The 70,044-nt window shown below is 48.0% G+C and overlaps 3 protein-coding genes and 1 pseudogene across 7 annotated transcripts in view; 1 reads left to right on the top strand and 3 right to left on the bottom strand.

The window, feature by feature from the left end:
* The window catches only part of RBFA (ribosome binding factor A), an 11,683-nt gene extending 5,611 nt beyond the window's left edge, over positions 1-6,072 (bottom strand). For both annotated transcript variants that reach the window (XM_025365113.1, XM_025365114.1), the window contains exons 1-4: positions 5,783-6,072; positions 3,752-3,794; positions 2,970-3,146; positions 1,900-2,012 (exon numbers count right to left, since the gene is read on the bottom strand). In XM_025365113.1, coding sequence (XP_025220898.1) covers positions 1,900-2,012; positions 2,970-3,146; positions 3,752-3,794; positions 5,783-5,940 — 491 coding nt within the window. In that variant the 5' untranslated portion in view covers positions 5,941-6,072. The remainder of the gene's footprint in view (positions 1-1,899; positions 2,013-2,969; positions 3,147-3,751; positions 3,795-5,782) is intronic.
* Positions 6,073-24,271: 18,199 nt separating this feature from the next.
* On the bottom strand, positions 24,272-24,827 carry LOC112611685 (annotated as a pseudogene).
* An 18,303-nt stretch (positions 24,828-43,130) lies between these two features.
* Positions 43,131-60,579, top strand: TXNL4A (thioredoxin like 4A). 4 transcript variants are annotated; one of them, XM_025365396.1, is made up of 4 exons: positions 43,131-43,486; positions 44,967-45,115; positions 54,521-54,624; positions 58,628-59,628. In XM_025365396.1, the coding sequence occupies exons 2-4, from the start codon at positions 45,080-45,082 to the stop codon at positions 58,797-58,799; spliced, it is 312 nt and encodes a 103-aa protein (XP_025221181.1). In that variant the 5' UTR covers positions 43,131-43,486; positions 44,967-45,079; the 3' UTR covers positions 58,800-59,628. The 4 variants fall into 4 exon arrangements, with proteins under 4 accessions (XP_025221181.1, XP_025221180.1, XP_025221178.1 ...); XM_025365394.1 differs by lacking the exon at positions 44,967-45,115 and adding an exon at positions 60,553-60,579 and having other exon boundaries at positions 43,148-43,486; positions 58,628-58,841; XM_025365395.1 differs by lacking the exon at positions 44,967-45,115 and having other exon boundaries at positions 43,137-43,462.
* Positions 60,580-61,614: 1,035 nt separating this feature from the next.
* Positions 61,615-67,823, bottom strand: HSBP1L1 (heat shock factor binding protein 1 like 1). Its single transcript, XM_025365397.1, has 4 exons — positions 67,626-67,823; positions 65,738-65,804; positions 64,212-64,306; positions 61,615-61,976 (listed from the first exon to the last, which is right to left on the bottom strand). The coding sequence occupies exons 1-4, from the start codon at positions 67,674-67,676 to the stop codon at positions 61,965-61,967; spliced, it is 225 nt and encodes a 74-aa protein (XP_025221182.1). The 5' UTR covers positions 67,677-67,823; the 3' UTR covers positions 61,615-61,964.
* Between the last annotated feature and the right edge of the window lie 2,221 nt (positions 67,824-70,044).

The raw sequence follows: 70,044 nt of genomic DNA, 5'->3' as shown, positions 1-70,044 counted from the left end.
ATCGCTTAAGCCCAGGAGTTGGAGACCAGCCTAGGCAACATAGGGAGAGCCCATCTCTAAAAAAAATACAAAATGAGCCAAGCATGGTGGCACGCACCTGTGCTCCCGCTGTATGGGAGGCTGAGGCAGGAAGATCACTTGAGCCTGGGAGGTTGAGGCTGCAGTGAGCCAAGACTGTGCCCCTGCACTCCAGCCTGGAGAGAGAATGAGATCCTGTCTCAAAAAAAGCAAAAAAAAAAAAAAAAAAAATCAAGCCTCCCAGATATGTGTTGGGAAGAGAGAATTTACCAGCTCTGAGAAAAGTATGAATCTTTGTCACAAAAATTCAACAAAAGTACTTTATTAAAGGTCAATTGTTCCAGCCTGGCCAACATAGTGAAACCTCATCTCTACTAAAAACACAAAGATTAGCTGGGCATGGTGGCGGGCGTCTGTAATCCCAGCTACTCAGGAGGCTGAGGCATGAGAATCACTTGAACCCAGGAGGCAGAGGTTGCAGTGAGCCACCACCACTCCACTGCCCTCCAGCCTGGGCAACACAGCAAGACTCCATCTCAAATAAATAAACGCATAAACAGCTGCAATGAGGAATCTGAAACCACACCAACGAACCTGTCGCACTCTGCTACATTAAAACTCACCATCGGGCTCACACTGTGAATCTACCTCTCCGCGTGCGGTTTTGTAACCTCATGCACTGGCCATTTGGAAAACAACAATTCACCTAGTTATGCAGATTTTAAAAGCATTGACGCGGTTTATCACACAACAGCACGTTTGTTAGGGTCAGTGGCTGCCAATCTCATCAGAGGAGTCTCAAGTACCTAGACGTTGTTAGGCTCACAGTGGTGAATACAAGTTCCCTAAAATTCTGATTTTCACTTGAAAGTTTAAATTTTATCACTGGCAACAGATATGGTCCGTTGTTGGCTCTGGAGTGGTAGGTTCACTCACTCACTTCTGAAGGAATGTCTGACAGACACCCAAACTGAACGGTCTGCTCACTACGCTTTTCTGTTCAGCACTCTCCAGACAGCAAGTCACTTACACGTACTTCCTATTACAAAAAATATTAAAAAGACATGCTCAAGGGTCAAGATTTAATACAATTAATAATGTTTTACAAACTGTCTCGGATTTTAATTTTTCTTGGAGAAACAGGGTCTTGCTCCACTGTCCAGGCTGGAAAGCAGGTACCTTCTCACGGCTCACTGCAGCCTCCACCTCCTGGGCTCCAGCGATCCTCCTGCCACCACAAATTCCTGGGGTGACAGGAATCCAGGGGATACTTCCCACCTCAGCCTCCCGAGTAGGTGGGACCACATGTGTGTGCTGCCACTGTGCCTGGTTAACTTTTTAATGTTTTGTAGGAACGGGGTCTCGCCATCTTGCCCAAACTGGTCCTGAACTCCTGGCCTCAAGGGATCCTCCCGCCTCGGCATCCCGAGCTGCGGGGATTACAGGTGAGAGGCGCCATGTCGAGTCTCATCTGGGATATTCTTAAGTAAAAGTGACATCGTTTTTTACTCCAGGCTTGTGGCGTGGCGCCCCACGGCCCTGGCTGGCAGCATGGCACCAGCAGTCTTCCCTCACGGTTCCTGCATCCACAGGGCAAATGTCAACACAGCAGGAGAGCTGAAACAACGTCTCACCCTAATGAACTCCCTGACAGGATCTCCAGATCCCTAGGGATCCTGGCACACTTTGAGAAACGCTAACCTACATTACGGCTTATATGAGAAAGGAAATTATACTATGAACTTCAAGAAAATGCTTCCAAAATTTTCTTTAAAAGAAAAAATACTCAATGAAAAGTTAAAGTCCACCAACAAGAGAAACAGCTGAGACACTGAGGGTGTGAGCAGAAAGCAAGTACATTCAGAAAGCAAAGGTCGTCACCTCATGGACCCGGCACTTCTCTGCAGGACAGCCTCCATGTGTGCGTTCTGCTCAGCAGAGAGCGTTGTCTTCCAGTACACTCGGCAGGCTGAGAAGTCTGGAGTCAGGGAAACCTGAGACCCCCACCCCCCACAGGTCACTCTTTAGTTTTCATGGGTTTTCAAGACAAACAACATCCAGGACATGAAAACCACAGCTGCAGACGCCCCTCCCACCCAAGTCAGGGCTCTGGCGCGTTGCTGGAGGCCACCACCTGCTGCCGCCCACGCCCCCATGTGAAGTAGGGCCCCAGAACCCAAAACCTCCCTCCCCTCTTCACCAGGTCCTGCAAACCAAACCGGAATCCTGACCCCACGCTTGCCTCACAGCCACTTGCCCTGGGACGCTAATCAAAAATGCTTGATGCTGCCTTTTCTCCTCACAACTCAGAGTGGGCCAGAGGAAGTCATCTCCTGTACCTCTGTACTGAGGTACAGGCAGACGCATCCTCTTCCCAAGGCAGGCTTAGACCTTCTACTATCTGACAACATGCCAGGTGCTGTTTGGTCACAGGACTCCCGCCTTCCAGTGAGACATCTGCCTCTGCACAGCAGACACCCACCATCTGTCTTCAGGGCTCCAATGACCAGACTGAGTATCACCTCTGCAACCCAGAACTAAGACTTTGTAAGTGCTAAAGTGGCTTTTTTTTTTTTTTTTTGAGACGGAGTCTCGCTCTGTCGCCCAGGCTGGAGTGCAGTGGCGTGGTCTCGGCTCACAGCAACCTCCGCCTCCCGGGTTCAAGCCTCAGCCTCCCGAGTAACTGGGACTACAGGCGCCGCCACCACGCCCGGCTAATTTTTTGTATTCTTAGTAGAGACGGGGTTTTACTGTATTAGCCAGGATGGTCTTAATCTCCTGACCTCATGATCCACCCGTCTCGGCCTACCAAAGTGCTGGGATTACAGGCGTGAGCCACCGCGACCTGCCTAAAGCGTCTTTTTTTAATTGTCAGGCAAGACTGGGCCAGGTAAAGTGAGTGCCAGGCCTGCTATCTCAACCCATTTCTTCTCTTTGGCCATGTAGCCTACCTTGGAAAGCTCCACGTTAAGGTCATACAGCTCCTGACTCACTTCCGGGGTGCACAGCAGGTCTGTCAGTGCCTTATACAGGAGACCGTTCAGGGCCCTCACACGCACATGGTCTTCCTTCCTGGTTTTCTTTGAGGTGGTCTTCATGAGGAGTTCCAACTTGGATGGTTTGTAAGTCTCCACCAAGAAGAAGAACACACCCCAAGGTCAGCGTTACAACTCCAAACTCACCAACTCACGAGGGCTGGATGGGCAACCTCTCAGCTGGATGACCAGCTATCACTCTTAGCTGCCTCAGCTTTCATTAAGATAAAGTTGGATAAACCGGGATCCTTTTAGATTTTTACCTGGTAACCCTCCAAGATTAAAAGTACTGCAAGTAAATATTTTCTCAAAAAGTTTTTGTTGAGATATAATTCACATACCATAAAGTTCACCCTGCTAAAGGGAATAATTCAGTAATTTTTAGTATAAGTGATATATTTATTTTTCAGAATGGGAGCCATATATTGCATAAACTTTTATGGTACACACACATTAAAAACTAAATGGATATTACCATATTATAATTTGATAAAAGATATGACTTTCCAGAGAACATTAATCGGTACATTTCTTTTTTGAAAAGGTAAAAACTCCATGTTGCCAATGGCATCCAGTCGCATCCACACAGACACTGTCCCCTCAATACAGAGACGGGAAGACCTCCAGGTAAGAGTTTTGCCAACTTCTAAACCCTCATTCCCATCAAGATTATACAGTGGCTCATGGCTTATACTCACCAAGTGAGAGCCCAAGGAAGGACCTTCATACCAAAACTTTTTTCTTTGGGGAGAAAATAAGCATTATGTTAGTGATGGCAAAGTCAAAAAGTTACATAAGCTAATTTAAGAGGTTATGATACCATAACTGTTTGTAAGGGGCTAAACTTAGACGTTATGTTACTGGCCATCTTAAAAAGTTTCAGTATTTAATTGGTAACAACATGGGTTGTGGGGAAGAGGCGGAAGATGGTTTTAATTCAACCTCATATTTTCACCTAAATTCTACTTCTAGTCCCAAGGTTTGAGAGAAAGACACCTACCAAGCTGCACAGAAACACTCTACTCTAATTGATAAAGATGTTTCCCATGGAAGTTCAGGTAAAGGATTCGGATGCTGTCACAGGCATAGACTGAGACTGAACAGTTAAGCAAATGAAAGGTGGCAGCCACCCTCACTACTGGAGTGGGACTTACAGATAAGCAAGGAGGGGAGGCTAGAATGATCCACACAGTACGTTCTGGAGTTGGAGACAGATGGTTATACATAGAAATGTTTAGAGGTGCATATTTACACGAGGGTGAACAGGCACACATATATCCTTTCATCAGATGAGATGGCCTAAAGACAGACACCCCAGAAGCAATGAACACACCCAGCACCCATGGTTTCTAATCTCTCTCTCCAATAAAAGGAACGAGGGCTCCTTGGAGAAATGGCTGATTTTAGGGCTGCGGTAGGAAACACACAAGATGAGCCTGGAGCATCTTGTAGTGCCAGAAAGCAGGAAAGTGTTTAACACACACAAAAACCCAGCAAAATGCCATAATGACCAGGGTATGGTAACAGCACATAGGAGCTTAGAGAGCTGCTAAGGGCCAGAGCTGGAAACATTTGAACAAAACTAAGTAACACAGGATTATAACCCACGAGTTCTTGGTGATATGAATGAATTAATAAATGGGGTGAAGAGACACATCCTCTCTGCAGAATGCAAATCACTTAGGACAAAATTCCCCACTCCTTAGGCATGGGCTGCACACAGCGACTTTCTCCTAGAGTACAGTAAGGGGGCAAAAAGAGTAACTTTACGGTAGAGAAACCTGGCAAGCACCTCACGCAGGGGATCACGGCCAACGTGGACCCTGGATACGGTGTGATGAGAATGGCCTTTACCTCTAGTCTCCCTCCCCAAAATCCATAATCCACATCTAAGCATTAAAAAAACAGGCACATTCCAACAGAGGGGCATCCTGCAAAGCACCTGACCAGTACCCCTCCAAACTGGCACAGCCATCAAAAACAGGGACAGTCTGGCACACTACTCCAGCCTAAGGAAACAAGACAATTCAATGTAACGTGGACCTTGGGTGGGGACCTGGGACAGGATGGGACGGCAGGCAGAACCAAGGAAAAGCGAATAAAGTACGGGCTTCAGTTAGCAACAATCAATCAATATCGGCTCTTTAACTGGAGAAGCTAAAGTCCGACGTTAATACAGGGGGAGCTGGGTGCCAGGACACATGATCTCGGTACTATTTTTGCAATTTTTCTGCAGGGTCTAAAACTGTCTTAAAAGTAGTGTATTAAAGTAGAAAACATACACCCATCTACCATACTTATAACTAAAAGCAGGGTGAAAAGTCATTATATTTTATTGTACTCATCTTTCACCATTTAAAAATACTAATTATCATGACAAGCTTTAGTCTTCAAATTAACTCCACACAGAAAGTCAACATTAGCAACGAAATTCTTATATTTTTTCATTTTTCCTCATTTCCTGAAACTAATCTCCCGAAAAATACGTCCGGTGACAAGAATCAAAATAAACACACATTGTCACTTTGTTTTTTTAACCCGACACACGTCCACGAACAGAAAAACTGCGAATGCTGACAGTGAGAGCTGAACTGCTGCAGACCCCAGGAGTCAGGAACTGGCGACCCAAGCCGCGTGGGCGCAAGAACGCGGGTGGGCGGACACCACAACCCGGGGACACCGCCCCCCAGTGAACACCCGCCGGAGGACACCAAACCCCGCCGCATTACTTGGTTTTCGAGGCAAATTTCTTGAGCCAGTTCTTGCAGAGGACAGCAGAGCCGTGCACTCCCCGCGCGCAGCCCGGAAGGAGCGCAGCATAGGGACTACGGAGCAGGCCCCGGAGACCCGCGCGGGAGCCCCACAGCCCGCCCGCCACAGCCCACATGGCGCGGCGCGAAGACCCGGCGCAACCAGAGAGACAACGGGCGCAGGCGCGGAGCGACGACAGACGCGAGGCCGGCGGCGTGTGGGCGGGGCGACGGCGCGGAGCGCGAGGACGACATACGCCGGGCAGGCGGGGTGTGGGCGGGGCGATGGTGCAGGGCAGGGCGAGGACAGACGCAAAGTAGACGGCGTGTGGGCGGGGCCACAGCCCGGGGCGGGGCGAAGACTCGGTACATGGCGGGCGGGGCTACGACGGCGGAGGGGCGAAGGCCGAAGGCGGGCGGGGCGAAGGCCGGAGGCGGGCGGGGCGAAGGCCGGAGGCGGGCGGCAGGTGGGCGGGGCTACGACGGCGGAGGGGCGAAGGCCGAAGGCGGGCGGGGCGAAGGCCGGAGGCGGGCGGGGCGAAGCCGGAGGCGGGCGGCAGGTGGGCGGGGCGAAGACGGACGCGAGGCGGGCGGTGAATGGGCGGGGCGAAGACTGAAGCGAGGACAGCGTGAGGTGGGCGACTACCGGAGCGAGGCGGGCGGCGTGTCGGGGGGGGCGTGAAGACAACCCCAGGTGGGCAGTGTGCGGGCGGGGGACGGCGTGGGGCGGGGCGACAAGTGCTAGACTGGAGACAGGGGGCGGGCGGCAAAGGGGGCGGGGCGCGAGGCGGGGCCGGCGGGAGCTGGGCGTGGGGAGGCCACACGGGCTGCGCGGAGGGTGTGCGCCGCGGGGAAGCGCGGGAACCGCTCGGTTGCCTGGCACTGCGGAGCTAGGGAACGCGTTTTGTTTAAATGTTGGGAACTGACGTAGTCGGGTTCGCTGCACAAAGCAACGAAGGCATCGAAGCCTGGAGACCTGGGCAGGGCCGCTGTCGGCGGGAGGCTGCGAGGCGTCCCTGTTTCCGCCACTGGGCCCTCCAGGTCTTTGCTCCTGCGCCGCCTCCTCCCCGGGCACCCAGAGAAAAACCCCAGATTGGGCGTCCGCCCCAGACGTGGTTTCGCCCCGCCCGCTTCCCCGGAGTCAGCGGGGCCTGGCGGGGAAGCTGCTCCCCCCGGGTGTGGACAGAGAAGTGAGCGCGCCCGCAGCGTTGGGGATGTGTGGGCCGTGACGTCCCGAGGCGGCTGCTGTGGTGTGAGACACGTCTGCGTGTATGTGTGGGCGCGTGTGGAGGTGTGCATGTGTATGTGTGCGTATGTGTGTATGTATGTACGTGTATGTGTCTATCTATTGTATGTATGTGTGTATATATTGTCAATGGAAGAAAACGACAAGACAAGTCTCTAATCATTTTAGGAGATTTATTTGCCAAAGTTAAGGACGCACCCAGGAGACAAGTCTATGCCTTTCTCCAAAGATAAGATTTTGAGGGCTTCAGATTTAAAGGGGAAAGGGCGGAGTATTGACAAGCATAGATTTTTCACAAACAAAAGGGGGCAGAGGAGAAATGTGGGGAATCTGCATTTTACGTAAGATAACGCAGACAAAGTGGGGTAGGGGAACAATCAGATGGGCTAGGGTGACTGCACCTGTAAAAATAAGCTATCAATTTGCATTGCCATGGTTACGTTTTATTTTTGTTTTTATTTTTTTGAAATGGAGTCTCCCTCTGTCGCCCAGGCTGGAGGGCGTAATGTCCGCTCACTGCAACCTCCACCTTCCGGGTTCAAACAGTTCTCCTGCCTCAGCCTCCTGAGTAGCTGGGATTCCAGGTGAGTGCCACCACACCCTGCTAATATTTGTGTTTTTAGTAGAGACGGGGTTTCCCCATGTTGGCCAAGCTGGTCTCTAACTCCTGACCTCAAGTGATCCACCCGCCTCGGCCTGCCAAAGTGCTGGGATTACAGGCGTGAGCCACAGCGCCCGGCCACCATGGTGAAATTTGAACAGCTCACCAGGAATCTCCTTGTGGGCAAAATATGGGGGAGGCCTGTAGCCTTTCATCTTGTAGCCATCTGATTTAGGAACCAAAAGGGGGAGGGAGGTCGGTTTGCATGACCCAGTTCCCAGCTTGACTTTTCCCTTTGGCTACATGAGTTTGGGGTCCCAAAATTTAATTTCCTTTCACATTTCCCCCCTTTTTTTCTTTAAAATCTTTTGAGAAAAGCATTTTAAAAACGAATTGGGTTCCTGGCCTCAGGTTGCTGCTTCCTTCTTTTTTCCCACCTGCTGGTTTGTCGTTGCTAGGATGGTTTATTCCTAGAAGTTCCGGTCCTACATCACTAGGAATGCTCATTCCTAGGAGGTCACGTCCCACAAAGATAAAAAACAGAGAGAAAAGGAAAAAAGAAAGAGGAAAACAAGAAAAATGTATAGGGACCTAGGCCAGACCTATAGCAACAAAAGGAGGGCAAAACTGGAAGCTGGGTCAGGCTATATTACTACCTCCTCAACTACAGCAATTCTCTGGGCAATCATTATCCTAGCCCTTTCAGCTACACGTGGGCTTATTTGCAAACATATACCGTAACAACATTATAAGCAAAAACAGGACAGATCAGAAATTTTTCTTATAAGTACCAAGTTCCCCAGAATCCAAACTAACTGCTCAACCAATCAGTGAGGGTTTTGGATTTGACAGGTTGATTATCTGGGTTTTCACATCAGTCATAAGCCGGGTTATGTTCTTCGATATCTGGAATATACACACAACATTCCGTTGTTATGATGGTGCATGTGCCCCCTTGTGCTGCTGTTAACATATCTAAAGTCATATGATTTTGCAGCACAGCTTTCCTCATAAGCATGACCCCATCGTTTAGGGCCTTTTGGGTGCAATTTGTTAAGGCTTCTGTATCCCATATAACGTCTTCAATAGCGATCTGTGGTACAAAGATTGAAGTTAAATGATCATACCGTTGGAATACTGAATGTGTCCAATGAGATTGTAAATGAAAAAGGTTTGCTGTTTTTGGCAGGGTCTGCATTACTCATCCTTGTGCCCAAGCATAACCTAGGGAGCATCGTCTCAACCACCCTGGAAGTGACCACAGCCATAAATTAGTGCCAAATAGCCAATATGTCCCATTTGGAGCTAGCCAGTAAATACTTGGTTGCTGCACCCAGTCGGTGGTATGCTAGGCAGTGTCTCGTAATATGGTAATGTAGTCACAACATTTCTCCTGCTGTCCACCACATATCTCTTCCTACTGTTTGGCCACAGGTCTTGGGTGGGATTTCTTTGCTCCCAGCACAAAGGAGCATTTTGGCTGGGTTGGCCAAACGAAGGCGTGAACCAGATAAATCCATCCCAAGTTTGCATTATTCCATTTTGAAAAGGCCATTGTTTGGGGCATGGTCACCACTTTTAGTTGGGGAAATGCTAAAGTAAGAGCTAATGAGCTGGTTCTTTCCATTGAAAAACTTTTCCCATGTCCCTTGTTCTTAAGAGTGTTTTTATTTATTCATTTATTTTGACATGGAGTCTCACTCCATCACCTAGGCTGGAGTGCAGTGGCGTGATCTTGGCTCACTGCAACCTCCAACTCCCGGGTTCAAGCAATTCTTCTGCCTCAGCCTGCCAAGTAGCTGGGATTACAGGCATGCGCCACCACACCTGGCTAATTTTTGTATTTTTAGTAGAGTCGGGGTTTCACCACGTTTGCCAGGCCTGGTCTGAAACTCCTGATCTCAAATGATCCACCTGCCTCGGCCTCCTAAAGTGCTGGGATTACAGGCGTGAGACACTGCGCCTGGCCAAGAGTTTTTTTAATGGGCCGACTATATATATTGTCTTTTCTTATGCCAGCACAAGGAATACCAGACTGTGTTTGTGATGTAATAAATTTTTGGTATTCTATCCAGTCCTGACCTTGGAAGGAGGATACCCACTATGGGAGGCTGGAGCCACCGGAAAGAGGCGTGAGTCCACATATCCAGCAGGTGTTATGTAATCTGTCTGCATAATCCTGAGCCCGTTGTAGAAATAGGTTTGTTTCATGGGTGGCAGTGGCAAGAAGGTGAAGGGATACATGATTAATAGCAGGGTTTCGAAATTCATCCTAGTTACTAAAGGGTGTTAAATCAGACAAGGCAAGTCTCCTGTTCTTTATTAGACAGCAGATGACAGTATATCTACGACAATAATTGTAATGGTTATTGTACAGTAAACATAGGCATTTCTTTGTGTACAGGCCTGGTCCTGTGTCTTGGGTTTAAGCAGTCCACAACAGCTGCTGTCTGCTTCTCATCCTGGGTTGAAGGTCAATGTTTAGTGAAATGGAGGCAAAGGTCTTTGGTGGGAGTTACAGTCCACTCAGGAGGTTGGGCCTTAAGATGACAGATGTGAATCCATGAGTCTACACCCTCTAATTTTATGGGACGTAGATTAGTCAATAGTACCTGGTATGGGCTCTTCCACTGGGGTTGAAGGGAATTCTTTATTAGATGGCTTTTCCAATAGACAAAATCTCTGGGTTGCAGACTGTGACCAGGCACCCTATCTTCATGGAGCACACTATGAAAGGAATTCTTTACCAAATCTTGGCTTTTCTTTAAGGCGATAAGTCCCTCACAATATTGCAATATAATCTCCCTTGAGAAAAGTTGGGTTACGTTTGTTCCCATACACATGGGCCTCCATTATTATTTCTTAAGGACACAGGCGTTTTCCAAAAGGGGTGGATTGGAGTTTAAGCAGCACTAGGGGGAGTGCTTTGGTCCAGGGGAGGTGAAATGCTGGAGGCGAATTTAGCCAGTTGTGCCTCTCCACTAGGCCTGAGGATTGCGGATGGTAGGCACAATGGAAATGTTAAAATATGGGCCAAATTTTACAAATATTTTGAATAACCTGGCCAGTAAAGTAAGTTCCCCTGTTGCTGTGAAGTTCACAAGGGACTTGCCACAGTGGGATAGTTTTTTCTCGTAGGATTTTCCAACTGCTACCGCTGTTGCTTGCCTGCAGAGAAAGCTTTTTAACCCAATGGGAAAACACACAGAGCATTACTAAAACATACTTGTAATCTTGAGGTGATAGCAGCCAAATAAAATCAAGCTGCCATACCTCAAAAGGTCCAGCTGGAAGGGGAAAATGACCCTGGGCGGCTTTCCTTTATATTTGGGACAAATAACACATCAGGAGTAAAACTTTTGTGTCCCAGTGAAGGACGGCTTCCAGTAATACCGTTTATACCACAGTGAAGGGCGGCTTCCAGTAATACCGTTTATACCACAGTGAAGGGCGGCTTCCAGTAATACCGTTTATACCACGGTGAAGGGCGGCTTCCAGTAATACCGTTTATACCACGGTGAAGGGCGGCTTCCAGTAATACCGTTTATACCACGGTAAAGGGCGGCTTCCAGTAATACCGTTTATACCACGGTGAAGGGCGGCTTCCAGTAATGCTGTTTATACCACGGTGAAGGGCAGTTTCCAGTAATGCCGTTTATACCACAGTGAAGGGCGGTTTCCAGTAATACCGTTTATACCACAGTGAAGGGCGGCTTCCAGTAATGCCGTTTATACCACGGTGAAGGGCGGCTTCCAGTAGTACCGTTTATACCACGGTGAAGGGCGGTTTCCAGTAATGCCGTTTATACCACAGTGAAGGGCGGCTTCCGGTAATACCGTTTATACCACGGTGAAGGGCGGTTTCCAGTAATGCCGTTTATACCACAGTGAAGGGCGGCTTCCGGTAGTACCGTTTATACCACGGTGAAGGGCGGTTTCCAGTAATGCTGTTTATACCACAGTGAAGGACGGTTTCCAGTAGTACTGTTTATACCACGGTGAAGGACGGTTTCCAGTAATACCGTTTATAGCGGGATATCATTTTATCTGGATTACAATGGGTTAGATTATGGACATATTCCATAAGGGGCACCTGGCATCCCACTGGAATAATGGGTTATTAGGTCCATACCATATTTCAGTTTCGGGAGAAAAGTATCTCCCTGACCGTTTCCAAGCAGATTTCTCTTTGTAGGAGCTATGCTCTGGGTTTCATTCACCATGTTTCTAAGTGTTTCGGGTTTTATGGCCATTTCCTGGATCGGGGCTGGTGGCTTGGGGGCTGCTCTTTTAGCTGTGGCATCAGCCGATTGTTACCCTTTCTGTGGTGTCTAATTTTGAGTGACTGGGATTTTTATAACTGTCAAACATTTGGGTTTTAGAATAGCTTCTAACAGCTCTGATACTTACAGTACATTTTTTATGGGTTGGCCTGAGGAGGCTAAATATCCTCTGTCTTTCCATAGCATCCAAAGTCATGCAAACCCCAAAAGCATAGCAGCTGTCAGTGTAAATGTTTGCAGCCTTATATTTTGCCAGTTGACAAGCTTGGGTTAGGGCAATCAACTCGGCCACTTGAGATGATCTGACTTGGGGAAGAGGACCAGCTTTAATTACCTCTAGTAAGGAAACCATAGCATATCCTGCTCCAAAATTTCCATCCTCTCCTCTTCAATAAGAGCCATCTGTATACCATTCTAGTTTAGCATTATCCAGTGGCATCTCTTGCAGGTCTGTCCTGGAGGTGAGAAGTCAGTCAGTCATCAGAACACAGTCACGAGGGGTCTTGTGGGAAGGGCCTGGCAAGAGAGTGGCCGGATTAAGATTATTATACTGGGAAGTAGTAATATTGGAAGATGGTACAAGCAAAATTTGATAAGAAGCTAACCGGTTGACAGACACACGTTGAGTATGATGAGAGTTTACAAGGGTCTCAAGAGAATGTGGCACAGAAATGGTAAGGGGCGAACCCATAATTATTTCTCCAACAGACTTGTACGGAAGGGCCATGGTTGCTATTACTCTCACACAAGGAGGCAACCCTCGCGCCACCGGGTCCAGGTGTTGGCTGTAATAGCCTAGAGGTCTCTGATGATCACCATGCTTCTGGATCAGTACCCTGGAGGCAGTACCTCCAGTTTCGTGTATGAAAAGGGAGAAAGGCAGTTTGTAGTTTGGGTCCCCTAAGGCTGGGGCATTAGTTAGAATTTCCTTTATTTGTTGTACAGCTGATTGTCCCTCAGGACTCCACAAGACAGGATCGAGTTGTTTATTTTTTAGGTATGCCTACAGAGTTTGAGTCATAAAGAATTTGGAATCCAGTTTCTACAATAGCCAGCCAGGACCCAAAATCCTCTAAATTGTTTATTAGTGACAGGCATTGGGAAAGCTAAAATTCCTCTCACTCTGTCAGGGTTAATCCTCAGTCCTTTGACTGAGATAATATGCCCCCAAATACTTAACTTGCAGCAAGCATAGCTGAAGTTTGTCTTTGGATACTTTGTGTCCCTTGGTGGCTGTTTGAGTAAATATAGACTATCTTCATGGGAGGAAGATGGTGTGTCTGAACAAAGGAGAAGGTCATCTACATACTGAATGAGTGTTGAGCCCTGGGGAAAAATTAAATCCTCTAAATCAGCCTCTTTTTTTTTTTTTTGAGACGGAGTTTTGCTCTTGTTGCCCAGGCTGGAGTGCAATGGCACAATCTCGGCTCACAGCAACCTCCACCTCTCAGGTTCAAGTGAATCTCCTGCCTCAGCCTCCCTAGTAGCTGGGATTACAGGCATGTGCCACCACACCCAGCTAATTTTGTATTTTTAGTGGAGATGGGGTTTCTCCATGTTAGTCAGGCTGGTCTTGAACTCCCAACCTCAGGTGATCCGCCTGCCTCAGCCTCCCAAAGTGCTGGGATTACAGGCATAAGACACCATGCCTGGCTCTAAATCAGCTTTTAATATTTGGGAAAAGTAAGTGGGACTTTCTGTATGCCCCTGAGGCATTACAGTCCACATATATTGCCCTTCTTTCCAAGTAAAGCTAAACAAATACCGGCTGTCTGGATCTACAGGAATACTAAAGAAGGCACGGCAGAGATCTGCAGCTGAGAAATACTGGCTGGTAGTGGGTATAGCTGATAGGACATGTGGGTTGGGACTACTGGGTGTCTGGGTATTACGATATTACTGATTGCCCTCAGGTCCTGTACAAACCTCCGTCCTCTCCCACTTGGTTTCTTTACAGGGACTATAGGGCTCGTGCAGGGAACAGTGAGTCCCCTTTTTAGACAATCTTACATGATAGGGGCGATTCCGTCTATGGCTTCCTCTGTAGTATCCTAGAGGATACTGTTGGAGGTTGAGTAGGGGTTTCTTGGTCTCTCGGGTTTATCTCTACCTTTCCTGGAGTGGCTGAGAATATTTCCTCTGTGTCTGTATGTGGCTGAGACCGTAAGCGGAGGGACATCGCTGAGCAAGTGTTCTGCCTCTGGTGTTAACAGGAAAATTGGGGAAGCTAAGAGGAGGTTTATCATTTCCACTCTTTAATCCAACGTCTTCTCTTCTCCCTTAATATTTCTTCCTCTCTCTCCATTTCATTTTCCTGGTCACAAGATGATGTTTTAACATTACTGGTAGTAAATTGTGGTACACTGTCAGGACATTTTTTTAATGTGGTATTTTTGGTCCTCTGGCTCCAATTCTTAAAAAGAGTTCACCTTTTGATGAAAAAGATATATGATGAGAAAGGCATTATGGCTGTTGAGGAGATCATGGCCCAAAAGATTGACAAGGGCCGTAGGGCGTATAAGAAACATGTGGGTCCTCCTGAGCGTGTCACACTTAGAGCTGTGGTGGGGGAGCGGAACCCAGTGAAACGGGAAGGTACAGGTTTGTACTTAAAATGTAAGATTGTTTAGTACCTACCCTGTTAACTTTTTTATTACTCCGAGGACTGGGGTTTCTAAATAAGCTGGGATTTATCAGAGATATAGTCATGCCTGTGTCAATAAAGGCAGTTGTCAGCTCATGGTTACTATATTAATCTCCCGCAATTTTTTTTTGTCAGGGTAGAATATTTGGAGACATAAAATTCCTGTACTTCCTCGGAGCATCCCTAGTCTTCCTGAGTTGCATTTTCCTGCCTTTTCTTTCATTTCAGGCTAAGGCAATCCCTTTTAAGGGGTCCTGTACTTTTGCAGCAGCAACAGACTGGGAGGGAAGGGTTCTCAGATCTAGAGAGCTTAAAAATCTCTTTGGGGCTGATAGGTTTAGAAGTTAATTGCTTTAGCTGTACATGCATAAATCTAGCAATCTTCTGTTTTTCCTTTTTTATCACAGTGTCGGATAACTGGTCAGCTAAGTTAACTAGTTCATTAGTTCTAGCTATGGCTCAATTTATCATGTGGCATTTTACAAGCATGGCTAAATCATCATCTAGTCTGTAATAAATTTGCATTTAATAAGGTATCATTTTTATTGTTTTCAAAGCAATCAGCTGACATCCCACAATATTGTCTAAAAGTTGTTTTTTTTTGTTTTGTTTTGTTTTTTTTTGAGACGGAGTCTCGCTCTGTCGCCCGGGCTGGAGTGTAGTGACCGGATCTCAGCTCACTGCAAGCTCCGCCTCCCGGGTTTACGTCATTCTCCTGCCTCAGCCTCCCGAGTAGCTGGGACTACAGGCGCCCGCCACCTCGCCCAGCTAGTTTTTTGTATTTTCAGTAGAGACGGGGTTTCACCGTGTTAGCCAGGATGGTCTCGATCTCCTGACCTCGTAATCCACCTGTCTCGGCCTCCCAAAGTGCTGGGACTACAGGCTTGAGCCACCGCGCCCGGCCGTCTAAAAGTTTTATCAAAACATGTGAAACAATCTAAAACGAATGCATTTGGGTTCTGGCAGCATTGCTGGATTTTTTTCCAATCCACAACCCTTTGGAACACTGAAGGAATGGTATTTAACAGTCATTGCTCATTCCCATGCATCTTTACGCCTGTCTTCTGGATGTGGTGGGGGCTGGTTGTTGTGGCTATACTGGGCATTCAGGGGTCAAATCTGTTACAGGGTCTGACCATTGTGCTTTTTCTAGCTGTTCTTTCACGGTAGCTTCTGAGACCAACGTGTGGACCAGCTGATAAAGGTCTGAATGACTTGGGTCCTGGGTTCTAATAATGAGCTCAAACTCTTGGGCAAACTGAGTGGATCTTTCTGGGGGTCAGGAAATTCTTTATACCTCATAATTCAGCCTTTGACCAAGGTTGGTAGACAATCACTGGGGCTCCCCTACCTGTCACCAGTTGTTCCCAGAATGGGGCGATCATGAGAGAAGTCCCCGCAGGGTCCCCTTTTCCACATCTTCCAGGTGAGACGCTGCCACTGGGGCTGTCGGGGAATCAGCAGCAGCTGGGGCCCTTGACGTCCGAGTCCTGACGGCCTTGTTGGGCGAGTGTTAAACATGCAGGAGAAAAGTGGGACAGACCTGGTGTGGGGAAGTTCAGAGAGGTCACGGTAGAGTGGGAGTGTAGGTGGAGGTGCCAGCTAGGAATAAGGGATTTCAAGGATTTCTTTAAGAGAGGGAAAAGATTAGAGGGTTCTTGATTAGCATTTCTAAGTTGCTTGTTTGCCTCCTATAGGGAGATGAGGTGGTCTTCACTCCTCTTGCTACTCTCCAGATACCACTGAAAGTAACTCTCCCATTCTGGTTGCTTATTTGTTGTGCCTGCATTTTCCACCCTAGTTCTCAGTTACACTAATTCGGGCATCTCAAAAGATCCCCATTTAGGTCATTGTAACTTAGAATCTGCTTTAGTTATAGCGGTCCACTTATTTAAATATTTGCATGATGATTTGCCATAAGTATTTTGCATATAGCCGGCCAGAGTTTCTAAAGGGGGAATTTTGTGTTCTGCAGCTGCTGGGGTCTTAGAGGACTTGTTCCCCATAATTTAGAGCTCCTCTTCAGATATGATGAAGTCAGGACATGTGGCTGCCCCAAAATGTGCTGCTTGCAGACCTAGCTTTTCCGGCCCGTTACCTCCTGAACCAGTTTGGTCTACCTGTGTCACGGCTACCTGGCACAAGTGTGTCAGGGGCTCAAGTTGCAGGAGGTGTTGGTTCCTTATATGCACCTGCTGGCTGAGATGAGACCCTAAATATGCTCTTCTGAAAGAGGAAACCTATTTGGAGCTGCTGCACGTCTTAGGGAGTGTTTCTCCCAGACACCCTCAGGTGATCCTCAGTTGCCTGAGAATGCCCTGAGAGGCTGAGGGGAGCAAGGTGCTCTATTTCTTCAGCATGGAAGATTCCACACTCATGAGCCAGAGGGTTCAGAGTTAGTCAAATCTGATTGGGGAAAGAACCGAAACATATACACATAAACGCACACACAAAGCAGAGACAAGCAACAAAAATAGTTAAGCCAAACTAACAACGATCCACAAAATATACAATTTCTGAGCACTCCAAGTTTAAGTTGGAAGTTAGCACCAGCTGGTTGTTAGTGCTAATTTTCGTCATTTCATCATTTAAATTTGCAAGACAGAATTCCAAACCAGTTTCTCACCCATGGATGGGACCCAAGCTGGAGAGTGCTCTCTGCCAATGCAGAAGCAGATGAACTCACCTTCCATGACGGAAGCCAGTGGAGAAACTCCCACAAAAAGGGAATTTCTTTTTAACAGCGAATAAACCTCAGACCCCCCCCAGCTGAGAAACATTGGAAGATCAGGGATCCCTGGAGGAAAGAGGTCCCAGACTTCGGCAGATTGTCCTGTTGGTTTGGGCTACAAGGTGCCTGAGCCAGTACCAAGTACTAAAAGGCAAAACTGCCCCAGGCCCGGCCACTTTCACTCAGGTCCCTTTGTGGTTACCAGATGTCAATCAAAAACAGTGACAAGACAGGCCAGGCGCGGTGGCTCAAGCCTGTAATCCCAGCACTTTGGGAGGCCGAGGTGGGCGGATCACGAGGTCAGGAGATCGAGACCATCCTGGCAAACACGGTGAAACCCTGTCTCTACTAAAAATACAAAAAATTAGCCGGGTGTGGTGGCGGTGCCTGTAGTCCCAGCTACTCGGGAGGCTGAGGCAGGAGAATGGCGGGAACCCGGGAAGCGGAGCTTGCAGTGAGCCGAGATCACGCCACCGCACTCCAGCCTGGGCGACAGAGTGAGATTCCGTCTCACAAAAAAAGTGACAAGACAAATCTCAATCATTTTAGAAGATTTATTTGCCAAAGTTAAGGATGTGCCCAGGAGACAGGCCTATGCCTTTCTCCAAAGTTGACTTTGAGGGCTCTAAATTAAAAGGTGAAAGGGTGGGATATTGAGAAGCACAGAATGCTGAGATCTTGCTGGGTAAAGTTAGTCAGTGTCTTCGTAATCAGGAATGTAATTCAAAAAGTTATTGTTTTTGTAACTTCCTAGAAGCAGGAAATTCAATATTTTAGTCTAAATTTTTACCTAGTAAGGTCCCTTCTATCCCTCAACAATAAATATTCATGGTAACATATGGGAGGATATTTCAACATGTGTGAATATCCTCTTCTCCATTTGGTTCTTTTTTCCCTCATATAAAATTTCAGCATTGTTCAATAACTTTAAACAGTTCCTTTATAAGACAAGGTAATTTTCTTATGCTGGTTGCATGGGGGGTGGGGAGCATGCTATGGAGACATCCTATCAAACCCCAAACCTCTCTAACTTTTGCCTGAAAAGAATTTGGAGTCAAGAGTTTTTACCTAACATTTGCAACCCTACGGCGCCACTTAGTGGAATAGGATTTTCCTCCGTGGGGAGCCCTGTCCGCCCTGTTCGCCATACTTCTAGTTTCCTAATTATTTTTCCTTTTACATCCCTCTATCAGTGATCAGGCAACATGTCCTATTTGTAAACAAAAAAACTCCACTTTCAACTGCCAGGAGGAAGCTATCCTAATAAAACAGGTTTTAGCTTCAATACCGTCCCCATCAAAGGAAGGGCAGCCATTCAGTTCTCATGTTCTTTTAAGGCGCCTGTTCTGCATTCAATGACATTGGGATTTAAACAAAAAAGAATTTTGCATTTGAGGTTAATCAGTCCCATTCTGTGGGATTCCAGTTTTTCACTGGGGACATAGCAAGGGAAGCCAAATAGGGCATTAAAACACTTTCTCCATTAAAGAGTCTTGCCCAAGTCCAGCTACTACATAATCTCTCCCAGGCCTATTGGATACCTTGGGAGGCTTTGGGCTGAGTGGGTCTAAGAATCCAACAGGGCGGAAAGCTAGGGTCTTGCACAGGTAAGTGTGACTAGTCCTGCCTACTACCTCCTCTGGATCCATGAGTAAAGGTCACCCTTGTATCCATGGGGTGGCACCTATAATGGTTGCCAGGACCCAGAGGAGAGGAGGAAAGAGGAGAAGGGCAAAAGGGCAATGCCTTTTCTCTATTTCCTTCCACACTTGGTCACGCCAAAGGGAGGAAGGGGACTAAGGAATGCCTTGTCTCCCACTCTTTCTAGATGGGTAACAAACCATCTGCATTCTGTACTCCCTTGAATGCATTCTAAATCACTGGAATTCCTTTAACCCTAAGACTCTAAAGAGAAAGTGGCGTATATTCTGTTACACGGGGCGCGGCCTTGTTACCATCTAAGACTCTAAAGAGAAAGTGGCGTATATTCTGTTACACAGGGCGTGGCCTTGTTACCATCTTGGGAACAAACAAACTTGGCCCAAGGAAAGTCTTGATTTCTATACTATCAACAACTAAAACTCTTCCGTAGGCAAAAGGGCAAATGGTCCAAGGTTCCCAGTGTACAGGTTTTCTTTGCCTTGCAAGATAACCTAAATCTTTATAAGCATTGTACAGTTAACCTTGCCCTCTTGGCAGCCACGTCAGGCAAGCCTGCAAAGGATGGTTCCCCAGAGTCAAGAAAAACCCTTGGGGAACCCTCAAACACAACTTCTGGGTGCCCTGCCTGCCCCACAATAGCCGGATCATTAGCTCCCCTGGTAGTGCCCCTCAAGAAACTCCCAACTTTGCTGTTGCCCCTGCAGGAAATGCCCAATGGTGCTACTAGAGTTCAAGTTTCCTGCTCATTGCAGGACCTTAAACAAATAAAGGGGGACCTGGGGAGGTTCTCTAATAACCCTAATTAATATATAGAAGCTTTCCAAAATTTAGTGCAAGTGTTTAATCTAACTTAAAAAGATGCTATGCTACTTTTAAGCCAAAACCTAACTGTTGAGGGGGGGAAAAAAGCAGTCTTACAGGCAGCAGAAACATTTGGAGATAACCACATCTCCTATAACTAGTCTAAAAGTCTTAAAGGAAGAAGTCTAAAAGAAAGAAGGGTGAGCAGATAGCAGAACCTCCATTCCCAATAGGGAGGAAGGCGGTACCCCTTGAAAATTCCAATAGGAATCCCAACAATTCTATAAATGAGCAGAGGGGAAAAATGCTTTCTGATGTGCATACCAAAAGGCTTATAAAACACCTCCCTACCTCCTGATTCTGTTAACAGACAGTTAATGTTAAAAAACAAATTAGTACTCAGGCAGCCCCTAATATCGAAAGAAAATTGCAAAAACTGGCCACAGGTTCAAATAGAACCTTTTCTAAAGAACCTCTTCAAAGCGGCTACTTCAGTCTTTTACAATAAAACCCTGGAGGAGGCCCAGGAGAAGGAGAGGAACTATAAGACAAAAACAGAGGTTTTAGTGGCTGCATTACAGACTTATAAAATCCAGAACCCTCAAGATGCATCTGCTAATTGCTACCAATGTGGCAAACCAAGGCACTTCAAAAGGGATTGCCCAGACATCAAGAGGCAGCCACCTCAAGCCTGTCCAGCCTGTGGTGGAAACCACTGGAAGTCAAACTGTTCCCGGAGACGTAGGTCACTGGGTCCAGAACCAGTCTCCCAAGTGGACTAACGGGTCCCAGGGATCAATTCCCTGGCTCCAGTGGTTCCCACTGCCGTTACTATCCAGCAGCCCTGGGTAATTCTGAAGGTAGAAGGGAGAATAAAATTCAGGCAGAGGTGATTTCAGATGAAGATGAGGAATTTGTAGGGAACTGGAGCAAAGGTGACTCTTGTTATGTTTTAGCAAATAGACTGGTGGCATTTTGCCCCTGCCCTAGAGATTTGTGGAACTTTTAACTCAAGAGAGATGATTTTGGGTATCTGGCGGAAGAAATTTCTAAGCAGCAAAGCATTCAATAAGTGACAGGTGCTGTTAAAAGCATTTTGTTTTAAAAGGGAAACAGAGCACAAAGGTTCAGAAAATTTGCAGCCTGACAATGAAATAGAAAAGAAAAAATCCATTTGTTTGAGGAGATACTCAAGCTGGCTGCAGAAATCTGCATAAGTAACGAGGAGCCAAATGTTAGTCCTCAAGACAATGGGGAAAATGTCTCCAGGGCATGTCATAGGTCTTCATGGTGGCCCCTCCCATCACAGACCCAGAAGCCTGAGAGGAAAAAATGGTTTTGAGGGCTGGGCCCAGGGTCTCCTTGCTGTGTGCAGGCCTAGGGACTTGGTGCCCTGTGTCCCAGCCACTCCAGCTGTGGCAGAAAGGGGCCAACATACAGCTTGGGCTGTGACTTCAGAGGCTGGAAGCCACAAACCTTGGCAGCTTCCATGTGGTGTTGAGCCTGTGGGTGCACAGAAGTCAAGAACTGAGGTTTGGGAGCCTCGGCCTAGATTTCGGAAGACGTATGGAAATGCCCGGATGCCCAGACAGAAGTCTGCTACAGGGCAGGGTCCTCATGGAGAACCTCTGCTAGGGCAGTGCAGAAGGGAAATGTGGGATCAGGGCCCCCACACAGAGTCCCTGCTGGGGCACTGCCTAGTGGAGCTGTGAGAAGAGGGCCACAATCCTCCAGACCCCAGAATGGTAGATCCACGACAGTCTGTACCGTGCACTTGGAAAACCAAACATGGCGTTTAGCAGACACTCAATGCCAGCCCATGAAAGCGGCCTGGAGAGAGGCTGTACCCTGCAAAGCCACAGGGACAGAGCTGCCCAAGACCATGGGAACCCACCTCTTGCATCAGCGTGACTGGATGTGAGACTTGGAGTCAAAGGAGATCATTTTGGAGCTTTAAAATTTGACTGCCCGGCTGGATTTCAGACTTGCATGGGCCCTGTAACCCCTTTGTTTTGGCCAGTTTCTCCCATTTAGAATGGCTGTATTTACCCAATACCTGTACCCCGTTGTATCGAGGAAGTGACTAGCTTCTTTTGATTTTACAGGCTCATAGGCAGAAGGGACTCGCTGTGTCTCCGATGAGACTTTGGAGTACAGACTTTTGGGTTAACGCCGAAATGAGTTCAGACTCTGGGGGACTGTTGGGAAGGCATGATCGGTTTTGAAATGTGAGGATATGAGATTTGGAGGGGCCAGGGAAGAATGATATGGCTTGGCTGTGTCCCCACTGAAATCTCGAATTGTACTTCCCAGAATTCCCACATGTTGTGGGAAGGACCCAGGGGGAGGTGATTGAATCATGGAGGCTGGTCTTTCCTGTGCTAGTCTCATGACAGTGAATGAGATCTGATGGGTTTATCAGGGGCTTCTGCTTTTGCTTCTTCCTCATTTTCTCTTGCTGCCACCATGTAAGAAGTGCCTTTCATCTCCTTCCCTGTTCCTGAGACCTGCCCAGCTATGTGGAAATGTAAGTCTAACTAAGCCTTTTTTGTTGTTGTTCCTAGTTTCAGGTACATCTTTATCAGCAGCATGAAAACGAACTAATACAGTCCTTCCCAAAGATGCCCACACATGAAATCCTGGACCCTTATATAATATTTAACAGAAGTAGGCTGGGTGCGGTGGCTCACACCTGTAATCCCAGCACTTTGGGAGACTGAGGCGGGTGGATCACGAGGTCAGGAGTTCGAGACCAGCCTGACCAACATGGTGAAACCCCGTCTCTACTATAAATACAAAGAAAAAAAATCCAGGTGTGGTGGCGCATGCCTGTAATCCCAGCTACTTGGGAGGCTGAGGCAGAAGAACCACTTGAACTCGAGAGGCAGAGGTTGCAGTGAGCCCAGATGGTGCCACTGCACCCCAGCCTGGGTGACAGAGCGAGACTCTATCTCAACAAAAAAAAAAGAAAGTAGAATGAACTTCCAACTGCTTCCTTCAAAAGAAAGTGAGGCAGACTCTTATACAGTCCCAGGAGATGGACGTGACACCTCTGCACCACTCAGAATTGCCTGAAGTGGGGTGGGGTGGGGGAGAACGGGGTGGGGGAAGCACTTGGGTAAAAGTACAAAGAGCATGAACTTAATGCGGAGAAGACAGGAAGGGGGAGAGGAAGGGAATGTCACGAATATTAAAAACAGGCAACGTAAGAACAGAATGTAACCAATTAAAATATTGTTTAGTTTAGAGACAGACAGATACAATAAAGATGGGGTGAGGGAAGAAAAGATGGCAAAAGGAGAGGACCAGGCCTGAGAAGAGGAAGAGGAGAGTGTGGAGGAGGCTGCTTGCCTGCTGTGCGATGGATGGCAGCGGCACTTCCCCAGATGCACTTTTCTCAAATGTAAAACTAACCAGCCTTGTGCCACAGATGTGAAGATAACCCCATAGAACTTAAAGAGCAGACCATAAACTTGCCATGCATGAGAGCTACTAACATTTACATCTGAAAAACAATTTGGATACCCAAGTCTCCAACGAGCAAAGTCACACTGAAGCTGGAGAGCACATTCATAACACACGGAAAAACTTTTTTTTTTTTGAGACTCCATCTCCCACGCTGGAGTGCAGAGGTGCAATCACGGTTCATTACAACCTAGACCTCCTGGGTTCAGGCGATCCTCCTGTCTTAGCCCCTCTGAGTAGCTGGGACCACAGGTGTGCACTGCCATGCCCAGCCCATTTTGTATTTTTTGTAGAGATGGGGGTCTCACTATGTTGCCCAGGCTGTGAGGAGGGCAAAAATCACCTGGTGACCGTTGAACAGGCTCCAGAGACAAATCTTCTTACCTGAGCAATTCAGAAGGGAGCAAAGACCACCTGGTGACCATCAAACAGGCCATCTGGAGGCAAAACTCATTATATGGGGAATTCAGAAGTAATCGAACTTCCCTAGTATCTAAAGACAGCATCTGATTCTGTTACAGGGACTAAAAAGAAATCATTTAGGCAGTTAGGGTAAGAGAGTCCTCAGTGAGGCTTTCCTTTTAACACAAAGCAGCCCCCAAATTATTTCTTTTCCAACAAAGAGCAGCCTGTAAAATCGAGCTGCAGACATGGAGAAGCCAGCTGGAAGCCTGCACAGGCGAATGCTGGCAGCTGTGCCAATAGAAAAGGGATAGCTGGAAGCCAGGTATGTTCAACATGCAAGTTCCCCTTCCCTTTTCTTTTTTCTTTTTTTTAAATGAATAGTTTTATTGTATTTTCTTGTCAAACACCTTGAGGCAACAACTGACGTATAATTTAATTCAGCGGGAAATATGACACTTGCAGGGAAAACACACTCAAAAAAACCCTTAAATTAAAGCCAAACGTTCTTTCCAAGGCACGGCACTGGCATTTTCAGATTGACAGCAGAACGAGTTTGTTTCCGTGAAACAAATTCACGAGTCCAGAGTCTGTTTTTGAAACAGCTTTCCACTTCATCTCCCTTTCTCGGGCTCAGGGAAGGATGCTCGAGGCCTTCCTCAGGGCCAGGTGGCCGGTGGCCGGTCAGAGGGCAGCCTCCGAATGTAGGAAAACTCTTCAACGGTGCCGAGCCGCAGTTTGCTCTGGGGGTCTGTGCGGTTGGCAAGCAGACCCGGAACATCAGAATACTTCTTAGCTGGCTTGAAGGGTGGAGGAGCATCAGTACTGAAGTAGTTGGGATCGTTCAGTTGCCACGGCAGTGCCCTTTGGGAAGCGAGGATTTGTTTCAGGTTCTTCCAGGTCGTGTTCTTGGCAGCTACTGCGCCACCGTGGCCAGAGTGCACAAAGTTGGGATCCTTAAATGGCAAAGGTTTGGCAGCTTTTTCCACAGGTCCTGTGCTAAACTCAGAGGGCACCACTTTATTCTCACTCCTGGCTTCCGTGCTGACACCCTGCACAAAGCTGGAGGCGGACACTGCTTTCTGCTTTCTGGCTGCTGCCGGCGTGGGACGGGCTGGCCGGCCTCTTCTTGCTGTTCGGACTGTTCCGGGCGTGGAAGTGGTGCCACAACTGGAATTTGCGCCGCCATCGCACCCTGAGTCTTCCCCTGGTCCCCCCACCCCTCTCCCAGCGCGGGCCCTGGAACTTCTTTTCCCCCTTTCCTTTTCTTTGTCGTCACATGTGCAGTAAAAAAGCCGGCAACGTGGTGCCCCTAGGTGGAGACTCCATTTGCATAAATGATTTGCATAATAAAAGGATGAGTTGAGCGGCTTCTTCCAGTGCTGTGTCAACGACACACCTGGTCCAGCCAATCCTCTGTGGCCTGTGTAAACCAGACACCGCCTTCTCAAGCTCATCTGTGAAACCATCTCGTTCTGAAGCGGGAAATCCTCTCAGAAACCCCCTCACTTTGCATAAGGAAACTTTTCTCTTTTGCCTCTAAAACTGCCGCTCTTAAACTCACTCGTTGTGTGTCTACATCCTCAATTTCCTCGGTGTAAGGCAACAAACCTCGGGTATTACCGCAGACAAATGACACCGCTTCAATTCCAGGCCTCTTTCAACTTTTATAAGTAAATAAAATTCCTAAACATCTCTGGAATACCACGCTGAAACTCAGTTTACAACCCTGAGCTCCAACCTTAAGGTCCATAAATGCTCCTAAGGAAAATCCACCACCGGGCGCTCAGTCCTGTCTCAGGTGCCACGCTGCACTCTTTTGCAGCGTTCTTCCTAATATACTTCCCTTTTTTTTTTTTTTTTTTTTTTTGAGATGGAGTCTTTGCTCTGTCACCCAGGCTGGAGGGCAGTGGCGCGAACTCGGCTCACTACAAGCTCCGCCTTCTGGGTTTATGCCATTCTCCTGCCTCAGCCTCCCGAGTAGCTGGGACTACAGGCGCCGCCACCTCACCTGGCTAGTTTTTTGTACTTTTAGTAGAGATGGGGTTTCACCGTGTTAGCCAGGATGGTCTCGATCTCCTGACCTTGTGATCTGCCCATCTCAGCCTCCCAAAGTGCTGGGATTACAGGCGTGAGCCACCACGCCTGGCCCCCTTTTTTTTTTTTATTTTGAGACAGAGTTTCACTCTATCGCCCAGGCTGGAGTGCAATGGCATGATCTTGGCTCACTGCAACCTCTGCCTCCTGGGTTCCAGTGATTCTCCTGCCTCAGCCTCCCAAGTAGCTGGGACTACAGGCGCACACTACCACACCCGGCTAATTTTTGTACTTTTAGTGGAGACAGGGTTTCACCATATTAGCCAGTCTGGTCTTGAACTCCTGACCTCATGATCCACCTGCCTTAGCCTCCCAAAGTGCTGGGATTACAGGCATGAGCCACCGTGCCTGACCTTGTTGTTTATTTTTCAGAGACAAGGTCTATGTTGCCCAGGCTGGCCTCAAACCCCCAAGGTCAAGTGGTCCTCCTGCCTCAGCCTCCTGAGTTGTTGGGACTACAAAAGTGTGTCTCCACACTAGATAAAGCTGTTTTTGAAAAGTTCTTCTTCCTAGATAGTTTTCTTTTTTCTTATTCTTTTTCTTTTTTCTTTTTTGAGACAGAATCTTGCTCTGTCTCCCAGGCTGGAGTGCAGTGGTGCAATCTCGGCTAACTGCAACCTCTGCCTCCTGGGTCAAGAAATTCTCCTGCCTCAGCCTCCCAAGTAGCTGGGATTACAGGCACACACCATCACGCTGGCTAATTCTTGTACTTTTAGTAGAGACAGGGTTTTGCCATGTTGGCCAGGCTGGTCTTGAACTTCTGATCTCAAGTGATCTGCCCGCTTCAGCCTCCCAAAGTGTTGAGATTACAGATGTGAGCCACTGTGCCCGGCCAACATTTTTCCATGTGGAGTTAAATAACAACATTGAGAAGCCCTGCTGTAAGCTCCCAGGAAAACTATTTTCCATATTCATTTATCCAGTAGGATTCTGTTACTAGGCCAGATAATGTATATTATTATTTTATTGCTGAAAAAGTATCATAAAATAAAGGGTGCATATGTAGACATTTTAAATAATAAAAAGTTAATACCTACATATGCACTGCCCGCCCTAAGAAAGACAGTATAAGCAATTGAAACACTCTTAACCTCTAATTCAATGGCTGTCATCTGGGGGCAATTTTCCTCCTCCCGGGGGAACTTGCCAAGTCCACAGACAGCCTGGGTCATCACCACAGGGAGGGGCCACCACTGGCATCTGGTGGGTGGAGGCCAGGGCCGCTGCTCAACACCCTTCGAGTCCAGAATGCCCCACTGGCCTCAGGTGTCACCAGGGCCTTCCCACTGCATGCTGGTTCCCCAGATCATCACAATCTCATGAGATCTACCCACCTTTCTCTGAAGGGAGGGTTTCCCTGAGTTCGTGCGCTGAGAGCCACCCTCCCAGAGCCCCTGAGTTCGTGCCACACTCCCAGAGTCCAGGCTTTGGGTGGTGGTGTCAGGCCTCAGGCTGCCCTCAGGGCAGGCACATCAAGCCCTGGCAGGCAACAGCCCTGGGGGAAACGTAAGCCTCGGAATTCCTCTACTTACCTGCCAACCGTGCCCCCAAGGAATCCCTTAACTTTCCTGCCAACACTGCCAAGCTTTTTTTTTTTTTTTTTTTTAAAGTAGCTTATGGTGGCTCGTGCCTGCCCAGAAATATGGGAGGATGAGGAGGAAGGATTTCTTGAAGCCAGGACTTTGAGACCAGTGACCCATCTGACATGGTTTGGCTGTGTCCCCACCCGAAATCTCATCTTGAATTGTAATCCCCGTGTGTCAAGAGCAGGACCGAGAGGAGGTGACTGGATCCTGGGCGTGGTTTTCCCCCACGCTGTTCTTGTGATAGTGAGTGAGCCTCATGGGATCTGATGGTTTTGTGTCTGGCATTTCTCCTGCTTGCATTCATTCCATCTTGCCGCCCTATGGAGAGGGGACCTGCCTTCTGCCTTGATTGTAAGTTTCCTGAGGCCTCCCCAGCAATGTGGCGCTTAAACCTCTTAAGAGTCACTTAAACCTCTTTCCTTTATGAATTACCTCTTCTCAGGTGTTTCTTCACAGCAGCATGAGAATGAGCTAATACACCACCTCCAATAAAATAATGCTTCTTAAAAGTAGCTTTTAAAATATTTCTCCTGCTGCCCTAGAAATCACTGACCATGTAATCAGCCAAGTTCTGGAAACAGAAATTCCTGACAGTTAATATTAACAATAAAAAAATTACAACTGAAGAGACAAGGAAGAGGAAAGAGAAAGAAGCTGTGGAAGGAAAATAGAATCTCAAGACCCCAAACTCACAATGCCAAACGGAAAATTAAGCTTGGGAACTAAGTCATGCCAAAACTGCTTCTCCTTTTGTTCCCAAAGAGAGAGCTGTCATTTCGCATGCTTGCCCTCAGGGTCCAGGCAGCAGGCATACACCCTGAAGTCACCTGGTGGGGTGTCACACTGCACAGGACCTGTGCTGGACACACTTTGAAGTGCCCCTCAGACCATTGCTGGGCCCATAGGCTCTTGAGGGATGCTATAGCCAACTGGATGGACGTACTAGGCCTATCCCAGGCCACCCAGCGGTGGACTTGAGGAAATGTCCTCCATAGAGCATGAAATATGATGACGACCACCCGGGGGCCAAGACAGCAAAGAAAGCAGCACTCAGTGCGCGAGCCTGGCCAGGCTGAAGCTGAACAGACATGTCCATCTCCCAGGACAGCTCAGGGGTGACCAACTGGACAATAGGCCCCCTTCCCAGCAGTGGGCGTTCCTACTTGGACCCCCCTGAGGACATCCTGGCCTCCCTCCCTGCCATCTTCCTGTCCCTCACCTATTGCTGGAGGGTTCAAGAAGGTCTACCGATGCCTGTGAGATGCCAGCCACAGCTGGTGTCCAGGGTTTTTGGCACCATGGTGAGAAAGAATTCAGGACCGAGTCAATGAAGTGAAAAGACAGAAGCTTTTATTGCAAAGCGAAAGCACACACTTAGGACAGAAGTCGTGCCCAAAGGAATTTGGGTTTCTAACTTTATGTGCTCTTCTAATTAAGAATCATGTGGTTTTCTAGGGAAAAGGCAAAGGTCTCCTAGAATGGGGGTGCCATCCATTTTCATAATCATGTGGTTTTCTAGGGAAAAGGCAAAGGTCTCCTAGAATGGGGGTGCCATCCATTTTCATAATTATGTGGTTTTCTAGGGAAAAGGCGGAGGTCTCCTAGAATGGGGGTGCCATCAATTTTCATAATCGTGGTATTCTAGGGAAAAGCGGAGGTCTCCTAGAATGGGGGTGCCATTCATTTTCATACTAAATGTGGGCATGCTCAGAGCTGCCATACACCCAGCCTCATTTTAAAAATTGGTTCCTCTTACTCTGCAAAATTAATGGTTGAGTAATCATTCTTGGCAATCTCAATACCAGATTTGTTGCTGACAATGAAAGCCTTGAGGGACAAGGCCTTTTCTACGTGAGTTTGGACTCTATAGGCAACTCTTCAGTGGCTTTCTGTTTCTAGCATTTTACTCACATCTTTACCTGGTGAGCGGAACTGCAGGTTGTGCCATACGTAACCCCTTTGCTTTCCCATCACTCTAGGAGGGCAGCCCGGATTTGGTGGAAAGTATTCTCATCAGCATGCACCTGGACACGAGGACCTAACAGATTAAGATGTGCCACAGGGTTTGCAGATTGCTTGACCATCTGTTTGCTGGTTCAGGATTGTTGAAATCTGCACTGTTTGCATGTTTTATGAGGCTTCTCCAGTCACATGGTAGCAGGTAAGAGAGAATGAGAGCCACATGAAAGGGTTTCCAGTTCTAAAACCATCAGCTCTTGGGAGATTTATTCACTACCAGGAGAAAACTATGGGGAAAAACTGCCCCCATGATTCAGTTATCTCCAGATCCCTCCCAAAACATATGGAAATTATGAGAGCTATAATTCAAGATGAGACTTGGGTGGGGACACAGCCAAACAATACCATTCAATCCCTGGCCCCTCCCAAATCTCATGTCCTCATATTTCAAAAGCAATAATGCCTTCCCAACAGTCCCCCAAAGTCCTTTTAGCGTTAACTCAAAAGTCCACAGTCCAAAGTCTCATCTGAGACACAGCAAGTCCCTTCTGCCTATGAGTCTGTAAAATCAAAAGTAAGTTAGTTAGTTCCTAGATACAATGGGGGTATAGTGATTGGGTAAATACAGCCATTCGAAATTAGAGAAATTAGCCAAAACGAAGGGACTAAAGGCCCCGCAAGTCTGAAATCCAGTGGGGCAGTCATTAAACCTTGACGTTCCAAAATGATCTCCTTTGACACCATGTCTCACATCCAGGTCACACTGATGCAAAAGTGGGCTTCCATGGCCGTGGACTCTGCCCTGTGGCTTTGCAGGGTATACCCCACTCTTGGCTGCTTTCATGGGCTGGAGTTGAGTGTCTGTGGCTCTTCCAGGGCCATAGAGCAAGCTGTTGATGGATCTACCAGTCTGGGGTCTGGAGGACAGTGGCCTTTTCCTCACAACTCCACTAGGCAGTGCCCTAGTGAGGACTCTGTGTGGGGGCTTAAACCTCACATTTTTCTTCTGCACTGCCCTAGCAGAGGTTCTCCATGAGGGCTCTACCCCTGCAGCAAACTCCTGCCTGGACATCCAGGCATTTCCATACATCCTCTGAAATCTAGGCAGAGGTTCCCAAACCTCAATTCTTGACCTCTGTGCACCCAGAGGCTCCACATCCCATGGAAGCTGCCAAGGCTTAGGGTTTGCATTCTTTGAAGCCACAACCCAAGCTGCACCTTGGCCCCTTTTAGCCACGGCTGGAGTGGCTGGGACACAGGGCACCAAGTCCTTACCTAGACTGCACACAGCAGGGGGGCCCTGGGCCAGGCACAAAAAAACACATTTTTTCTACTAGGCCTCCAGGCCTGTGATGGGAGGGGCTGCCACGAATGTCTCTGACATGCCCTAGAGACATTTTCTCATTGTCTTGATGACTAACATTTGGCTCCTTGCTCACGCCTGTAATTCCAGCACTTTGGGAGGCCGAGGCAGGCAGATCACTTGAGGTCAGGAGTTCAAGACCATCGTGGCCAACATGGTGAAACCCCGTCTCTACTAAAAATACAACAATTAGCTGGGAGTGGAGTTGGGCACCTGTAATCCCAGCCACTCAGGAGGCTGAGGCAGGAGAATCACTTGAACCCAGGAGGGGAGGTTGTGGTGAGCCGAGATCATAGCCACTGCATTCCAGCCTGGGTGACAGAGGGAGACTCCGTCTCAAAAAAACAAACAAACAAAAAATTTGACTCCTTATTACTTATGCAAATTTCTGCAACTGGCTTGAATTTCTCCACAGAAAATGGGTTTTCCTTTTTTTTTTTTTTTTTTTTGGACGGGGTCTCCCTCTTTCACCCCGGCTAGAATTCAGGGGCGTGATCTTGGCTCACTGGAAGCTCCGCCTCCCGGGTTCACGCCATTCTCCTGCCTCAGCCTCCCAAGTAGCTGGGACTACAGGCGCCCGCCACCGCGCCTAGCTAATTTTTTGTATTTCTTAGTAGAGACAGGGTTTCACCGTGGTCTTGATCTCCTGACCTCATGATCTGCCCACCTTGGCCTCCCAAAGTGCTGGGATTACGGGCGTGAGTTACCGCGCCCAGCCGGGTTTTCCTTTTCTATCTCATCGTCAGACTACAAATTTTCTGAACTTTTACACCCTGTTTTTCTTCAAAAACTTAATCCTTTTAACAGCACCCAAGCCACCTCTTGAATGCTTTTCTTTGCTTAGAAATTTCCTGCCAGATACCTAAATCATCTCCCTCAAGTTCGAGTTTCACAGATGTCCAGGGCAAGGGCAAAATGCCACCAGTCTCTTTGCTAAAACATAGCAAGAGTTACCTTTATTCTAGTTCCCAACAAGTTCCTTATCTCCATCTGAGACCACCTCAGCCTGGATTTCATTGTCCACATCATTATCAGCATTTTGGTCAAATCCATTCAACAAGTCTCTAGGGAGTTCCAAACTTTCCCACATTTTCCTGTCTTCTTCTGAACCCCCCAAACTGTTCCAACCTCTACCTGTTACTCAGTTCCAAAGTTACTTCCACATTTTTGGGTATATTTACAACACCACCTCACTCTACTGGTACCAATTTACTGTATTACTCCATTTTCACACTACTGATAAAGACATACCCAAGACTGGGTAATTTATCAAGAAAAAGAGGTTTAATGGACTCACAGTTTCACATGGCTGGGGAGGCCTCACAATCATGGTGCAAGGGGAAAGGCACATCTTACATGACAGCAGACAAGAGAGAATGAGAGCCAAGCAAAAGGGGTTTCCCTTATAAAGTCATCAGATCTCATGAGACTTATTCACTACCATGAGAACAGCGTGGGAGACTCTGCCCCCATGATTCAATTCTCTCCCACTGGGTCCCTCCCACAACATGTGAGTTATAGGAGCTACAATTTCAGATAAGATTTGGGTGGGACACAGCCAAACCTTATCACATGTTTTTAAGCATTTTGGGTTTTATGGTCATTTCCTGGATTGGGGCTGGTTCAAATGCTGCTCTTTTAGCTGTGGTGTCAGCCAGTTGGTTACCCTGACCTTCTGTGTTGTTTAATTTACAGTGACGTGGGATTTTTACGGTTGCCAACTATTTTGGTTTTTGAATAGGTTTTTTTTTTTTTTTTTGAGATGGAGTCTCACTCTTGTCACCCAGGCTGGAGTGCAGTGGCACAATCTCAGCTCACTGCAACCTCCACCTCCCAGGTACAAGCAATTCTCCTGCCTCAGCCTCCCAAGTAGCTGGGATTACAGGCTCCCGCCACCACACCCGGCTAATTTTTGTATTTTTAGTAGAGACGGGGTTTCACCATGTGGGCCAGGCTGGTCTTGAACTCCTGACCTCATGTGAGGAAACCACAGCATATCCTGCTCCAAAATTTCCATCCTCTCCTCTTCAATAAGAGCCATCTGTATACCATTCTAGTTCAGCATTATCCAGTGGCATCTCTTGCAGGTCTGTCCTGGAGGTGAGAAGTCAGTCAGTCATCAGAACACAGTCACGAGGGGTCTTGTGGGAAGGGCCTGGCAAGAGAGTGGCCGGATTAAGATTATTATACTGGGAAGTAGTAATATTGGAAGATGGTACAAGCAAAATTTGATAAGAAGCTAACCGGTTGACAGACACACGTTGAGTATGATGAGAGTTTAGAAGGGTCTCAAGAGAATGTGGCACAGAAATGGTAAGGGGCGAACCCATAATTATTTCTCCAACAGACGTGTACGGAAGGGCCATGGTTGCTATTACTCTCACACAAGGAGGCAACCCTCGCGCCACCGGGTCCAGGTGTTGGCTGTAATAGCCTAGAGGTCTCTGATGATCACCATGCTTCTGGATCAATACCCTGGAGGCAGTACCTCCAGTTTCGTGTATGAAAAGGGAGAAAGGCAGTTTGTAGTTTGGGTGCCCTAAGGCTGGGGCATTAGTTAGAATTTCCTTTATTTGATGTACAGCTGATTGTCCCTCAGGACTCCACAAGAAAGGATCAGGTTGTACATTTTTTAGGTATGCCTACAGAGTTTGAGCCATAAGGAAGAAATTTGGTATCCAGTTTTTGTTTGTTTGTTTGTTTGTTTGTTTGTTTGTTTTGAGATGGAGTCGTGCTCTGTCGCTCAGGCTGGAGTACAGTGGTGCGATCCCAGTTCACTGCAAGCTCCACCTCCTGGGTCCACACCATTCTCCTGCCTCAGCCTCCTGAGTAGCTGGGACTACAGGCGCCTGCCACCATGCCTGGCTAGTTTGTTTGTATTTTTAGTAGAGATGGGGTTTCACTGTGTTAGCCAAGATGGTTTCAATCTCCTGACCTCGTGATCCGCCCACCTCGGCCTCCCAAAGTGCTGGGATTACAGGTGTGAGCCACTGCGCCTGGCCACTGGTATCCAGTTTCTACAATAGCCAGGCAGGACCCAGAATCCTCTAAGTTGTTTGTGACAGGCATTGGGAAAGCTAAAATTCCTCTCACTCTGTCAGGGTTAATCCTCAGTCCTTTGACTGAGATAATATGCCCCCAAATACTTAACTTGCAGCAAGCATAGCTGAAGTTTGTCTTTGGACACTTTGTGTCCCTTGGTGGCTGTTTGAGTAAATATAGACTATCTTCATGGGAGGAAGATGGTGTGTCTGAACAAAGGAGAAGGTCGTCTACATACTGAATGAGTGTTGAGCCCTGGGGAAAAATTAAATCCTCTAAATCAGCTTTTAATATTTGGGAAAAGTAAGTGGGACTTTCTGTATACCCTTGAGGCATTACAGTCCACATATATTGCCCTTCTTTCCAAGTAAAGGTAAACAAATACCGGCTGTCTGGATCTACAGGAATACTAAAGAAGGCATGGCAGAGATCTGCAACTGAGAAATGCTGGCTGGTAGTGGGTATAGCTGATAGAAGGATATGTGGGTTGGGGATTATTGGGTGTCTGGGTATTGCAATATTACCTACTGTCCTCAAGTCCTGTATAAATGTCCATCCCCTCTGGCTTGTTTATTTTTGTTTTTGTTTTTACAGAGAATATAGGGCTGTTGCAGGGGCTTGTGCAGGGAATAGTGAGTCTCCTTCTCAGTTAATCTTGTATGGTAGGGGCGATTCCATCTATAACTTCCTGTCATAGAGAATACTGTTTAAGGTTGGGGAGGGGTTTCTTCGGGTTTATCGCTACCTTTATTGGAGTGGCTGAGAATATTTTCCCTGTATCTGTATTTGACTGAGACTGTAAGTGGGAAGGGACACCCTTAAGCAAATGCGTCACTTCTGCAATTAACAGAAGACTGGGGAAGCTAGAAGTTTTACTGTTTTCTGCTCTGTATTCCAATGTTCTCTTCTCTTCTAGTATTTCCTTCTCTCTCATTTCCCTTTCCCAGTCACAAGATGGTGTCTTAATATTACTAGTACTAAATCGTGGTGCATTGTCAGGACTTGTTTTTTCTTTTCGAGATGGAGTCTCCTGCTGTCGCCCAGGCTGGAGTTCAGTGGCACAACTTTGGCTTACTGCAACCTCTGCCTCCCGAGTTCAAGTGATTTTCCTGCCTCAGCCTCCCAAGTAGCTGGGATTACAGGCATGCGCCACCATACCCAGCTAATTTTTGTATTTTCACTAAAGACGAGGTTTCACCATGTTGGCCTGGCTGATCTCCTAACCTCATGTGAGGATTTTACAGAGAATATAGGGCTGTTGCAGGGGCTTGTGCAGGGAATAGTGAGTCTCCTTCTCAGTTAAGGTCTCCTTCTCACCTGCCTCGGCCTCCCAAAGTGCTGGGGTTACAGGCATGAGCAACTGTGTCTGGCTATCAGGATGTTTTTTAATTTGATATTGTTAGTCCCTGGCTCTAACTCTAGAAAAAGTTCACCTTTTGATGAAAAAGAGATATGAGCATTATGGATGTTGAGGAAATCACAGCCCAAAAGACTGACAGGGGCTGCAGGCACATTAGAAACACAAGGGACCAACTGAGCATGTCACACTTGAAGCCCAGGGCGGGGGATCTGAACCCAAAGAAACGGGAAGTTTTAGGTTTAGACTTAAAACATGAGATAGTTTTATAGACACACCACCTTGTTCATTCTTTCATTACTCTGAGGTACGGGGTTTCTAAATTAGGTGGGATTTATAATAGATATAGTCACTGCCTGTGTCAATTCAGGCAGTTGGAAGCTCATGGTTTATTGTTATATTAATAATGATAAACATGTTTTTTATAATATATATAATATAAAACAATATAATAAAGATAAACATATTATATTAATCTCTCCCAATTTGTCAGGGTAGAATATTTGGAGCAGTGAAACCCCTGTACTTCCTGGGAGCATCCCTAGTCTTCATGAGTTGCATTTTCTTGCCTTTTCTTTCATTTCAGCCTAATGCAATCCCTGTTTAGGTGTCCTGATCTTTTACAGTAGTAACAGACTGGGAGGGAAGAGTCCTCAGACCTAAGAGCTTAAAATCTTTCTGGGCCTGAGATGCTTGAAAAGTTAATTGCTTTAACTGTAATGCATAACTTGGGTGATCTTTAGTTTTTCCTTTTTATCACACTGCAGGATAATTGGTCAGCTAAGTTAACTAGTTCATTAGTTCTGGCTGTGGCCCAATTTATCATGTTACATTTTATAAGGGTGGCTAAATCATCACCTAGTCTAAGAAATTTGCATTTAATAATGTAGCATTTGTATTGTTTTCATAGCAATCAGCTGACATCCCGCAATATTGTCTAAAGGTTTTATCAAAACATGTGCAATAATCTAAAACTGATTCATCTGGGTTCTGGCAGCATTGTTGGATTTTATTCCAATCCACAACCCTTTGGGACACTGAAGGAATGATATTTAACAGAACAGTAGTTAGTTCCTGAGCATCTTTGCACCTGTCTTCAGGATTCTGGGAGGCTGGTTCGTTTGGTCTTCCTGGCCCTTTAGGGGTCAGGTCTGCTACAATGTCTGACCACTGTGTTTTTCCAGCCACTTAGCTTTAGCTTCTGAGACCAGTATGTGGACCAGCTGATAAAGGTCTGAATGACCTGGGTCATAGGTTCTGATAATCAGCTCAAACTCTTGAGCAAACCCAACTGGATCTTACGGGAGGCAGGAAATTCTTTGTGCTTCGCAACTCAGCCGTTGACCAGGGTTCATAGACAATCACGGGGGTTCCCCTAACTGTTAATGGTTGTTCCCGAAACAGGTTGATCATGAAAGACGTCCCTATGGTGTCCCCCTTTTCCACATCTTCCAGATGAGAGGCTGCCACTGGGGTTACCAGAGAATCGGCAGGAAGTAGGGTCTTGGAAGTTAGAGTCCCTACTGCCTTCGGTTCAGTGAGTGGCAGGCAAGGAGGAGAATATGGTAGATTGGAACCTGAAGGAAAAGGAGGGGAGAGGTCTGGTCCAGGAAGTTCAGAGGGGTAAGGGTAGAGTGGGGGTGTAGGTGGAGGTAGGGGAGGCAATAAGGGGGAAGGGATTTGGAGGATTTCTTTAAGAGAGATAAAAGATTATAGAGAGTTCTTAATTGGCAGTTTAAGTTATTTGTTGGCTTCCTGTAGCTACTTTACAATTAAGAGTTCTTAATTGGCAGTTTAAGTTATTTGTTGGCTTCCTGTAGCTACTTTCATGGTACCTAGAGAGTAGCAAGTCGGGGGAAAGATCCTTTAGCTTTGCATAGAGAGATTTGGTACTCTCCAGGTACCATGAAAGTAGCTCTCCCATTCTGGTTTCTTAGTTTTTGTGCCCACGTTTTCCATTCTGGTTTGTGGGCACACTAAATTGGGCATCTCAAAAGATCCCCATTTAGGCCTTTGTAACTTGGAATCTCCTTTGGTTGTAGTGGTCCACTTGGTTAAATATTTGCATGACGATTTGCCATAAGTATTTTGCGTGTACCCTGCCGGAGTTTCTAAAGGTGGAACTTCATGTTCCTCAGCTGCTGGGGTTTTAGCTAATTTAGAGGCCTCATTCCCTATAATTTAAGGTTCCCCTTCGGATTCAATCAAGTTGGGAAGTGTGTGAGACCCAAAGTGTGTTGCTTGGGGACCTGGCTTTTCAGGGCCATTATTCCTTGAATCAGTTCAGTTCACCCTTGTCGCGGCTACCTGGTAAAGTGTGTCAGGGGCTCCAGGTGTGGGAGGGGTCAGCTCCTTATATGCACCCACCAGATGAGATTAGACCTTAAGTACGTTCTTCTGAGGGGAACAAGATGAGATTAGACCTTAAGTATGTTCTTCTGAGGGGAAACTAGATGAGATTAGACCTTAAGTACATTCTTCTGAGGGAACCAGATGAGATTAGACCTTAAGTATGTTCTTCTGAGGGAAACCAGATGAGATTATACCTTAAATACATTCTTCTGAAGGGAACCAGATGAGATTAGACCTTAAGTACGTTCTTCTGAGGGAAATCAGATGCAATTAGACCTTAAGTACTTTCTTCTAAGGGAACCAGATGAGATTAGACCTTAAGTACGTTCTTCTGAGGGGAAACCAGATGAGATTAGACCTTAAGGACGTTCTTCTGAGGGGAAACCAGATGAGATTAGACCTTAAATATGTTCTTCTGAGGGAAACCAGATGAGATTAGACCTTAAATACGTTATTCTGAGGGAAACCAGATGAGATTAGACCTTAAGTACGGTCTTCTGAGGGGAACCGGCTCAAAGCTGCTGCACGTCCTAAGGAGCTTTCCTCCCAGACACCCTCCTCTCAGTCACCTGAGAATGCCCTGAAGGGCTGAGGGGAGTAAAGTGCTCTATTTCCTTAGAAACTTCCACACTCATAAGCTAGAGGGTTTGGAATTGGTCAAATCCGGTAGCGGAAAGGATTGAAACACACACACACAACAAGACGGAAACAACAAAGCAAAACTAACAATGATCACACAACTTACATGATTTCTGAGCACTCAAGCGTAAGCAGAAATTAACAACAGCGGGTTGTTAATGCTAACTTTAGTCATTTAAAAAGAATTTGTAAGACAAAATCCCAAACCAGTTCCTTACCTAGTGATAGGAGCCCAAGCTGAACAGTGCTCTCCACAGATGCAGAAGCAGACAGGCTGCCTTCCTTGATGGAAGCGATTGGAAACTCCCAGGAAAAAAGGAGATTTTTTTTTTTTTTTGAAGAGCAAATAAACCTCTGACCCCCAACTGAAAAACACTGGAAGATCAGGGATCCCTGGAAAAAAGAGGTCCCAGACTTCAGCAAATTGTCCTATTAGTTTGGGTTACAAGGTGCCCAGACCAGTGCCAAGCACCAATAGGAGAGCTGCTACAGGCTGGGCCGCCTTCACTCAGGTTCCCTTAGTGGTTACCAGATGTCAGTCGAGAAAAATGATGAGACCAGTCTCAATCATTTTAGGAGGCTTATTTGCCAAAGGTAAGGACTCGTGCCTGGGAGACAGGTCTATACCTTTCTCCAAAGATTATTTCGAGGGCTCCAAATGTAAAGGGGAAAGGGTGGGATATTGAGAAGTACACAAATTTCAAATAAGAGGAGGGTAGGGGAAAATAGCCATTTTCTTTGGTTCAGTGAATCTGCATTTTTTTTTTTTTAACATAAGATGACAGACAAATGGGGCAGAGGAATCTGCATTATTACAGAAGGTAACATAGACAAAACATAACAAAAGGGCAGGGGAACAATCAGATATGCATTTGAATCCGGTAGGCAGGGGATGACTGCACCTGTAAAGATAAGCTATCGATTTACATTACCATGGCGAAATGTTAACAGAAACACCTTAGGGTAGAAATCTTGGAGCTCACCAGGAATTTCCTTGTGGGCAAAATATGGGGGAGGTGTGTAGGTTTTCATCGTGTAGCCCTCTTGTTTAGGAACCAAAAGGGGAGGCAGGTTTGCCTGACCCAGTTCCCAGCTTAACTTTTCCCTTTGGCTTAATGAGTTGGGGGTGGCAAGATTTACTTTCCTTTCACAGTATGTAAGCCCTGGGTCTGGGGGAGCCCTGGGTCTGGGGGGGCCCTGGGCCTGGGGGTGATGGTTGGGAATCCACTATCTTGTATCACCACTGCCAGACACACAGATGTGGCTTCTGTTCATAAGTCCCTATTAAATGTTTCTCTCTAAAGAACTAGTTTTGTCAGCCTCTTTCTTTGGCCTCTCAGCTTCCTCTGACTTTGGAGCAGATTTGTATAGGCCTGGCCACTGAGAAACAATCACTAACCATTAGGAAAATGCAAATCAAAACCACAATATCATTTTATACCTACCAGGATGACCATAATACAAGGCTGTGAGAGGAAGGTATCTGGGGTCCCTTCAACCTGCCTCCCATTCTCATCAAAGTCAGCCCTCTGCTCACCGAGACAGATGCACAGCTGACTGCCTCCTTTGGAAAGGCTGATCAGAAACTCACAAGAATGCAACTGTTCATCTCTCACCTATGTGTGACCTGGAGGCCCCCTTCCCTTTGAGTCTTCCTGCCCTTGCTTTAAGTTGTCCCGCCTTTCCAGACTGAACCAATGTTCTTCTTACATATATTGATTGATGTCTCATGTCTCCCTAAAATGTATAAAACGAAGCTGTGCCCCGACCACCTTGGGTGCGTGTTATCAGGACCTCCTGGGGCAGTGTCACGGGTGCATCCTCAACCTTGGAAAAATAAACTTTCTAAATTAAGACCTGTCTCAGGTTTTCAGGGTTCACAAGGTACATAAAAAACAAGTAAGGGCAAGAATGTGGAAAAATTGAAACCCTCATACATTGCTGGTGAGAATGTAAAATGGTGTAGCCACTTTGGAAAACAACTGGGCAATACTTAAAAATGTTAAACAGTTACCACATGAAAACTGAAGTCCACACAAAAGCTTGTACATGAATGTTCATAGCAGCATCACTCATAATAGTCAAAAAATGCAAACAACCCAAATGTCAATCAGCTGATGGATAAAATGTAGTATACCCATATAATGGAATAGTTAATTTTTTGGTTTTATTTAATGAAATATTCATCAGCAATAAAAAAGAACTAGCTGCTGCTGTCTGCTCTAATGTGGACCTTGAGAACATTGTTAAATGAAAGCAGTCACAAATGACTCCATGTTTTGTGTTTCCATCCATACAAAACGTCTAGAACAGGTAAATCTATAGAGGCAGAAAATAGATTAGTGGTTGCCAGGGTCTGAGGGAATGGAAGTGGGAAATGACTGTTTATGAGTATAGGGTTTCTTTTCGGGATGATAACATTCTCCTAAAATTAGATTGTGGTATTGGTTCCACAACACTGAAAAACCACCTCACCTTAAATTGGTGAATTTTATAGTACATGGATTAGATCTCAACAAAAACTTTATTGAAGAAAAGATTTATCTGGAGATGGAGAGTGGTGATGGTTGCATAGTATGAATATACTTAATGTCCTTAAACATTAAGGTGATAAATCTTGTTATAAATAACAAAAAAAATGAGTTTCAATAAATTATTTGGGGACATTTGCGTCTTATGCCTTAGCTTGGAACAACTCTGTGAATAAAATGCTTGTGATGTGTTAAGCAACTGTGTTTATATCTGACATGAGTGACTTCCAAAATGACAGTAAGCAATTTTTTAGAAGTCAATAGCCTGACCTTAATAAGGGCTCATATTTCTCTGGCGTGTACCTTGTGCCAATGAAGTACAGGATATTTTGTTTTTTCGTCCCATCTCACGGATGAGGAAACTGAAGTTTATTGACATAACTTATGCAAGGCACAGAGGAACCTGAACACACCGTTATGTAACTAAAACCCTCACTGTTAACCACTATGCTTATATTCTGTGCCTCTCTGCTTTACTTAATTATAAAATGAGAGATTTAGATGACCTCCAATATCCTACCAACCTGAAATTCTTGTTTCATTACAAGAAAGCATTTCGTATATAATTGGGAAATATTCTGTATTATGTAAAAATTTAATCTGGCAGTGAGCTGCACTTGTGATTCTATTTAAATTGTGGGTGCATATTATCAAAGCACCTTATAGTGCTGTGTCCCAGAGGAAACCAAACATGGAACCCATTTCAATCCCCAGGCCAGCAGGCTCCTCAGACTGCAGTTCTCACTGTGCCACAGCCCATCTGAGAGACACCACAGCATCTGCATGGTGATTTTTTGTTGTCATTGTTTTTGAGATGGAGTCTCACTCTGTCACCCAGGCTGGAGTGAAGTGGTGCGATCTCAGCTCACTCCATCCCCCGGGTTCAAGCGATTCTCCTGCCTCAGCCTCCCGAGTAGCTGGGATTATAGGCGCGCGGCACCACGCCCGGGTAATTTTTTGTATTTTTAGTAGAGACGGGGTTTCACCATGTTGGTCAGACTGGTCTTGAACTCCCGACCACAGGCGATTCACCGGCCTCGGCTTCCCAAAGTGCCGGGATTACAGGCCTGAGCCACCGCGCCCGGGCATGATTTGTTGTAAAATTGTCATCCAAAGGACCACGAGGATGGCTGGATAGTAGACAAGAGTTTTACTGTCAATGTCAGTTTGCAAACCAGGGGGAGTCTCTAACATGAACCCAAAGTGCTCTCTCAGAACAGAGATTAGAGGTTTTATTTTAAAAAGAGAAACACTACGGCCGGGCGCGGTGGCTCAAGCCTGTAATCCCAGCACTTTGGGAGGCCGAGACGGGCGGATCACGAGGTCAGGAGATCGAGACTATCCTGGCTAACACGGTGAAACCTCGTCTCTACTAAAAAAATACAAAAAACTAGCCGGGCGTGGTGGCGGCGCCTGTAGTCCCAGCTACTCGGGAGGCTGAAGCAGGAGAATGGCGTAAACCCGGGAGGCGGAGCTTGCAGTGAGCTGAGATCCGGCCACAGCACTCCAGCCTGGGCGACAGAGCGAGACTCCATCTCAACAAAAAAAAAAAGAGAGAAATACTAACTTACTTCTCTTGGAGAAAGTTCATAGGCACTAGTAAGGGTCTGGGGAGCTCTGACTGGGGAGCGAAGCCAGGGGAGTCAGATCAGTCCTGGAGGTGCAAGTTATGCTGAAGCTATGGAATAAAACTGGCTTCAGGTCGGGCGCTGTGGCTTCCTCCAGTAATTTCAGCGCTTTGGGAGGCCGAAGTGGGCGGATCACTTGAGGTCAGGGGTTCGAAACCAGCCTGGCCAACACGGTTAAACCCCGTGTCTACTAGTACAAAAAACACTAGCCGGGCTGACGCCTGTAGTCCCAGCTTACGGGGAGGCTGAGGCAGGAGAAGCGCTTGAACCCGGGAGGCGGGGGCTGCAGTGAGCCGAGATCACGCCACTGCACTCCAGCCTGGGCGACAGAACGAGACAACGTCTCAAAAAAAAAAAAACAAACTTTTTTTCTTTATAAAAAGACAAATAAAAACTCTGGTTTCGGGTTACAACAGGCAGCTCAGCAGCCGGCCTGATGGTGACATTCCTCCAGGACCGCCTGCCCAGCGCTTCCCCCCACGCCGCCGCTCGGCTCTGCCGTGGCTGGGTATGGCAACAACGACACATTTTTATGGTCAAGTTTCACAAATGACACACACGAACTGTCTCGCTAACACACAGCACAAACGATGACCCGAAACAGACACCAGAAAGGAAAAAATCGAGCCGCAGTGCCGGGCATGCCGGCCCTTTCTGAAGACGTCCCCATCCGTGGCTGGAGGACAGCCCGGGCGGCGGCCGGCGGCCTCGGGGCGGGTGCGTCGGGGCAGGGCACGGCGACCCCGGGGCTTCTCGGGACCACCAGGCCGCCTGGACGCTGGGGAGGAACCCCAACCCCGACGCCTGCTAGGAGGGCACCAACCGCGCTCCACCGTGGCCAGGTCGCCGCCGCTCCCGCCGGCCAACGACAAGCTAGCGCGGCGTCTGTACGCGCGTGACGTCAGCACGCACGGCGCCAGCCCGTGCGCGTGACGTCAGCACGCACGGCGTCGGTGCGTGCGCGCCCAGAGGTTCCGCCCGGCGGCAGTCCCAGCGGAGCTTGCGGGTGCGGGTGGGACCGCGTTTCGTCCGTGGGCCCGGGGGCGGCGGGGGCCGGGGAGTGAGGGGCCGGCTGAGCCCGCCACCTCGCTGGGCCCTCCCTGGCGCCCCGCCTCGGGCGGCGGCGAGCGCGCGGGTCGCCATGTCGTACATGCTCCCGCACCTGCACAACGGCTGGCAGGTGGACCAGGCCATTCTCTCCGAGGAGGACCGCGTGGTCGTCATCCGCTTCGGCCACGACTGGGACCCCACCTGCATGAAGATGGACGAGGTCCTCTACAGCATCGCCGAGAAGGTAGCGCGCCGGGCCCTCCCGCCCTGCTGGCTGTGCTTCCGCAGCGGCCCCGCGCCTCTGCCCCGCCGGCCTCGCCTGGGGGCGCGAGCCGTTCCCCGAGGAGGGGCCGCGGCGCCGTGGTCCGGGCGATTCCCTCCCGCGCTGCGGGCGAGCGTTCTCGGGGACTGTGCCGGCGTTTCGCGCCTTTTTCTGCAGGGAGCTCCTGTAGTTGTTCACATTTTAAAGGGTTTATGATCCGCCTCCCCTCGAAGGAATTCATTATTTCTGTTGATAAGGCGTTTTTCCCAAACTTACAGTGCAGTGAACAAAATAACACTTGCAGGTTTTGAGAGCGCAGATCCTTAATTTAAAAGGATGCCCTTTTTTGGTGCCTTGTTTGTTGTATGTGTAAAGCAGAACCTTCATGTTGATAGCATAAGAAATCCTGTTTTTCTGTTGGTGTTTTCTTCCACCGCGCTTTTTGTAAGTCATGTGATTTATAGCTTAGAGTGATTAAGATGCAGGAAACATCAGGAGAAAATAGAACTATGCTTTGTTAGAACTAGTTTTCTGAATTTCTAATATTAGTACATTCAGTGGTCTTGGCACTTACTTGCCGACAATAAAAGTTGTGGGACACTATTTTATAACCAGGTTTCACTCTTTCTGTGGTTCCTCACAGCGATTTTAGGATGGCGTTTATTTAGGGTTTGCAGCTGTAGCAATAGGGCACAGGGCACAAATACTAGGGTGTTAATAAAGTATTTGCCATATTAATTTTCCGTAAGTAATTTGAGCGGTTATTCATTTTGATGAAGAGTAAAAGTAACATTGAAGTAAAAGTAACATTGAAGCTATCTTTTCTTTCACAGATGCTAAAGTAGGCTGGGTTAAAATAACTCCTTTGAGTAAAGAGTAAAGGAAAAGACTGTCTGGCCTGCCATTTATTAATTCTTGCTGTTTCTTATTTAGTAGGAGAGGCGTGATGTTAGGAACTGTTGTTATATTTTAGTTATTACAAGAATCTCTTAGAGTGCTAAAATGCATCTGTGATTCTGAGTCTATGGGTGTGGGGTGAAGTCCAGCAATGGCTTTTTAAAGAAGCCCCTCAGGGAATTCTGATGTGACCTGACCTTGAACCACACACTCAGAAACCCTTCCATGGGGGTCAGGGACAGAGGCGGAGTGCTTTATTACCAGCCATCTCCCAGCCTCTTCCTATTGGACAGCGGGACACTGAGGACTTGAAGAGCTCCCTAGGGAATCAGGAGAGCAGCAGTTCTCTCACACTGGGGCTTCTGCCAGCCAGGGATTAGAGATGATGAGTGAGGCAGTGCCAGCACATCAGCTTTTCATTGCTTGACTTGTAGTGGACAAGGGCACATACTGGAGATCCAGCGAAGAATTGACGAAGAGCAGTTTCCCAATAAGTAAATCACTGCTTGTAAATCACTGACTTTGAGTTACGAGTTCTAGAATCTTTCACTGTTCTACCTTGCAGGTGGTGGCATAAGCATCAGCTGGTGTTCAGATCCTGCTGCCGGCAGCTCGAGGCTAGGATGGCTGGCGATGTGAGGGCCGTTGTCTCATCACATCCAGGCAGAGCTCAGCAAGATGCTCTTAGCTAGGAAACAGATTTTATGTGTTAATGTAAGTGTTTAGGGTCTTTGCCAGATTTGCTCTTTTTTTCCAATTCCTTTATGTCCAATTTCTTTGTTATTACAGAATGAATCACTATATCACTAGTGGACATACACTTAAGGACAGTTGAAGTGGGCTCACTTTGGGGTATTTTTTTTTTTGGTCTTTTAAAATAGTTTGATTTTTGTTTTTGTCCAAAAATTTGGATTGCTTTATTAATAAACTTTTAATGCAAATATTATAGTATAATTATTAAAAGCGCAAACCTAGGCCAGGCACGGTGGTTCATGTCTGTAATCCCAGTACTTTGGTTGGGAGGCTAGTGTAGGCAGATCACTTGAGCCCAGGAATTCGAGACCAGCCTGGACAATACGGTGAAACCCCTTCTCTACTAAAAGTACAAATGCCAGACGTGGTGGCACATGCCTGTAGTCCCAGCTACTTGGGAGGCTGAGGTGGGAAAATCACCTGAGCCCAGGAAGTCAAGGCTGCAGTGAGCCATGATTATACCACTGAACTCCAGTCTGAGCAACAGGAGTGAGACCCTGTCTCCAAAAATAAGTGCAAACCTGAAATGCATTAAAAGACTATTCATGTTTTATTTTCTTCTTAGTATATGGGCAAAATATGACTTTCTAATTATGGAAGCCCTTTTTGGGGAAGCTCAACAGAAATTTTTGAAATGTAAGGTTTTAGTATAAAGAACAATATAACAGGCCGGGCGCGGTGGCTCAAGCCTGTAATCCCAGCACTTTGGGAGGCCGAGATGGGCGGATCACGAGGTCAGGAGATCGAGACCATCCTGGCTAACACGGTGAAACCCCGTCTCTACTAAGAAATACAAAAAATAGCCGGGCGAGGTGGCGGGCGCCTGTAGTCCCAGCTACTCGGGAGGCTGAGGCCGGAGAATGGCGTGAACCCGGGAGGCGGAGCTTGCAGTGAGCTGAGATCCAAAAAAAAAAAAAAAAAAAAAAAAAAAAAGAACAATATAACTATTTAAAAATTTCCCTGTGCAGAAATGGCAGATAATGGAGAATCTTCCTTATCTTGTTATGAGCCGTGTCTGGATGTCCCAGCTGTTTTACAGTGAGTAACAGTTGCAGATGTTCGGCTGGACTTGGTATGATTTTTCCTAGATGTGTTGTATTGATCTGCTGATTCCACAAGGCCCACTTGATCATGCTGGGTTAGAGTTGAGCTGTAAACTTCCAGAAGAAAGTTAGTCTGGAAACAGCTACACTTAAATATTTCACAGGTGCCTAGAGTTTGCTAATAAGTGTGGGGCAATTCATTTGATAAAGTGATAATAAAGTTTTCAGCTGGGCACTATGTCTCACGCCTGTGGTCCCAGCACTTTGGGAGGCCGAGGTGGGTGGTTCCCTTGAGCCCAGGAGTTTGAGAACAGCCTGGGCAACATGGTGAAACCTTGTCTGTACAAAAAGTGCAAACATTCGCTGGGCGTGGTGGCCTGCGCCTGTGGTCTCAGCTACTTGGCAGGCCAAGACTGAAGGGTATGAGTCCTGGAGTTCAAGGCTATGACAAGCTATGATCGTGCCACTGCATTCCAGCCTGGGTGACACAGCGAGACCCTGTCTCAAAAAAAAAAAAAAAAAGAGTTTTCTATTTAGCAGCTGATTTTATGCAGTTTTGAAGCCAGACAATTTCGTGTACCTTTGAGCTATCTTTCCATTTTTAGGGACACTGTTACAGCAGTGCTTTGGGGTTCACTGTCACCTAAATCCCATGATGGGTAAGAAGACTGAATGGGATATTTAAGTTTTGTGTTAAAAAGCCCACGCAGATAGAGTTTAAAGTAGCGTCAGTGAGCTGGGCACTGTGGCATGTGCCTGTAACCCCAGCTACTCAGGAGGCTCAGACGGGAGATGAGCTCAGGAGGTGAAGGCTGCGGTAAGCTATCATTGTGCCATTGCACTCCACCCTGGGTGGCAGAGTGAGACCCCATCTTTAAAAACAAAACAAAAAAATTCCTCAGTAATATTATTGACTCATGATAGTACTTTTTTTTTTTTGAAACAAGAGTCTTCTTGTGTTGTCCAGGCTGGAGTGCAGTGGCATGATCTCGGCTCACTGCAACCTCAGCCTCCCGAGTAGCTGGGACTACAAGCCTGCACCACCACCACACCCTGCTAATTTTTGTATTTTTAGTAGAGATGGGGTTTTACCATATTGGCCAGGTTGGTCTCAAACTACTGGCCTCAAGTGAGCCAGTCACATCAGCCTCCCAAAATTCTGGGGTTACAAGTGTGAGCCACCATGCCTGGCCCCTGATAGTATATTCAAATAAATTGTGTATAAGGCAGATATATATTTATGGAACTTCATAGGAGCCATATTAGGGGGTCTGTCTTAAGTATCACATGAAGGATCACAGAACGCCCATTGAACCAGTGAGAGTCAACACGCGGCCAGATGAGGAATCTTGTAGAAACAAACAGAACGGACATTCTTGGTGTTTCCTCTGGATTTTTGTCTCTGGGTAAAAAACAGCCTTGTAGCTAGCAACAAAGTATGAGGGGTAGTAATGAGCAGTGGCTGAGGATGCAGACTCTAGGTAGGCTCTTGGCACTTCATAACTGCATGAGCGTTACGAACTTGGCTCTGCGTGTCTTACGTGTGTAAAGGGGATACTCGTGCCTAACTCATAGGGTTGTAGTGGATTAGTAAAGGTTTCTGGGGCACTCCTGTCACATAGGCAGTAGTGCCACTGTTACTACTAGATTACTTCTCTCACATTACTAAGTTTGCAAGAGTTACTGTGAGAGCTGATTAAGGCAAGCATTAATTTCAAGTTATTCAGGTTTTTTATGACTTTGACATGAATTACCTAAAAATGTAAAAATCAACACTTCGAAAATTTGTTGTGCTAACTACCCAGAACACTTTTTCCAGAATTTTAGGTATTTTCTTAGCTGGTTGAGGGACTCCATACCAAAGTGTAGAACAGTGGTTGGTATCATGTGCCAGCCTTTAGCCGTGTGTTTTGTAGAGTTATTTCATTGTAACTTGGCAGGTGGACTTAGAGGCATGTGGAAGAACTGCCGAGCACTTTAATTGCTGACTTGCCTAAAGAAAAGGCATGCTTATGAGGTGTGTAGGCAAGAGAGTTGGAAAAGATACTTACAATTGTAGAGGATCAAAGAATTTAAAAATAATTTGAGGCCAGCGCGGGGGCTTACACCTGTAATCCCAGCAGTTTGGGAGGCCGAGGCAGGCGGATCATCTGAGGTCAGGAGTTTGAGACCAGCTTGGCCAACATGCCAAAACCCCATCTCTAGTAAAAATACGAAACTTAACCGGATGTGGTGGTGGGCACCTGTAATCCCAGCTACTCGGGAGGCTGAGGTGGGAGGATCTCTTGAGGCTGGGACACAGAGGTTGCAGTGAGCCAAGATCATGCCACTGCACTCCAGCCTGGTTGACGAAGTGAGCCCCGTCTAAAAAAGAAAAGAAAAAGCTGCCTTTGTTGAGGAAGTCACAGGATGACTTGGCAGAGCAGTGTGGCTGCACTCACCCAGCTCCTCCAAGTGCTTGACTACCGTGGAAATGTCGCCACCAGCAGATGCTGCTGGATGTTTGCTGATGTTTGCCCTCAGCTCGTGCTCCTCCAGTCACCCCACAGATGCCATTTCACCAAGAAAAGAGGGGGGTGAGGGGGCTGGGGAGCTCCCCTCTACCTGCCCCTTCCAGCCTCCCCTGTCTCAACTCCCAAGTCCCACAGCAACTTGCCTCTCTCTCCATAGCCACGCCTCTTGAAAGTTGTCCTCACTGAAGACCTCTGTTCCTCAGTCCTTCAGCCCCTTCAGTGTCCCCGTCCCATCCCGTCCCCTCTGGCAACCTCTCTGGGCACTCGGCACAGCTTCCGGGAGTCTCCTGCCTTGGTTTCTGAGGCTGCCTCCTTGGCATCCCTTTCCTGCCCCCAACTCTACAGTGGGCATCTGCGCTCACTCCCAAGCCTTTCCTGGCACCTGCCGCCCTGGCTGGGGTCACTGCTGGATGTAGGTGGCGGCGGTAAGGTAGCTCTCTCCAGCCCAGACTCCTTTGTACAGCTGCAGGCCAGTCACTCCCTGGAGGGCCTTTTTCTCTGGATGTCCCTTAGTTTTCTCAAACTCAGTGTGTACAAAACTGAACCCTTCAATCCCTGCTTTCTTAGAAGTAAATACATGGCCCAGAATCCCAAGCAGAAAAGGTCCTCTGTGGGCCAGTCCACCTGCGCATCTGTCCCCCCGACCTGCACCTCTGCTGCCTTGCCCTGGTGCTGGATCTGAGACCTGGCTGCTGTTCTTGTGTCTTTCTCTTTACACATGGAATTCTCTAAGGACATATTTTCCCTGCCACCCCATAACCACGCCACTGCCCCGTCTCCTGTGGGTAGGCTAATTCTGTCATGGCTTGGGGAGGATCTGTCATCCGGAGTTCAGGCTTTGGAGCCAGACAGGGTGCATCTTAGCTCTGTCCCTTCCCCATGCGGTTAGGCATCACTCACGTGACCTTTCTGAGCCTGAATTCCATCGCCTAAACCATCAGTGACATCTTTTTAGAGGTGTTGAAAGAATTAGAATCTATGAGTGAGAAGTGCCTCATACATAGTAGATTCTCAAGTAAATGTTCATGAAACTGATCTGTGGTGAAATCAGAGGATATTCAAATTCTCATGGCACATGAGCTTTATGTGGTAGTTTGCTTCTGTTACAATTCTCGGGGTTAGATACAGTGGGCCGGAGCCTGAAGGCAAAAGGAGAGTCACATTTGTATCTTTAAAGCTTTAAAGTTACGTTTACTCAGTTGCCCTCTGATTATTATTGTTGTTATTTTGAGAAGGAGTCCCGCTCTGTCCTTCAGGCTGGAGTGCAGCGGCATAATCTCAGCTCACTGCAATCTCCACATCCTGGATTCAAGTGATTCTCCTGTCTCAGCCTCCCAAGTAGCTGGGATTACAGGCGTGCACCACCACACCCAGCTAATTTTTGTATCTTTAGTAGAGACAGGGTTGCACCGTGGTGGCCAGGTTGGTCTCGAACTCCTGACCTCAAGTGATCCACCTGCCTCAGCCTCCTAAAGTGCTGGGATTACAGGCGTGAACCACCATGCCCGGCCCTGTGCTCTGCTTATTAAATGCCTGCAAATTATTAAAAACCACAGATGGTTACAATATTTACTATTTTTTTTTTTTTTTTTTTTTGAGACGGAGTCTCGCTCTGTCGCCCAGGCTGGAGTGCAGTGACCGGATCTCAGCTCACTGCAAACTCCGCCTCCCGGGTTTACGCCATTCTCCTGCCTCAGCCTCCCGAGTAGCTGGGACTACAGGCGCCCGCCACCTCGCCCGGCTAGTTTTTTGTATTTTTTAGTAGAGACGGGGTTTCACCGGGTTAGCCAGGATGGTCTCGATCTCCTGACCTCGTGATCCGCCCGTCTCGGCCTCCCAAAGTGCTGGGATTACAGGCTTGAGCCACCGCGCCCGGCCAATATTTACTATTTTTTATGTGCAAGAAAAGAGATGATAAAAATTTGTTGTGACCTTTCTTTTTTCTAAAGTACACAATTTACAACCCTGTCCAAATGATATTTAAAGTAATTTATTATTTGCATGGTGATTCCATAAGTTAATATAATGTTACTGGTATTTACTGTATCTGTCCCTGAGCAAGGCATTGAAGGGATAAAAATGAAATATTTTGACTTTCCTAATGCCTGTGACCATTTATTTTGTTGGTGTATTTATTTTAGCTTCTGTAGGGAAGTGTTTTAAGTCAAACCAAAAGACAGTTTATTAGTTTACCATGAAAATAAAGCCGGTTTCTGGCAACCTGACCAACACATTCTCACCTGGGCACTGCAGGAAACCAGAGTTTCAGAAATGAGCGTTGTCAGAGTGACTGTACTCAGAGGGGCCCATGTCTAATGCAGGCGTCACTTTGGCATTTTGAAAGCATGTGGACGGCGAAGCACACGCTCCTGCAGTGGGCCGTGTGCCGGAATTCCGAAACGGTTTTCTTCACCAAAGCTGACGGGCGGTGGAGGCCGTGTGAAGTGTGGGCTTTCTCACTCCCCGTCTCCCCACCCTGCTCCATGGTTTACATTTCCATCTTAATTTTTTAAAGACATTTCCTAAAGTAGAGAATAGAGTGAACCTTCTGTTCCTATTGTTTGACTTCAACAATTGCTGGTATTTTGCTGGTCTTGTGTTTTCTAACCCCTCATTTTTTTAGGCTGCATGTTTCATGCAAATCTCGAATATCATTATTTCACCTGCAAATTACAGTCAGGTTGTCAGAATTAGTTTTGTATGAGGAAATGCTGTGCATATCCCATTGGTTTCCCGTGACTGCTGTGACAGGACGCTGCAAGCCGAGGGACTTAAAACAACAGGAGCTTGTCTCACAGTCCGTGCACCAGAGCCCAGAATCGAGGTGTTTTCCATACTGGGCTCTCTCTGAAACCCGCCAAGGAGAGTCCTCGTATTTCTCGCAGTTTCTGGTGCTGCCAGCAGCCTCTTGCAGCTCCTAGGCTTATAGACGCCTCTGCAGTCCTCGGTGCCCCCAGGGCCTCCTGTCCCTGTGTCTTCATAGCGCCATTTTCCTATAAGGACACCAGTCGCACCAGATTGGGGCCCACCTACTCCAGTATGACCTCATTGCTTACCGTTTCCAAATTAGCCATGCTGTCAGTACTGGGTTTAGGACTTCAGCTGTTTTGGGGACATAGTTTAACTCATAACACATATAAGTGACTACAAGCTTCTAAAGGGCATTGAGTTAGTATTTATAAAGAGCCTTTAAAATGTCATATCCTTTGTTCCAGCATTGAGTTAGTATTTATAAAGAGCCTTTAAAATGTCATGTCCTTTGTTCCAGAATTTAAGGAATTTGTCCTTAGGAAATAATGAAGTATGTATACAAATTTAAGGGGGAAAATATTCACAGGTGAATAATTGATATTAATGAAAAATCAGAGAGTAATAGAAGAGTGGTGTAGGAGGCTCTTCTCGCATTGCTATAAAGAAATACATGAGGCCGGGCGCGGAGGCTCAAGCCTGTAATCCCAGCACTTTGGGAGGCCGAGACGGGCGGATCATGAGGTCAGGAGATCGAGACCATCCTGGCTAACACGGTGAAACCCCGTCTCTACTAAAAATTACAAAAAACTAGCCGGGCGAGGTGGCGGGTGCCTGTAGTCCCAGCTACTCAGGAGGCTGAGGCAGGAGAATGGCGCGAACCCGGGAGGCGGAGCTTGCAGTGAGCTGAGATCCGGCCACTGCACTCCAGCCTGGGCGACAGAGCGAGACTCTGTCTCGAAAAAGAAATACATGAGACCAGGTAACTTATGAGAAAAGAGGTTTAATTGGCTCACAGTTCTGCAGGCTGTACAGGAAGTATGGTACCGGCATTTGCTTCTCGGGAGGCCTCAGGACCTTCCAATCATGGCAGAAGGCAAAGGGGAACAGGGACGTCGCACGGTGAAAGCTGGGGCGGAGTGTCACACACTTAAACAACCTCAGCTCACTACCCCGAGGACATCACCAAGAGGATGACGCTCAACCATTGATGAGAAATCCATCCCATGATCCAGTCCCCTCCCACCAGGCCCCACCTGCAACCCTGGGAGTTAGGTTTCAACCTGAGATTTGGGTAGGGACAAATATCCAAGCTATATCAAATGGTGAAGTAATGGCATAGCCACTTGATGAATCATGCGGCCACAAAAGTTTTCCGTTTTTGGAAAGTAGGTAATGTATGTAAAAGAATGCTCATAATTGGCCGGCAGGGTGGCTCACGCCTGTAATTCCAGCACTTTGAGAGGCTGAGGTGGGTGGATCACCTGTCAGGAGTTTGAGATCAGCCTGGCTAATATGGTGAAACCTCATCTCTACTAAAAATACAAAAATTAGCCAGATGCACTAGCACACACCTGTAATCCCAGCTACACGGGAGGCTGAGGCTGGAGAATATCTTGAACCCGGGAGGTGGAGGTTGCAGTGAGCCAAGATCGTGCCACTGCACTCCAGACTGGGTGACAGATCGAGACTCTGTCTCAAAAAAAAGCTCGGCCGGGCACAGTGGCTCAAGCCTGTAATTCCAGCACTTTGGGAGGCTGAGACGGGCGGATCACGAGGTCAGGAGATCAAGACCATCCTGGCTAACACGGTGAAACCCCGTCTCTACTAAAAAATACAAAAAACTAGCCGGGCGAGGTGACGGGCGCCTGTAGTCCCAACTACTCGGGAGGCTGAGGCAGAATGGCGTGAACCTGGGAGGTGGAGCTTGCAGTGAGCTGAGATCTGGCCACTGCACTCCAGCCTGGGCGGCAGAGCAAGACTCTGTCTCAAAAAAAAAAAAAAGAAAAGAAAGCTCATAATTAAAGCAGGATACAAAATATTGTTGTACGATCACAATATGACCACATTTTGCTATGTCTGAACAGAAATAGTATAAACAAATTAAAATATATCCATAAGAAAGAGGGGAAAGAATATAGTAAAAGTAGTGCAAGGCGTGGTGGCTCACGCCTGTAATTGCAGCACTTTGGGAAGCCAAGGCAGGCGTATCACTTGAGTCCAGGAGTTCAAGACTAGTCTGGGCAACATGGCAAAACCCTGTCTCTACAAAAAATACAAAAATTAGCCAGGTGTGATGGTACGTGCCTGTAGTCCCAGCTGCTTGGGAGGCTGAGATGGGAGGATCGCTTGAGCCCAGGAGGCAGAGGTTGCAGTGAGCCAAGATCTTGCCACTGCACTCCAGCCCGGGCAGCAGAGCCAGACCCTGTCTCCGAAAAAAAGATAACAGCCATCACCCCTGGGTGTTGGGATTGGAGGTGATTTTATTTTCTTTTTATTTTTCTGGCTTTTCTAAATCTCTGATAAACTTGCAATTAAAGAAGAAATAACAGGAAATGTGTTTTATTGGGGTACTATTAGTATTTGCAAGTGTTCAAACCTAACTGCGGGAAAATGATGGCAGGATTCTACAGGCATATTTTAGAGCAGCTGTGAGATGCATGTAACTATGTAAAGGTTCGTATAGATGATTACTAGATCAGCATGAATGATATATCTGTGGACATTTTCTGTAGGACTTTCATAACTTGTTACCTGAGTGAAATTTAATTCCTAGGCAATTCTGGGAAATGGTGGCATGAGGCAGAAGGAGCCAGTGGCCAGTCCTGAAGTGTTCTGGGAAACGGTGGCGTGAGGTGGAAGGAGCCGGTGGCCAAGGTCCCGGCTATGATTGCACCACTGTGCTCTGTGGACGACAGAGTGAGACCCTGTCTCAAAAAAACAAAACAAAAGTTGCCCTGATCCACACAAATTCTTGGTTTTGTTTTTATAAATGTGCTTTTATAAAGTGAAAGCCAAAGTGTTCTGTTATTTCAGTGTTTTTTTTTTTAATCTCTTTTTAGGTTAAAAATTTTGCAGTTATTTATCTTGTGGATATTACAGAAGTACCTGACTTCAACAAAATGTATGAGTTGTACGATCCTTGTACCGTCATGTTTTTCTTCAGGTATGTTATCTTACAGTCGTTATGGAAACTGAATACTGTCAGTTTGGAAGTTTAATGTAACCAAGATCTCTTTATTTTATTTTGAAGGAAGTTGGTTCTACAGTCATATCCCAATATCATTTGTATCACCAGGCAATCAGTGTGAATCTTTTAAATAATTTTCAAAGTAACAATTCTAGTTTTAGCATTTACTTAATAACAAATTATCCTTTTGAAATAACTGCTGGGAAACTAGGTAAAGTGTAATTCAATGAAAGACATTCTTACTGACATTTTAGATACCTTGAACTAATCTGTTCGTCAAAAATGTGTTGTAAAATCACGAATTTAGGCCGGGTGCGGTGGCTCACGCCTACAATCCCAGCACTTTGGGAGGCCAAGGTGGGTGGATCACGAGGTTAGGAGTTCGAGACCAACCAGGCTAAGATGGTGAAACCTTGTCTCTACTAAAAATACAAAATTAGACAGGCGTGGTGGTGCATGCCTGTAATTTCAGCTACTGGGAGGCTGAGGCAGGAGAATCGCTTGAACCTGGGAGGTGGAGGTTGCAGTGAGCTGAGATCCGGCCACTGCACTCCGCCTAGGCAACAAGAGCAAAACTCTGTCTCAAAAAACAAAAAAAAACAAAAAAAAACCTAATTTTTTAAATACGATATCGACTTTAGTGTCCTTTTTTATATCTAAGAGGAACACCTGAACTGAATTACTTTGCTTATAAATACAAGATTATTTTATCAGCTCAAAAATTTCATTATGGAAATTTAACGGGGAAGGAAATCACCATCTGATGCTGTTTTTGCTTGTTTAGTTACCATAGAGGTTGGTGAATTAGCTACATGAGCATTAACCGTTCTCCAAAAGTGGAGCCTCCTGCTTGGTCAGGAAGGTCAGCTGGGTTGTACAGGGTATGTATTAGTTTCATAGTCTTTGTAACAAATTAGCACACATTGAGCAGCTTAAATCACCCCCCTTTTCAGAGCTCACAGCTCTGTAAGTCAGACATCCAGGCAGGGCCCGCTGGATTCCTGCTCAGGGTCTCCCAAGGTCTGAACCATGGGCCAGGTGCTTATCTGGAGTGTCTGAGGGGCTTGTTTGGGTTGTGGGCCGAATCCAGCTCTTCGTGGTGGAGAGTCTGAGACCTGCTTCCTTGCTGCTGTTACCTGAGGCCACTCTGCTGCTAGAGACCCCATCACCCTCAAAGCCAGCACCGGCATGCCAGCACGTTGAGGTATTTTCTTTTTTTTTTTTTTTTTTGAGATGGAGTCTCGCTCTGTCACCCAGGCTGGAGTGCAGTGGCCGGATCTCAGCTCACTGCAAGTTCCGCCTCCCGGGTTCACGCCATTCTCCTGCCTCAGCCTCCCGAGTAGCTGGGACTACACGCGCCGCCACCTCGCCCAGCTAGTTTTTTGTATTTTTTAGTAGAGACGGGGTTTCACCGTGTTCGCCAGGATGGTCTCGATCTCCTGACCTCGTGATCCACCCTTCTCGGCCTCCCAAAGTGCTGGGATTACAGGCTTGAGCCACCGCGCCCGGCCATGTTGAGGTATTTTCACACAAGTTCTCTGACTTCCTGAAAAGTTCTGCCTGAGAAAATGCTCTGGTTTTAGAGGACTGTGATTAGATTAGACTTGCCCAAATAATCCAGGATAATCACCTTGTTTTATTGATTTATTGAGATGGAGTCTCACTCTGTCACCCAGGGTGGAGGGCAGTGGTGCCATCACAGCATCCTTGAACTCCTGGCTTCAAGCCATCCTCTCGCCTCAGGCTGCCAAAGTGTGAGGCGCTGCCGCGGTTCTGGGCATCGGGATACGCTCCCCTGGACATGCCTTAGGCTTCCTAGGCACCTCCTGTTTGGTGAGAAGATCTGTGAGGTGCACCTGCATTTCTTGTGAACTTTTGATCTTTCATAGGTTTCAGCAAAGGTTGCGTGGCAGACCCTCAGCCTTTCCTCTGCTGTGCGTTCAGCAGCCATTTCTGAGTTTCAGCACCTTTGGCCATCCGGAGAGGCTCAAGAATTTATTCCTTTTGTTAACAGTTCTTACACGAATTTGCCTGTTTCCTCTCTTGAAGGCAGCACCTCCGAGACTTTGCTTGGAAGTTTCCGCAGCTAAATATCCCAAGTGTGTTGCTTTTGAGCTCTGATCTCCCATAACTGCGGACCCTGTGTCCCTGTTCCTCGGCCACTCTGTAACGGGGTCCCCTTTGCTCCGTTTCCCAGTAACGCACTCCTCACTTCCTTCCGACCCCACACCAGGCGTTCCTAAAGTCCATATTCCTGTTAACAGCCTGTTTGAGGCAATAGAGGCCTTTTCTAATTCTTCAGGTGAGAACAGGGAGGGCCGTCTTAGGTCTCTGTCCCCCACAGCGTGCAGTGGAGGCCAGCCTGGGGCTGGGGATGCTGTGAGGGGCAAGGAGGCTGCAGGGAACCGCCTTGGGTGGAGGCTGTAGCCTACTTAGTGTAGTTTGATATTCTTAGGACTGATGCTGTACTCTCAGAAAAGATGAAACTTCCTTCTGCTGTTGTTTCTGTGATTCAGAATATTAAGACAAACGGTACTTTAGTTACCTTATGCGCTAAACATGTATCTTGAGCCCCTACCAGGTTTGTGGTCTAGTGGTGGGGCCTAATGTCAGATAAGACAGGATTCCCACTCTCATAGGACTTTGTCTGATAGAAGAAACAGCTGAGTAAATTAGCAGGGAGTACTGAAGAAGTGAAAGGAGGCAGGTATTTATGAGATGTAAATACTGAAGAAGTAACCCCAAGTCAGATAGGGCTACAGGGAGGGCGCTACGGGCAGCCCCCGTCAGTGTAGAAGGATCTTGGTGCCTGCTGCATGCAGCGCCGGCCTGCAGCATGGAGAATGAGAGGGCGGCCAGAGGTGGGCTCCAGACCCCGATCAGATTTGCCTTTCCTGAACCACAGACTTCACTGGGAACGCTTTCTATGGAATAGTAGGTGGAAGCCAAATGCATGATCTTGTGGAAGTGAACGTTAAAAAACAGTCTTCAGGTGGGGCATGCCTGCCGCCCAGCCACTCTGCAGGCCGGGGTTCGAGTCCAGCCTTAGTAACATAGACCTCATCTCTAAGAAAAATAATCAGGTCGGGCGCAGTGGCTCACACCTGTAATCCCAGCACTTCGGGAGGCCAAGGAGGATCACTTGAGGCCGTGAATTTGAGACCAGCTTGGGCAACATAGGGATACCCCATCTCTACAAAAAACTAGAAATTAGCTGGGTGTGGGGGCTCATGCCTGTGGTCCCTGTTACGTAGAGGACTGGGGTGGAAGGATCATTTGGGCTGGGAGGTTGATTTTGCTGCCGTGCCCTAGCCTGGACGACAGCGAGACCCCATCTCAGAAAGAAACTTCAACAAACCAGGATAAGTTTATGCCAGTACAACAAAGGGCTAATATCATTATCTTGTGAAGTGCACATAAGTATTCATAAGAAAAAGAACTAGTCTCTTGAAAGATAAGTAAAGAATCATCTGCTTCCCTCACCATAAACATGCAAAATGTCATCTTCATTTCATAGTCGAAGGGCTTTTAATACAATTTATGTCAGTGCTCAGAAGAGCACCATGGAAAACACATTGCTTTTATCAGGTAAATTAGTACAAATTAGATGGGGGTCTCGTTTTGTTATCCATGTTGGTCTCAGACTCCGGGCCTCAAGTGATCCTCCTGCCTCAGCCTCCCAAAGTGTTGGGATTACAGGCTTGAGCCACTGTGCCTGCCCTCCTTTGAACTTTTAATTTCCCCTTAGAATATTTGTCCTAAATAAATACAGAAAAATGCAGGGAAAAGCATGGTGGTTGATGCATTGCATTTTTAAAAAGCACGTTTAGGTCCTTCCTGTGTTCTCCTGCATCATGGCAGACACTCTCGATTTTACGCGTTCTTCAGTGATGTTAACAAGAACTTACAGCATTGTTTTCAAGGAATTCTTTTTTAAAGGGATTTTTATGAGAATGGATGCCCTTGTTTCTCTTTGCAGGAACAAGCACATCATGATTGACTTGGGGACTGGCAACAACAACAAGATTAACTGGGCCATGGAAGACAAGCAGGAGATGGTCGACATCATAGAGACTGTGTACCGCGGGGCCCGCAAAGGCCGTGGCCTGGTGGTGTCCCCCAAGGACTACTCCACCAAGTACCGCTACTGAGGCACCTGAGTCTGCGCGGATAAACGTCCTGGAGCCCTTTTTGTGCGGAAATGTTTTAAGCTATTTAAAGCCTTTGGAAAATACAGGAAGCTCCAGGGCTGGAGGACCTCTGAGGTGGAATTGATTACATGGTCTTAACTCACCAAAATAAACAAGCACGTGGTGAGAGGAGCAGGCCTACTTGTTTGTTCTCAGGAAACTTGATGAATAGATGACTGATTTTTCCTAGTCAAAGTTAATTCTTATCCTTGGAGTAAAACAAAGGTGTTTATCCTATGAGGTTGTGCATTTTGTGTACTTGATTAGTTTGCTGGGGCTGGTTAGTTTGCTGGGGCTGCGGTGACAGCGTGCCACGAGCTGGGCCTTAACAGAGAAGCTCTCACAGCTTTGCAGGGCTGGGTCCGAGATGGGGCGTCGCAGGGTGGGTTACTACTGAGGCCGTGAGGGGAGTCTGCTCAGGCCTCTCCCTGGCTTCTGGGGGCTGCTGGTCTTGTCAGTTCCTTGGTGTGTGGAGACTTCTCCCCATCTCTGCCTTCGCCTGTGTCCTCCCTGTGTGGGTGCTGGTCTCCAAAATTTCCCCTTTTTGTAATGACACCGTCTGTGTTGGATTGGGGCCCACCCTCCTCCAGCGTGGCCTCATCTTAACTGATTACATTTGCAAGGATCTTACGTCTACAAAAGTCACAGTCTGAGGTGCTGGGGGTTAGGACTTCAATATATAAATTTTGGGGTTACACAGTTCAGTCCATGCAGAACCCAAAGGCTTACTCTTACTCTGGTTATAAAGACAGTACAATAAAATATTGTTTAGAGCCTTCCCTGTAAGGAATAGAAGAGCTATTTTTTATTCTTCCCAAGATTGTATTTGATGTAAACATTTTCTGTAGAAGCCATGGCCCTTCAGTTCATATAGTTAGAAAATTTCCTTATTGGCCGGGCACGGTGGCTCACGCCTGTAATCCCAGCTACTTGGAAGACTGAGGCAGGAGAATTGTTTGAACCCGGGAAGTGGAGGTTTCAGTGAGCTGAGATCACGCCACTGCACTCCAGCCTGGGCAACAGAGCAAGACCCCGTCTCAAAAAAAGAAAAGAGAAAATGTGCTTGTTACAGTCTCAGGTTTCTCTTGCCCTCTCTGCTAGCCGTGTGGATGGTTGGTTGGGAGCTTCGTGTCCCGTCTCAGCACACTCAGCGCTCTGAAGTGAAAGTGAGGAAGGGCGGGGATGGGGGCACCTGAGCACACCCTGGGCCCTCTGACCTCAGACCCAGGCTCTGCCCCACCAGGTGACCTTGGGCACCTTCTCTGAGCTTCCATTTTCTCCTTGGTAAAGGCGGGTAATAGTGTCTGCCCTGCACACAGATGTGAACACGGAAGCACATGGTACCTGCGGGGCACGGGAGTGGTGCACAGGGCTCACTGCTGTCGGGAGATTGATCGCTGTTGTGAAAACAGGAGGTTACTTACAGAATGGCTCACTGCTGTCGGGAGATTGATCGCTGTTGTGAAAACAGGAGGTTACTTACAGAATGAAGCACATTTTTTCCATACACTACAAATGAGTGTGTGCTTTTTAAATGGATTTAAAATTCAAATGCAAATCTCTAGTTTAATCTCCCATGTGCTGATTTTCCCATGTATAAAGTAGGGGAGTGTTAACACCATACCAGAGTGAGGGGCTAGGGAGAACATGTATGTGACCTCGAGTACCTGGCATGGAACAGACACTCAGTATTATACTCCGGATATTTCTCCAGAGCAGGTGAAACAGACGGCCAGGAAGCGCACAGAATGACAACATCACTGCTCGTTAAGGAAGTGCAAATCAAAACCACAGTGAGACGCCACTTCACACCACGAGTTCGGCTAGATACAAAACGTAGATCACAATAAGCGTTTGCAAGGATGTGGAGAAATTGGAGCCCTCACACATTGCTGGTGGGAAAGTGATAACAGGCAGGTCGGTCGTCAAAAAGTTAAACAGACTGGGTGCAGGTGTCTCAAGCCTGTAATCCCAGCACTTTGGAAGGCTGAGGCAGGCAGATTGTTTGAGCCCAGGAGTTCACGACCAGCCTGGGCAACCTGGTGAGATCCTGTCTCTACAAAAACTACAAAACAATTAGCTGGGCATGGTGGTACGTGCCTGTGGTCCTAGCTACTTGGGAGGCTGAGGCAGGAGGATCACTTAAACCCAGGAGGTCAAGGCTGCAGTAAGCCATGGTTGTGCCACTGTACTCCAGCCTGGGCAACTGAGCAAGACCCTGTCTCAAAAAAAAGAAAAGATAAACATGGTGTTACCGTTTGACCCAGCAGTTTCATACCCAGGAGAATTGAACGCGTGTGTCCACAAAGAAACTCATACACAGAAGCCAAAATGTGGAAACCAAGTGTCCCTCTACAGATGAATGGTTAAACAAAATGTCCATCCGTAGAACGGAATATTATTCGGTCATAAACAGAATGAAGTACTGACACATGCTACAACGTGGGTGAACATTGAAATCATTAGGTTAAGTGAAAAGCCAGTTACTATATATTGTGCAATTCCATTCATACGGAATTTCTAGACTAGGCAAATCCATAGAGACAGTTGAGTGGTTGCTTAAGACTGGGAGTGAGGGGGAAATAGGAGGGGACAGCTAATGGGCAGTTTCAGTTTTGACATAACGAAAACGTACTTACATCAGCAGAGCAGGCAGAAAACGTGCCGTAAGACGGTGGTAATGGTACGGTTCTGTCAATGGCGTAATTGGTGGATGATGTGTGAGTTATGTCTCTTGTTGATAACAGCTTCATTGGCTGTTACCAGAAAAAGATAATTACATCCCACATTTGTAAGTTTATCGTGTATTTATTGTAAACGTGTTGCATATTGTATTAGTCTGCCCAGGACTGCCATAACAAGACTTCAGATTGGGTGGTTTAAACAACACACTTGTTTTCTGGAAGTCCCAGATCAAGGTGCCGGTCCGTGTGATTTCTGGGGAGGGCTCTCCGTGGCTTGCCGATGGCCGCCTTCTCTGGGGCAAGGACAGGGGGAGAGCAGGTGAGCCCCTGGCGTGTCTTCTCAGAAAGACGAATCCTGTTGGATGAGGGCCCCACCCTCAGGACCCCTGTAACCTTAATGACTTCTGTAGAGGCCCCATCTCCAAACACAGTCGTGCTGCAGTTAGATCTTCAGCTGTTCAGGGAGACATAGATGTTCAGTCCGTAACTCCTATCAGGTGTAGTAAGTATGTTCACCCTTGATTTTAATAACTTTCTCATTGGTGCTTTGTGGCTGCAGTGCAGTTGAAATCATGATTTGGACTCTGTATTTCAAGTTGGTCTCATTATGTACCTACTGTCTACCTTGCCCTGACCTAAGTGCTTTGCAAGCAGTTTTCTTTATTTTTTTTTTTTTTTTTTGAGACAGAGTCTCGCGCTGTGTCACCCAGGCTGGAGTGCAGTGGCGCGATCTCGGCTCACTGCAAGCTCCGCCTCTCAGGTTCACGCCATTCTCCTGCCTCAGCCTCCGAGTAGCTGGGACTACAGGCGCCCGCCACCACGCCCGGCTAGTTTTTTGTATTTTTAGTAGAGACGGGGTTTCACCATGTTAGCCAGGATGGTCTCGATCTCCTGACCTCGTGATCCACCCGCCTCGGCCTCCCAAAGTGCTGGGATTACAGGCTTGAGCCACCGCGCCCGGCCGCAAGCAGTTTTCTTAAATCCTTACAACCACCTACCAGGTAGATATTTTACAGAGAAGAAAACCAAAGCTTAGATTTCCCCAGGTTACGGCCAGCAACAGAGGCTAAGAATTTGAAACCTAGGCCTGCATGGCTGCCAAGCTTTGCCTTGTCTGTGGCACTGTGGTGCTTTAGTCAGGTTGGATTAACTGCCTTCTCTGTGGCACTGTGGTGCTTTAATCAAGTTGGATTAACTCGCGGCTCTCTGGGTACCTAGTGAATTCTATGTCCCATCTTCCCAGGATGGCTTCTAGGCAAAGTCCAGAAATTACTTATGGCAGCTAATGCAGGTGACAAGCCCCTAGGTACAGAATAACCAAGTCCCCTAGAGAAACTGGCAACGTGTACACAAGAAGTAGACAAGAGTAGTGCAGCATTGTTTGGAAACAATACTAGTCAAATACAAAGTAAATCATCAGAGGACTGTTAGGCAGCAGTTAGCCACTGACCTAGAGCCACACGTGTCGACACAAATCTCAGTACTGAACAAAAAAGCAAGGGGCAGAAGGCTACATAGAGTGTGGGGCCGCTGTCACACTGCTTTAAGACTTTCAGAACAGACGTCGGAAGGTTAAGATGCCAGTGTGTCTGCAGGAAACCTGGTTAGGTGTCTGGGGGAAGACTGCCTCTGCTCTGAGCTCACAGAGAAGGGATGAGGACTTCAGTCCACCAGCAGAATCAGAGCACTGCCATCTCTGCCCACCTGAACAGACCACACCCAAAAATTACAACGCAGGGTGAAGTCACGGCTCACCAGCTTTCTGACCTGGAGGTTCAGAGGGTCCCTGGGGAAGATCCACGTGGGCACAGGTGGGAGGACCTGTTCTACGTGGGCACGATTCTGAATCGTTTTTTCTATGTCATTTTTACGAATGGCTTTAAACATGCCTCTGATCCTAGCCTTCTTTTGTGTTTACGTTCAGCATCAGAAGCTGTGAGAACGTCTGCAGTGCCCTCATGAGGTTCCGGTTGCACTGGGTGGCCCAACATGCCCTGCAGAGGAGGCACTTTGGGAGGCCGAGGCGGGTGGATCACCTGAGATCAGGAGTTCGAGACCAGCCTGGCCAACGTGGTAAAACTCTGTCTCTACTGAAAATACAGAAATTAGCTGGGTGTGGCCTTGAATGGTGGCTCACGCCTGTAATCCCAGCACTGGGAGGCCAAAGCGGGTAGATCACCCGAGGTTGGGATCAGCCTGGCCAACATAGTGAAACCCCGTGTGTACTAAAAATACAAAAATTAGGTGGGTGTGGCCTGGCATGGTGGCTCACGCCTGTAATCCCAGCACTGGGAGGCCAAGGCGGGTAGATCACCCGAGGTTGGGAGTTTGAGATCAGCCTGGCCAACATAGTGAAACCCCGTCTGTACTAAAAATGCAAAAATTAGCTGGGTGTGGTGGCGCATGTCTGTCGTCCCAGCTACCTGGGAGGCTGAGGCAGGAGAATGGCTTGAACCCGGGAGGTGGAAGTTGCAGTGAGCCAAAGTCATGCCATTGCACTCCAGCCCGGGCGACAGAGCAAGACTCCACCTCAAAAAAAGAAAAGAACATTTGGATATTTATTCCTGGCAGTTTTCATGCAGCACAGAGGCAGCAATTCCCATAGTGAACAAATACGGGATTGTATGTTTCAAGATGAAAGCAATCAAAAGATACGCAGAAGGTTGACATAGTTTCCCAATAACCTTACCATTTGTTGTTTAATAGAATTTTCAATGCCAGCTTGCACCATTAAGTCACTGACATTCTTCTGTAAGTCCTCGATGCGGTTTCCCATTTCTTCCAGTGCAGTGTTAAGGAGTTCTGTGTAGAGCCGTGGGGGCACAGCCAGGATGTCCTCAGAGACCCCGCCTCCCGTGGCACCTGCTGTCACCGTGCTCATGGCAAAGCCACGGCAGATGCAACTTTTAAAACGAGGGAATCAACGACAGGCCTAGTGTCTGTGCAAATCAGCTTCTTTCCCTGAGTTTTCCTCAGTGTGTCCCTTTAACCTTTAAACCGTGAGCTTAGAAAACGTGGCTCCCTTTGCTTGGACATGGATGTGGGGACAGGAGATCGGTGTATTTTAGTCAGACACTGGGTGTGTAAAAATAACTGTAATGGAAATTAACTCTTTTTTGTTTGTTCGTAGGGTCTTGCCCTGTCCCTAGGCGTGATCACAGCTCACTGCAGCCCTGAACTCCTGGGCTCAAGCGATCCTTCCGCCTCAGCCTGTTGAGTAGCTGGGACTATAGACTACCACCCAGCTGAAATTAACTCTTGAAAAAACTAACATTCATAGGGTTTAATTTTATGTTTAAGACTCATTTTTGTTCTGTGGGAACCCATTTACAAAATCTAAAGTTGCAAGCACACAATATTGAAGGAATACATTTAGTTGTGTAGCATGAGCTCAAATTGGGCGAGTCTTGGGGCAGTTGTTACCCTCATCTAGATTTGCTCCAACTCCAAAAAAACATTCTATTCTCATTCTGTTTGATTTCATGTTTCTAAGACAAAACAGAGAGTTGATGAAGTTAAACTAAACGAAACCAAGCTTGGGAGAGCCGTATCTCAGATCCTGCCCTGGAGCCTTCAGTGTTACCCTCTGTGGGGTCTGATTCCGTCTGAGGGCCTGTGGTCTAAGGCGCACTGTCCGGGGGGACTGATGGAAGCCCCACTGGGAAGTGTTGCATGTTTGGGTTCTTGTCCTTTATACCTGCCGCACAAGACACCCTGTGTTGCCAGTCAAGCAGGAGGTGAAGCTTTTTTTTTAGAGAGTCTCGCTCTGTCGCGCAGGCTGGAGTGCGGTGGTGCGATCTCGGCTCACTGCAAGCTCTGCCTCCCGGGTTCCCGCCATTCTGCCTCAGCCTCCCAAGTAGCTGGGACTACAGGCGCCGCCACCACGCCCGGCTAATTTTTTTGTATTTTTAGTACAGACGGGGTTTCACCATGTTGGCCAGGATGGTCTCGATCTCCTGACCTCATGATCCGCCCGCCTTGGCCTCCCCAAGTGCTGGGATTGCAGGCGTGAGCCACTGAGGCCGGAGGTAGAGCTTTGGCTACAGGTGAGGGGTAATTAACACATCAGGAAGCCACCGTAAAAGCACAGAAGTAAATACTGGGAAATCCTGTAAGTAAACTATTACCTACTACTAGCAGACAACAAAAAGATAGTCCATGACAATCTACCAGTCCGAAAGAGTCAAGGCATTTGTTAAAAGTAGAAAAGGATATTTCTGAGGTTTAATGTTGCAGTCAGAGCTTGAAAATGTTCCTGAAGTTCCTGAAATAGATTTTCTGCCTGAAAAATAAACCATAAGACAATTGAATAAATATTTACTATTGGCATATGACTTTTTTTTTTTTTTTTTTGAGACGAGGTCTTGCTTTGTTGCCCAGGTTGGAGTGCAATGGTGCGATCTCAGCTCACTACAACCTCCACCTCCTGGATTCAAGTGATTCTCCCACTTCAGCCTCCCTTAGTAGCTGGGATTACAAGCGTGCACCACCACGCCCAGCTGATTTTTGTACTTTTAGTAGAGACGGAGTTTCACCATGTTGGCCAGGCTGTTCTTGAACTCATGACCTCAGGTGATCTGCCTACTTTGACCTCCCAAAGTGCTGGGATCACAGGCATGAGCCACCACACCCGGCCCACGTATGACATTTTAAATATCATGGGATAAACCCTTCCATAAATCTGTTGACTTCAGACAAAGGTGCCAAGGTCTTTGGATTCAGAGGGAAAGTCTTTTTTTTTTTTTTTTGAGACGGAGTCTCGCTCTGTCACCCAGGCTGGAGTGCAGTGGCCGGATCTCAGCTCACTGCAAGCTCCGCCCCCCGGGTTCACGCCGTTCTCCTGCCTCAGCCTCCCGAGTAGCTGGGACTACAGGCGCCCACCACCGCGCCCGGCTAATTTTTTTTGTATTTTTAGTAGAGACGGGGTTTCACCGTGTTAACCAGGATGGTCTCGATTTCCTGACCTCGTGATCCGCCCGTCTCAGCCTCCCAAAGTGCTGGGATTACAGGCGTGAGCCGCCGCGCCCGGCCGGAAAGTCTTTTCAACAAGTAGCGCCGGAATCATGAGGGCCAGGTGCAGACTGGGCAGGGACCCATCCCCCTCCTCACCCCACACACCATGAATGCAGGAGGATCACACCTTGGCCCAGAGCCAGACCATAAAGCATGCAGAGGAGGACGCAGGTGAAAATCTCGTGACCCCGCGCTCAAGAATTCTTCTAAAATTACTTACCAGGTTATACAGAAATATCACCATTGCTACTTAAAGCGTTTCCTGTTTATATACTGCTTTGTAGTTTACAGACTGGTGTCCCACACTATTCATGGTGTAATCCACTCCTCACACCCTGCGACTGTGTCCAGGGTGAGATGTGAACAGTGAGGCTGAGAAGCACAAAATTCTCCCAGCTGAGGGTTCAAGATCCCAGGGAGCCCCACGTACCACGGTGTGAATCTAGAATCCCGTGGACATAGGAAGAGGCGCCACCTCTGAACCATGCCAGGGCTTTCTACCCTTGTCAAGAAATTTACATGAGGGTTTGCACAACGCCCAACGCATTCCTGCAAATTCCAGCTCTCTTCCTCATAGCCAGTCTTCCTGTGGGCCTGGAACTCTCTTGGCAAGAAGGAAAGCCCGGGGGGCGGGAGGATTTCCGGGAAGAGGCCGGAGCCCTGGGCGCTGCGACACTCGTGGGTCGCCTCTGAAGGGGCCTTCGGGCACCCTTTGCCCCAGCTGTTTCCCCACCGACCCGACCTCAATGCCCCCCAGAACTGCAGGGCTCCCCCCAGGGCCTCAGGGCCCCCCGAGGACCGCAGGGTCCCTCAGAACTGCAGGGCTCCCCCCAGGACCTCAGGACCCCCCAAGACCGCAGGGTCCCCCACATCTTCAGCTCCCCCCGAGGGACCACGGGCCTCCCAGGCACTCAGGACTCCTCAGGACCACAGGACTGGTCAGGACCGCAGCCTCCCCAGGACCTCAGGGCCCCAGGAAGACCGCAGGGCACCCCCAGCACCGCAGGCTCCCCTACCAGGACCTCAAAACCCCCCAGAACTGCAGGGGCGCCCCCAGCCAGGGAGGAGCAGGAGAGGGGGAGGGGCTCACCGCATCCCGCAGCGCGCGCCCGCCGGGGGCTTCAGGGCCCCGCGCGTCCATGTGGACCGTGGGCCGGGAGCTTCAGGGGGGTCCCGTGGGCCGCGCGGACCGGGCGCGAGGTGGCGGCAGCTGAGCTCCGCGATTCCTGTGCGGGCCGCCGGGAGGCCTCGGGCGGAGCGCGCTGCGTTCCAGGGCGGAGGCGGAGGCGGAGCCGGAGCGGGGAGGCGGGCGCTGCACCTGCCGGGAGTCGAGTCACTGAGGGGCCGCCTGGGAGGACTCGTCCGCGGCCCCAGGCTCCGCGCCTTCCCGAGCCGAACCGAACCGAGCCGAGCCGAGCCGAGCCGAGGCCCCGGGACGGCCTGGACCCAGCCGCGTTACTCAGGAGGGCCCGTGGGCGCCACCGGCACCCCCAAAACCCTCCGCACGGGCGGCTCCCCGCAGCCTCGACTTCTCGGGCCCAAGCGATCCTCCTGCCTCGGCCTGCGCAGCGGCTGGGACCACGGGCGCGCGCCACCGGGTCCGGCTAATCTTTTTTATTTTTTGTAAAGACCGGATCTTACTATGTTGCCCAGGCTGGTCTCGAATTCCTGGGCTCAAGTGATCCTTCCGCCTCGGCCTCCCAAAGCGCTGGGACCGCAGGCCTGGGCCACCACGCCCGGCCTTCCCTGGCCTCTTTCACACCTGAGTTGTGGCTCATGAGTCACCTCGTGACCTCCTCTCCCCGGACAGTGTTTTAGGGTTACCGGTCTTGTTGCGGTGTCTATGCCCCTGTGCAGCGCTGTGGGAGCAGGGCTGTGTCTGGGTTACCCCAGCATCCCCAGGGCCCAGCCCAGTGACCACACCTGGAAGCGCTGGTGTCTAAATGTGCGGATGAATAAAACACAGCCACCCAGCATCACCGCTGTGGAGTGACAGTCCCCGCCAGGTTACTTCAGGGCGGATGTCCGTGGCCTGAACCCCAAAGGCCAGGCGGTGAGTCCAGGCCACGGTGCCCAGCGAGGAGCAGGTGTCCCCGAAAACCCAAACACCCCAGAGGGGATGTGAGAACCACCGCAGAGAGCAGGCCCGTCACACAGACGGGCGCAGAGGCAGGAAATTAGCTCAAACGCAGCTTAGGGAAGGAAGCACGCCCATCTCTACTGCTGTCCTGCTGCCCACGAGTGCCCCATATGTGAGTTCTGATAAACTCACCAAGCTGGACTCCGCCCAGTCGTTCTTTGGTCTCTCGGCAACTCCTACTTTGGGGTAAGGTTTTAAATGTGATTCTCGGTTTTTCTCATTACAAGTGGTCATCAGGAAAACACAAACCAAAGCCACAGTGAGCTCCCACTGCACCCCACCAGCATGGCTAGACTCAGAGACAAACATAAGTCCGAGAGGCGTGTGGGGATTGTGGCCCCGCACGCGGCTGGTGGGGCTGTGAAAGGCTGCAGCGCTGGGGAAAAGGTGGGTGGGTCCTCAAAAGTGAAGCAGTTTCCACAGGGCCCAGCCGCCTCACTCCAGGCATATACGGAGAGAAACGACTCACAAATGCACCGATTCTACTGCAGCGTCGGTAATGCTCAAAAGGCGGAAACCACCCAAATGTCCACCCCCCCGGTAAGTGAGTAACAAGATGCAGGTGATAGAATATTCCTCAGCCACACAAAGGAGTGAGGCGCTGACGCACGCTATGAAGTGGGTGGACCTTGGGGACAACGCTGGGTGGCAGAGGCCAGGCGTGAAGACCCTGCGTGGTAAGTGCATGTGCTGGTGAGCTGACTGCTGTTGGTGAGGCTACAAGGACGAGGGAGAGACTTAGGAGGTCTGGGTTTCTTTGTAGGGGGACAAAAATGTTCTATAATTAGATCGTAAAAACGTTGCACAACCCTGTGAATATACTCAAAACTGTTCAATTAGGCCCTTGAAATGGGTGGATTTTGTGGTATGTGAATTATATTGCAATGAAGCTGTTAAAATAATTATTTAAAAGCATGACCGTTTTGCCACTTTTTGTGTCCTTGTAGCACCCTCCTCTTTTTTCTGTCTCCGAGAGAGGCTGAGATACAAATGCAGTTGTAGGGGCCAGTGTGGACGGTTGAGAAAGACATGGTGTGGTGGAAAGTGGCTGCTGTGCTGCGGCTCCCCACCCTCCCCCCAGACCATTCAGGCCTAAGGAATCCTGCCCGGCGGCTTCTGGCTTCTCAGGGAAGCCAGCGTGGGTGGGTGCTGAGGAGGAGGAGGGGCCAGAAGATGCCACAGTGCAGGGTGGACGGCCTGCACCCAGGAAAGCCTGCCTGGCATGGGGGGCAAGGAGTACAAGCCGGTGGTGTTTCCATCAGAAACACACCTCAGTGTCAAGAACCAGATGTCACTCAAACTAACTCAAGGGAAAAACAGGAAATGACTCCTGTGGAGAGGAGGCGGACACAGCGGGCTGGCGTCAGCC

The sequence above is a fragment of the Theropithecus gelada genome, chromosome 18, assembly GCF_003255815.1.
Source record: "Theropithecus gelada isolate Dixy chromosome 18, Tgel_1.0, whole genome shotgun sequence".
Lineage (NCBI taxonomy): Eukaryota > Metazoa > Chordata > Mammalia > Primates > Cercopithecidae > Theropithecus > Theropithecus gelada.
The sequence above is the reverse complement of the archived record's forward strand: the minus strand, read 5'-3'. Positions and strand labels throughout refer to the sequence as shown.

Coding starts and splice junctions, on each gene's coding strand:
- TXNL4A (XM_025365394.1), top strand. CDS start 43,334: ATGTCGTACATGCTCCCGCACCTGCACAACGGCTGGCAGGTGGACCAG. Junction 43,487..54,520: donor TCTACAGCATCGCCGAGAAG/GTAGCGCGCCGG, acceptor ATCTCTTTTTAG/GTTAAAAATTTTGCAGTTAT. Junction 54,625..58,627: donor ACCGTCATGTTTTTCTTCAG/GTATGTTATCTT, acceptor TTCTCTTTGCAG/GAACAAGCACATCATGATTG.
- HSBP1L1 (XM_025365397.1), bottom strand. CDS start 67,676: ATGGACGCGCGGGGCCCTGAAGCCCCCGGCGGGCGCGCGCTGCGGGAT. Junction 65,805..67,625: donor GGCGCGCGCTGCGGGATGCG/GTGAGCCCCTCC, acceptor TTTATTTTTCAG/GCAGAAAATCTATTTCAGGA. Junction 64,307..65,737: donor TGCAACATTAAACCTCAGAA/ATATCCTTTTCT, acceptor TTAACACTGCAC/TGGAAGAAATGGGAAACCGC.